This window comes from Tachysurus vachellii, chromosome 3 (assembly GCF_030014155.1).
Source record: "Tachysurus vachellii isolate PV-2020 chromosome 3, HZAU_Pvac_v1, whole genome shotgun sequence".
Classification (NCBI taxonomy): domain Eukaryota; kingdom Metazoa; phylum Chordata; class Actinopteri; order Siluriformes; family Bagridae; genus Tachysurus; species Tachysurus vachellii.
Genome location: NC_083462.1, coordinates 14,516,411 through 14,572,737, shown reverse-complemented (window position 1 = coordinate 14,572,737; position 56,327 = coordinate 14,516,411). Strand labels below are relative to the sequence as shown.

At 39.5% G+C, this 56,327-nt stretch overlaps 1 protein-coding gene across 1 annotated transcript; it reads left to right on the top strand.

Moving 5' to 3' along the window:
- Positions 1-18,009: 18,009 nt before the first annotated feature.
- chrna11 (cholinergic receptor, nicotinic, alpha 11) lies at positions 18,010-55,331 on the top strand. The gene is made up of 10 exons (XM_060865881.1): positions 18,010-18,085; positions 20,399-20,538; positions 21,183-21,227; positions 26,193-26,302; positions 27,300-27,379; positions 38,751-38,918; positions 41,778-41,972; positions 44,400-44,486; positions 50,332-50,441; positions 51,758-55,331. The coding sequence occupies exons 1-10, from the start codon at positions 18,034-18,036 to the stop codon at positions 52,496-52,498; spliced, it is 1,728 nt and encodes a 575-aa protein (XP_060721864.1). The 5' UTR covers positions 18,010-18,033; the 3' UTR covers positions 52,499-55,331.
- Positions 55,332-56,327: the final 996 nt, after the last annotated feature.

Sequence of the window (56,327 nt, the reverse complement as noted above, 5' to 3'; positions counted from 1 at the left end):
ACACGTGTGTAATTGTGCTACAGTTTAATTGCTATTCTGATGAGTGGACTGCAGAAAATCCTAGAAAAATAAAGTGTTCATCGTGTTTATTGTGAAAATGACAGCTACAACATTTGAAATGATTTGAATATTGAACACATTTTATCTTTAAAAACAAGACAAATCTAAAAAGACTGAAAGAATAAAGACATGATCCTAGAAATAAAGTGTCCTGACCCGCTGTTTACTGAACAGTGCAGGTGAATGTGCATTTGTGTTGTATTTATTGTGCGTTATTTTGTAAAGACGTGTGTGATCCTGCTGAAGTAAATGTGAAAGAAAAGCTTTAAAAAAAATCAAAAGCTTTTTTTTTTCTTTTTTCTTCTTTTAATTCTTTCTTCCTCTTTTTAAACCCTAAGCAGCTTTTCCTACCACATTCTCAGGTCACATTCTGCCATAGGCAAATTTTTCAGACGGTGAGAAGGTACAAAAAAAGTTTTCATTCTGTGTGGAAATCTCCCTGTTGGTTCTGTAGAAGTAAAGTGATGAGTGTTACTTACTCACAGCTTCATGGTCCTGGGCTTGATCCTGAGCTCAGGTCATTGTCTCTGTGGGTCTTTGTTTTATGTAGCACCAGGGTCCTGGTCCTGGAGAAACTGTTTCATTTCACTGTGTTCTGCATCGGCTATATATGGTTAAAATGACAATAAATGCTTCTTGACTTGACTTCCCCCATGTTCTTCAGTTTCCTCCCACTGTCCTAAAACATACTGGTAGGTGGATTGTGTGTGTGTGTGAGAATGTTTCTCATGTAATGTTTTTATGTTGTTATTTCACACTGATGATGGAAAAAGTTCTGATTTATCTTATTTAAATTTTAAATAAAAACATCATTAACATAAACATCATGAGGTGTGTAAAGTTTCCACAGTATGTCAATCCATATACAGTGTAAACTCTTTATAAATGTGATGTGCTTACTATGATAAGAAAGAACAACTTACTGTCTGTTTGATAAAACTTAATTTCAATCAATAAAGACAACATTATTCATTATTTGGGATGGAAATGTATGGTGGAGGCTAATGCATCACTTAGTTTTAATAGTCACCACACATAGAGTGCAACATCTGATAGCTCTTTTACTTAAGTAACACTTGGCCATTGGCCTTTTATGGCTAATGCTATTTGTTCCTTCAGCCTTGGCACAAATCTCTCTCTGACAAAACAGATTCAGGGCTTTAATTAATTGCAACCGGAAAATCTGAAGAAAACAAAAGTAAACATCACCAACACATGTTTCAGGGAAGAGTTCAATACATTCTGCTCTTACTGGAATTATTAGGTTTTACACAGACAAAGCAAAGCATTGCAAATATAAAATGTATATAAATGTATATAAATGTAAATGTATATAAACCTGGCAGAATGTAGGAGATTTTTCTATTTTTAAAAAATGAGTGATTATTAATAATACACTGCTTTAATGTAGTAATAATACTCATATTACGTATCATCACAGAAACATCTTCTCAGGGAGTTTTCCTCTGGTTTGGTCATTTGGGATAAATATCAGTTGCTTCTGAAACTTTATTCAGATAAATGTATTCAGTAATTTTTATTCTGACTTTAAAGCTGATTTGAGACAATATCCATTGTTAAAAGCACAAAACAAATTACATTTTAATTAAATTGAGCTGTACATGTATTATATTCATTCATAATACTAACTGATGATATTACTAAATGATACATTTGACCCCTTAAAGGTTCCCTTTATTCTTAATATTGTGTCGTGCAGCCTGTTGTGATAGTTGTGGTCTTAGAACCAGTATATTGTGTAGTTTCCTTGTAGGTCCTGCATGTGTGAATTCTCTCCAAAATGCCTCAGTGTTGTGGAGGTCCAGGGTTTAGGTTCTAGTCCAGAACCAGTTGTCCAACTAAATTTCACACAGTGCTCTAAAACGAATGATAAAGAAAACAAGGTCACTCGAAAAAAGAATTGAAGGACATCCTGAAAGCAGCGGGAACAAAAGATACACAGAGGACATTAAGGCCACGTTCACACTGAATTCGGATATTTTGCTCAGATCTGATTTTTTTGTTTGGCTGTTCACATTACCTTTTAAAATGTGGCCTATATCAGATACCAGTGTGGACTGTTTGCTGTTTCGAACTGACCCGCATGCGCAAACGAACAATAACAATGACGTCACATGCAGCACGCCGTCCATTTTGTAGGCATAGTCACGTTTGTGTGCATACTCGCTGGCGCATAATTGTGATGAACGTCGATGTAGATTGTCACATCAAAAAAAAGTCGCATCAAATCTGCCTTGGTTGTTCACACTGCGGCCACATTAGAAAAAATCAGATTTGGGTCTGATTCAGGACCACATATGGAAGTGGTCTGAATCTGATTTGGAAAAATCAGATCTGGGCTAGATTTGAGTGTTCACACTACTCCTGAAGAAGTCTGACCTGGTCACTTGACCCCCAAAAAATCAGATTTGGGCCACTTTTACCTGCAGTGTGAACTGTATCCGGGATCTTGTCCTTTCGGTCATGACCCAAAGATCATGACCATAGGTGAGGGTAGGAACGTAGATCGACTGGAAAATAGAGAGCCTCGCCTTACAGCTCAGCTCTTTCTTTACCACAACAGACCTGTAAATCGACCGCATCACTGCATAGGATACACCGATCTGCCTGTCGATCTCCCGCTCCATCCTTCTGAACAAGACCCCAGGATACTTAAACTCCTCCACTTGAGGCAGGAGCTCTCCACCAACTTGATGGGGACAAGCCACATTTTTCCGGCTGAGAACCATGGACTTGGAGGTGCTGATTCTCATCCCTGCCGCTTTACACTCAACTGCAAACCGTCCCAGTGCACGTTGAAGGTCCTGATTTGATGAAGCCAACAGGACAACATTGTCTGCAAAAAGCAGAGACGAAATCCTGTGGTACCCAAACCGGACTCCCTCCCGCCCCCGACTCCTGTAGAAATCCTGTCCATATAAATAATGAACAGGACCGGTGACAAAGGGAAACCCTGCCAGAGCCCAACATGCACCAGGAATAAGTCTGACTTACTGCCGGCAATGCGAACCAAACTCCTGCTCCGGCCATATAGGGACCGGACAGCCCTTAGCAGAGGGCCCCGGACCCCATACTCCCAGAGGTCGCCACGAGGGACACAGTCGAATGCCTTCTCCAGATCCACAAAGCACATGTGGACTGGTTGGGCAAACTCTCATGAACCCTTCAGCAACCTGGCAAGGGTATAGAGATGGTCCAGTGTTCCATGCATTGTTCCTCCTGAATACGAGGTTCGACTATTGGCTGGATTCTCCTCTCCAGTACACTGGCATAGACTTTTCCGGGGAGGCTGAGGAGTGTGATCCCCTGTAGTTGGAACACACCCTCCGGTCCCCCTTCTTAAACAGAGGAACCACCACCCCAGTCTGCCAGTCCAGAGGCACTGTCCCCAACAGCCGCCACGTGATGTTGCAGAGGCGTGTCAACCAAAACAGCCCCACAACATCCAGAGACTTGAGGTACTCAGGGCCAGAATTTCTTTGAGGCCAACCGATAGTCCTTCTCCATGGCCTCACCGAACTCCTCCCAGACCCGGGTTTTTGCCTCCACAACCACCCGGGCTGAAGCTCGCTTGGCACTCCGGAACCTATCAGCCACGTCCGGATTCCCCCGAGCCAACCAGGCTCAATGGGACTCCTTCTTCAGTTTGACGGCATCCCTTACTTCCAGGGTCCACCACTGGGTTTGTAGTGTATGCAGTGTAATGTAGTGTATGCAGTGTAATGTAGTGTATGCAGTGTAATGTAGTGTATGTAGTGTATATAGTGTAATGTAGTGTATATAGTGTAATGTAGTGTAATGTAGAGTATGTAGTATATGTAGTGTTTGTAGTGTAATGTAGTGTATGTTGTGTAATGTAGTGTAATGTAGTGTATATAGTGTAATTTAGTGTTTGTAGTGTAATGTATGTATGTTGTGTAATGTAGTGTAATGTAGTGTATGTAGTGTATGTAGCATATGTAGTGTATGTAGCATATATTGTGTATGTAGTGTAATGTAGTGTATGCAGTGTATGAAGTGTAATGTACTGTAATGTAGTGTATGTAGTGTAATGTAGTGTATGTAGCGTATGTAGTGTAATGTAGTATATGTAGTGTATGTAGCATATGTTGTGTATGTAGTGTAATGTAGCATATGTTGTGTATGTAGTGTAATGTAGTATATGTAGTGTAATGTAGTGTATGTAGCGTATGTAGCGTATGTAGTGTAATGTAGTGTAATGTAGCGTATGTAGTGTAATGTAGTGTATGCAGTGTATGTAGTGTAATGTAGTGTATGTAGTGTATGTAGTGTAATGTAGTGTATGTAGTGTATGTAGTGTAATGTAGTGTATGTAGTGTAATGTAGTGTAATGTAGTGTATGTAGTATAATGTAGTGTATGTAGTGTAATGTAGTGTATATAGTGTAATGTAGTGTATGGGGAAGTCATGGCCTAATGGTTAGAGAGTTTGACTCCTAACCCTAAGGTTGTGGGTTCGAGTCTCGGGCCGGCAATACCACGACTGAAGTGCCCTTGAGAAAGGCACTGAACCCCCCAACTGCTCCCCAGGCACCGCAGCATAAATGGCTGCCCACTGCTACACCAAGTGTGTGAACTTTGGATTGTTTAAATGCAGAGAACGAATTCTGAGTATGGGTAACCATACTTAGCTTTATGTCACGTCACTATGTGTAGTGCAGTGACGTGTAATGTAGTGTAATGTATTGTATGTAGTGTAAGAAAGACTCATTTTTATACACATTCTATGTTTTTTTTCTCAGCAGTGGTTTTAAAGTTATGGACTGGATATCCATTTTATAATTAAAAAAATACATGACTCATGCTAAAACTCCACTTGTTTTATTTCTCAGCTCGTATATATTATCAACCTGTTTGGCTGAGTTCCACATTTAAATACATTTCCTTGAATATTGAGGCTATTTTTCTAATTAGTGTTGTCCAGTGTTGTTTAGTCTTTATAATTTGCCTCTAGTCATGTGTTGCTGTGTTACAGAACACACAAACACACACACACACACACACACGCATGCACACATTCTTGTACCCACACATGCACAAACACAAACACAGACACACAGACATAGACACACACGCACGCACACACACACACACACACATACACACAGAGAAAATACATCTGCACCAGAAACCCTACTCTCCCTGTGGAGGTTTCAGAAAGGCACCCTGGAGTAATAGGGTAATCTGTTTTCTTCTCTCTCTCTCTCTCTCTCTCTCTCTCTCAAATGCTCTTTAGTCTCTGTCTCATTCCCTCACTCCTGTCTCAGCAGTTCAGGCAGGCAAATGAATAGAAGAGTTTAACTAAGCACATTGGCTCAGGGTGCATGCAGCTTCCAGCAATTTGTCAATTAAAAAGCCTTCAACATACAACCATCCCTCACTTTATCACACACACACACACACGCTATAAACCAATAAGCATTTACTTTTTTACAATCATTGGCACTAATTTCCAAACCGTGACATTTTAAAAAACTCTAAACACAGAACGCAAAACGGTCATCACTTCTAGCCCCACAAACTGTCCACTGTTCAAAACAGTTCATTATTACATATCTAAAGAATCTTGTATTTGCATAATCAATGGTTCAAATAACTCATTTGAAAATAGGGTCAGTACATGGTGGTAAATTGTGGATGGATCTGAAACTATGCTTGCACTATTTGAGCATAGTGGCAAATTACCTGAATTTAACCCACACAATGACTTCAGCTCTACAGACCTGATATTATACAATGTTGCTTGGAAGTTTTGAAACCTTTAGAAATTTCTTTATAAATATGATCCAAATCATCATCAGACAAGTCAAAGTAAAAACAGACAAAGTAAACCCAATCAAACAAATCAAATATTTAATACTTCTTCATTTAATTATTTTTCTCTGTGACTGGTAAAAGTATGTGAACTTTTGATTTCAGTATCTGTTGAGACCCTTGGATTGGAAACCAAAATAATTGATCATCATACTTCATGTTACAGTTTTCGTCAATTGCTTAAACACATTTGCCCACTCTGACATCACATTTTCAATACAGTTAACACACAGGATAAAACTGAAGCTCAATGGCCAAAATGACTCATTTTGTTAGCAAAATGCTCTAACACTCACAAAACATTAAAAACATGCAACATAAGCAAATATTTCCATCAAACACCACAACTTGTGGTCAAATTAATTTATTCTTTCAATCAATCATTACACAATGGACAACAAAATACAAAATGCAGCCATCAATATGAAATATGATACTTTACAAACTCTAATGGATACTGGAAAAAAAAAGCTACCAAAGGAAACTTATGGGTGGAAATACCCTACCTAAATTGATGATTATGCCACAGGTTCTCATCAACATCGCATTGAATGTTTTTCCTTGCAATGCACCGAGGGAATACCTCCTTGCATGGCGTGTCCATCCCTGGCAGTCCTCTGTAACCTATTGCCAGCCAACCAGCATTCATTGACTCCAGGAGGGGCATCTGCTCATATGGCCAGTGCCACCTTCCACCTCCAAGCAGAGAAGAACTCCTTGATTGGGTTCAGAAAAGGCGAGTATGCAGGGAGGAATTGCATCATAATACGAGGCTGTGCTGCAAACCATTCATTCACAAGGCGAGAGTGGTGGAAAGCCACATTGTCCCAAATTATGACATACAGAGTCATGCCAGGCCTCAACAGCCCTCTCTCTTCGGGTGGAATCAGTAATTCTTTCAATGCATTAAGAAATGTGATGAGGTGTTCTGTATTGTATGGGCCAATAGTTGGTATGTGGCAAAGGACTCCATCATTGGAGATGGCAGTACACATGGTGATATTGGCACCCCTCTGACCTGGCACTGTGACAGTGGCCCTCTGTCCAATGATGTTCCTCCCGTGTCGCCTCACTTTACAGAGGTTGAAGCCAGCTTCATCCACAAAAATGAATTTGTGATGTGCCCCTTCGGCTTCAAGCTACATTATTCTCTAAGAAAAAGAGCAAATTCATAAAGCAAATTATTCCAGTCACATGTAACTATGGTAAACAAGGTATTACAATAATAAATCTGTACCTGCACATACTTTAATCATGCCTTCTTTACGATGTCAGAGTTTCTTTGAAATGGAACTCTGTACAGCTGCTTCATTCTGACATGGTTTCGTTTAAAGACTCGATCTATACAGTGATGCCTCGAGATACGAGTTTAATTCGTTCTGTGACTTTGCTCGTATCTCAAATTGCTCGTATCTCAAAACAATTTTCCCCGTTTAAATGAATTGAAATCCCATTAATCCGTTCCAGCTCGCAAAATTCCACTCCAGTTGTTTTGTTATGTGTTTTGAATATGAAAAATGTACAATACCTGTATTTATAAATGACAAATATTGTATAAAAACATACAGCAATAAAAGAGAATGTTTGCCTCATTTTGTCTCATACGTACACTTTCGCTTTCGTTCACTTACTCGCTACTGTACACTCTTAATGTTACTTTATACTTAAATGGAACTTAACTAAACTTCACTAAAATTAACGAACTTAAATCAAGCATCGCGTTAGTTCTGGCAGGCCACGTCGTCAAGCGGGCATCAGCTGTTAATCAGCTGTCCACGACGCGCACCAATCCGGTTACGACATCCATATTACCCGACCATTTAAATTCCCATTCATAGACCCGCTCTATTTTAAATTTTGCTTAATTTTCTTCATCGCTTTTCTCTTTTTGTTTTTGCCTTTTTTGTCACTCTTTCCTCACTAACATCTGCCGGTCGGTTTAATAAAAACCTGTCCGTTCGGCATTTCAGATGCGGTGTAGTCACACAAGTTAAATTTTTTAACGGATCCAACGCTTAAAACGGATCCGAAAATTACGGATCCGCAGATGGTCGGCACCTCACGCAGCGCCTTTGCGACTCTCCATAGGAAATGAATGACTTCCTGTTTATCGGCCGTCGTTCATCGTGTGCAGTGGAAAGGCGGCTTTAACCGAGTGAGACGCGGGAAGCTGAGGCGGGGAAACAGAGCACACGTGGTTGTTGGGGATCTTTGTTTCGGCGGCGGCGGCTCGGATGCTCGGATCTCAAAAATTTGCTCGTATCTCAAGCCAAAAATATGGTCGAATCACAGCTCGTATCTCAAAAAATTCCTATGTCAGAGCACTCGTATCTCGAGGCATCACTGTACAGTAGTTGCCAAACTCACACTGTTTATATTTCTAAATGCTCCCTGATCTGCAATTACTGCTGCCTGGATTTCATGCAGTCTGATTGCATTGTTTGCCACTACCATATCTACAATGGCAGACTCCTGTTCAATACTAAATATCTTTCCTCTGCCACCAGTGTGCGGTAATGTGTGGATTCTATAAAGTAAAAGCAAAAAGCATGTCAAAATTGACATTACTGTGTGACAGTCATATAAATGGGATTGATAAAACATCTGCATTGCTGTAGACACAGTTTGTTCTGCTAACAGGGCAATACAGTAAAGCTTAAATACACAGTGGTATACATTACAGTAACACTGTGAATTACCTGTTCTCATTCCGAAAAAGCCTGACAATAGATGCCACAGCGCTCCCACTCAGAAGTGGCTGGACCCTTTGTCCAGTCTTTCTAAAGGACAAGCCATGATTGATGACATGGTCAATAATTGTTTCATTTGAAACTTGAGCTCGATTTTGTCCTCTTGCTGCTGCAGCTCCTCCACCACGCATACAAACTCCTCTTCCTCGGGCCCCTCTGCCATTTCCTCTTACTCTCCTTCCGTGCCTACGGCCTCTTTGATCCATGCTTGCAAATAGCAACACAGAGGTGGCATCTTTTATAGATGGATGAGGACTGATTGCTGATTGAAGAGTTGTGCAAATGAGTTTCACACAGGTGCATAGAGATTTATAATTAAGTAGTTTCTATCAGCTGTGAATAGATTTTTTTCTTTTGTTCAACACAGTGAATCCAATAGAGTTTGGGGTCGTTCAATGAGATCTGTGGTAACTGTTTTAACAAAGGGTGTGAAAAATGTGTGAAACAAATGAAAAAGTGTTAAAACATTTGCAAGAGTAGACTTCTGCTGTGCTAATAATGTGATGATGAAGATCAAGCAGATCCGTTTCATTTAGTGTGTCTTAGTAAATGAGAAAAACTGTAATGACAGCCATGTCTATGTATTTGGCCACAGTTTCTCATCCAAATCACAATAAATGTTTTCATTATCCAAACACCATTGCCTGATGCCACTGCATGCTTCACCCTGGAGAAGGGTGACTTGTTCGTAAGGGCACCTATCATTTATACCTTTTATCTCCATGTGGAGCCAACATGTAGCCTGACACTATCCGGATCTAACTCACTAGCTCATGAGATTAGAAGGAAACTGATATGATCCCAGATGAGGTCTGCATCCCAAAACACCATCTGCTGCCATAGCTGTGTACATGGTGATGCTTTGCCAGTTGTTCAGGTTCTTGGATGGCTCTTGTATGGCCAATGAAATTCTGACCCAAGAAAGATAAATTCATCAATTTTTCATCAGCACCCTCACACTCTAAAAAGATATTTTGTAAAGAAAAGTACTAATTCAATGATATAGAATTTTTCACAACTTGCATCTTGAACTGAACATTCAGGTGAACACACTCAGTCTTCACACTGAGTTTCTTTCAAAATGCACACCGTATAAATGTTTTAGAGTGTGCAATAGTCAGCAAAGTCATAGCATCCATCATGTTGAGCATGCTATCATTGTAAGGTTCTCATTTCCTGTCTGAACCAAACTGAAGACAGCTAGCTCTTGAAGACATTCTCCTTTTTGATTTGGTTGAATCATTTGCATGCCATGATTCTGACATGGTCCACAACTATTGCTCAGATTCCTTTGAACACTCTTTGCTGTTGCTGCCTCTGTGATAGTCTGTGGCCTCCACCACATCCACCCCGCCACCACACCTAAGACCACCGGCTCTCAGAAAAGGAGCTTGTTCCCTCCCGTTCTTTTGACCATCAAGTATTCCTTGTCTTCCATCTCCAACTGCTTGACCTCCAACTTATCATTGGATTGTTACTGGTGGAAATAATAATTGATTGTAATATACTCACATCCACAGCATAATATCAATCATCAGTAATCAGCTGATGATTGATTTATTGGAAAAGCACTTATAATGGCCTTCATAGTTACAGTCATGTCACATCTGAAAACATCATATGTAGTGATACTAAACAGCATTTGATAATGAACGATGATGAAATATTCCATCCATTGATAATGTAGTCTTATTAGTTCATGTTCCAAAGTAATTGTTGTCAAGGATCTCGTTATCCAGAAAATATCTCAATCTAAATGTGGCTTGTCTGTTTCTATAAAACAATGTGTTAAGAGTGACATGTGAACTGTATCTTAGGATTATGTGTATTGTATACAAGCAACTGGAAAAAATTGAAGGTTTAGAAAATGATTGGTTGAGAGTTTTGTCTAGAGGTTTCAAAAATGCCATTAATGTTCTGATATAAGTGACATTTTTGTTAGAAATACACTCAATAACAATCTGTATAAAATCTCTTTTATACATTTAAAATAATATTTAAAATATAAATAAACGTCCTTGAAAAAAAGCTTTTTCAGTCTCCAGAAACTCTTGAAATACAATCAAATCTTTAACCAAGGTACCGAAACTGTGCCTTAAATAAGTATTTACACCCCTTGAAATGTTTTGATCCGCATTTTTTAGTTTTGCAACTTAAATTTGGATTAAACATCATAAATGTACATAAAATAGGAAGTGGTAGGGAAATACATAAGAATGAAATCGCTGTGAAAGCCCTAAATCTATTCTAAATTAATTCTTTTTTATTATATTTAATAGCTTTTTCATGTTTTTCATTACAGGGTCCTTACATTGATCAGGGTTTAGGGCATACTGTAGTAGATGAAGCCAATATTTAAGCAACCAACGAATGTCTGCTTTTATGTTTAATGTAATTTTTAATCCAGGTTGTATTATAATAATGTGGTAAAGTTCAAGAGGTGGTGTATGAGGTTGCACAAATGTAAACTTCAACCATCTATGTGGGGAAAAACAAGATCAGTTTTGGTCAAAGCACAGGGTCAGTCCTGATACAGCCCTGGAGCAGAGAGGGTTAAGGGCCATACTCAAGGGTCCAACAGTGGATGCTAAGTGGCATGGGCTTGACCCCTTACCTTGTGATCAGTAACCCAGAGCGCTTACACATACCACTCTGTGCAGTCAGGGCCAAGCTTGCTCAGAAAAGAACACTGTTTTTTCTGTATCTGTCATGCGGCGTCCCTCACCGGGATACGGATACGGAAGGAGACAGACCCGTATGCGGGATAGCTTCAAATGAAAGGGGTTTAACACATAAGGAAGACAATACAACGGGTTTAACGTAACTAGACACTTAACATAGACTAATGAATCCGCCCTGCCATCGGCAACGCGGCTCACATATATACACACAAGTCAATCACACGATGGGGAACAGGTGTGGAGACAGGGAGGAGCAGACGAAGGCGGGGCAGACACGTGACAATAACAACAACAACCGCACGTGTCCAAAAGTCTGCGCTGATCCCTGACAGAACCCCCCCTTAAGGCGCGGCTCCCGAAGCACCAAAACCCTGGCAAGGTCCAGGAGGGGGTGCGAGGCACACGGCGAGGCCAGTGGGGGGAGCAAGGACCACGGCGAGGTAGGTGAGGGGAGCCAAGGCACATGGCGAGGCAGGTGGGGGGAGCAGGGCACAATGCGGCGCAGCCAGAGAGGGCCGAGCGACGTCCACAGGCGAGCTGAAGGGCCGAGGAGATGTCCGCATCAGCGCTGAAGGGCCGAGCGACGTCCACAGCCGAGCTGTAGGGCCGAGTGACGTCCACCGCCGAGCTGAAGGGCCGAGCAGCATCCTCCGACGCACCACGGCCAAACCCCCGCCTCGATGAACTGAGAAAAAGGGCGGGAGGGCGGGAAGATCCTCCGCCTCAGGCCTGCAGCAAAAAAAAAAAAAGTGAAGCGACGTCCTCCTCGGAGAAACCGGAAACATGCGGGGCGATGCCGCAGGGCACCAAAAAAAAGGGGGCCCAACTAGGATGGTGACATCCTCCACGAACGTGGTGAGGCGACGTCCTCCTCGGAGAAACTGGAAACGGAGCGGCGTCCCTCACCGGAGAAATGCGGAGCGATGTCACCGGAAAAAGGGCCGGAAGGACTGACGGAACAGTCCAGGGGGAGAAGGAAAAAAAGGCCGGTCTGTGCTGGAAGCTATCCTGCTGGGTCTGCTGGGTGTTTAGGCGGATTCATTCTGTCATGCCCCCGGATACGGAGACAGAACCGTACGCAGGATAGCTTCAAATGAAAGGGGTTTAACACATAAGGAAGACAATACAACGGGTTTAACGTAACTAGACACTTAACATAGACAGAATGAATCCGCCCAAACACCCGGCAGACACGTGACAATAACAACAACAACCGCACGTGTCCAAAAGTCCGCGCTGATCCCTGACAGTATCACACAAAATGCAGCTCCTGAAGCAAATCTCTCTGAAGAAAAAATCTCATTGAAACTATAACTGGAATTATGTGATGTGAATAGATGAGGTCCAGTAGTCTGTATGAAGCCTGATGGCATGAGGTACAAGGATGTTTTTGCAGAAACCTGGTAGGTCCTTCAGGAAGAGCTTTAACAAATGAACGACCATAAGCAAACATGCCAAATTAAAATGTGTACAATCAAAAACTGTTTTTCAATCCCTCTCATTTTAATGCTTTTGAAAATCTGTGGTCGTTCTCTATTTACCCCATGGGATGGGCTCTAAACAGCAACAGCAACTAGAGAGTCCCTTGGCGCCTTCCCATGAAAGATGCTGGATGCCTGTAGGATGCTTTGCAACCAGAAATACTGCTCATGGCACTGCAATATGCAGAAGCAGCAGGCATATCACATCTGGATTATTAAAATAGATTAAACAAGAAGTCATTATTTTTGGCACATATACATTACAGCACAGTTACACACACAAATTCTTCTTTCATATATCCCAGCTTTGGAAGTTGGGGTCAGCCATGGTGCAGCATGGTGCAGAGAAGAAAGGGTTCAGGGGCCCAACAGTAACAGCTTGGCAGTGCTGGGGCCTGAATCCCGACCTTTCAATCAACAACAACTAGGAGCTTAAACTACCAACTACCTGTTGTAGTGCTAATGTCCTCACATTTATCTACCATGTATGTAACAGTGAGCGGATTTCTCTCTCTCTCTCTCTCTCTCTCTCTCTCTCTCTTTCTTGTTCTCTCTCTGTGAAAGTGTGTACTCAAATAGTTCAATTACTTCCACTCGCTTTTTTTCTGTCCATTCATATCCCTCATACCAAATAACAAAAACCCTAACTCTTGTCTGTTGTTGTTGTTGCTGTTCTTTTACCTGATCCCTGTTATGTGTTCCTATAGCAGATCATCTGGTCTACATATTTGATTTGGACAGGTTTTACACTGGATGCCTTTCCTGACACAACCCTCTCATTCTATCCAGGCTTAGGACTGGAATTGAGCGATAACTCTTCAGTGGCTAGGTTAGCTCCCTGTCAGGAAACTGAACCGGATCCATGCGAAATCTAATCTGGTTTTGCTTTAGCTTTGAGTAAAATGATCTAAAAATTTCAAATTAATAAAAAAAGAAGCAATTTCTTTTAGAATCTACTAACAAATATACAGGGAGTGCAGAATTATTAGGCAAATGAGTATTTTGACCACATCATCCTCTTTATGCATGTTGTCTTACTCCAAGCTGTATAGGCTCGAAAGCCTACAACCAATTAAGCATATTAGGTGATGTGCATCTCTGTAATGAGAAGGGGTGTGGTCTAATGACATCTACACCCTATATCAGGTGTGCATAATTATTAGGCAACTTCCTTTCCTTTGGCAAAATGGGTCAAAAGAAGGACTTGACAGGCTCCGAAAAGTCAAAAATAGTGAGATATCTTGCAGAGGGATGCAGCACTCTTAAAATTGCCAAGCTTCTGAAGCGTGATCATCGAACAATCAAGCGTTTCATTCAAAATAGTCAACAGGGTCGCAAGAAGCGTGTGGAAAAACCAAGGCGCAAAATAACTGCCCATGAACTGAGAAAAGTCAAGCGTGCAGCTGCCAAGATGCCACTTGCCACCAGTTTTGCCATATTTCAGAGCTGCAACATCACTGGAGTGCCCAAAAGCACAAGGTGTGCAATACTCAGAGACATGGCCAAGGTAAGAAAGGCTGAAAAACGACCACCACTGAACAAGACACACAAGCTGAAACGTCAAGACTGGGCCAAGAAATATCTGAAGACTGATTTTTCTAAGGTTTTATGGACTGATGAAATGAGAGTGAGTCTTGATGGGCCAGATGGATGGGCTCGTGGCTGGATCGGTAAAGGGCAGAGAGCTCCAGTCCGACTGAGACGCCAGCAAGGTGGAGGTGGAGTACTGGTTTGGGCTGGTATCATCAAAGATGAGCTTGTGGGGCCTTTTCGGGTTGAGGATGGGGTCAAGCTCAACTCCCAGTCCTACTGCCAGTTTCTGGAAGACACCTTCTTCAAGCAGTGGTACAGGAAGAAGTCTGCATCCTTCAAGAAAAACATGATTTTCATGCAGGACAATGCTCCATCACACGCGTCCAAGTACTCCACAGCGTGGCTGGCAAGAAAGGGTCTAAAAGAAGAAAAACTAATGACATGGCCTCCTTGTTCACCTGATCTGAACCCCTTAGAGAACCTGTGGTCCATCATCAAATGTGAGATTTACAAGGAGGGAAAACAGTACACCTCTCTGAAGAGTGTCTGGGAGGCTGTGGTTGCTGCTGCACGCAATGTTGACGGTGAACAGATCAAAACACTGACAGAATCCATGGATGGCAGGCTTTTGAGTGTCCTTGCAAAGAAAGGTGGCTATATTGGTCACTGATTTGTTTTTGTTTTGTTTTTGAATGTCAGAAATGTATATTAGTGAATGTTGAGATGTAATATTGGTTTCACTGGTGAAAATAAATAATTGAAATGGGTATATATTTGTTTTTTGTTAAGTTGCCTAATAATTATGCACAGTAATAGTCACCTGCACACACAGATATCCTCCTAAAATAGCTAAAACTACAAACAAACTAAAAACTACTTCCAAAAATATTCAGCTTTGCTATTAATGAGTTTTTTGGGTTCATTGAGAACATGGTTGTTGTTCAATAATAAAATTAATCCTCAAAAATACAACTTCCCTAATAATTCTGCACTCCCTGTATGTAACCTTTTTATACTCAATGTATTTTGGTTCATTTTGATGACACTAACCATCTAGGAACATACAGTAAGTTGAAATTTGTTTGGTGGAGAAGCATGACAAGATCATGTTAACTTTGTTGTACTTTTTTGTTTAAAATGTTCATTCTTTAGTAACACTTTTATCCTGCTCAGGGTTTTGCTTCTCCTGAGTACCTTGGCTGTAAGGCAGAAACACACCCTGAATCAGACTCAGTCCATCACAGTGCACCCTGAAAACACATGCACACTCTTATTCACACACTGGATCACATAGGGGCAGTTTTTGGAACCTTAGGATTTACCCAGGGACATCGGAGCTGTGAAGCCTTGACATACCTGACACACTAATACAGATTAGAAATAATAAATTGTAGTGTTGGCTTTCCAATGTGGCCATGTGAAATAATGAGCATGATACAATTTTTAAATAGGTAAAACTACAGCTTGCCTTTACTAGCTACAGTAGTTTATGATTATCTCATGATATCAATCAAGAGGAATTACAAAAAAAACCCACACCGCTCTAGTAGAGACCAATTATCTAGAAATGTCAGATAGAGAATGTACAGGCCACAGTGAAAGTGCTGCTAATAAGCACCTTTACATGGAGCTTAATAACATTATGTTCTGCAAATAACACTTTTTTTAAATAATTTGTGTCATACAGTGCCACTATGTGTATCTACATATACTGTATATACTATGAGATGACTTTGTGACATGGTGCATGGAAGAAGCTATTATAAGATGGTAAACTGGACATGAAAGGATGCACATGATCACCAGCAATACTAATACAGAAAGATTGTGGCATTCAAATGATAGACGATTTGTATTAAGGGCCCAGTGCGTGAAGAGAAAATGTTCCTCACACCATTACACCATCTCCACTAGGCTGAACTTTTCACACATGGTAGTCTACTATGGATTCATGTGTCAACATCCAGTTCAAACTCGATGTTCCTCATGTCACAGCACAAATAAAAAATCAACAGACCAGGAAATTTTATTTCAGTCCTCAACTGTTCAGTTTTGGTGAACCTGAGGCTTCAGATTCCTCTTCCTGTCGGCTGATGGGGGACGGACGGGGACGACCAGCAGTCTGTTGCTGTCGCAGCCCATCCACCTCAATGTTTAATGTATTTTGCATTCTGAGATGCTCATCACAGTTAAAATGTCTAAAGCAAAAAGTCTTTGTTTGAGTTACTGTAGCCTTCTTTTGAGGTCTAGTCAAATTTCCTCTGACTTCTCTTGAAAGAGGTTTTTGAAGTACAGCCCCTCTGACTCCACCCACTATGCAGTAGTCAAAATCTCTGAGTCACATTTTATTTTGATTTTGAACATTAACTGAAAGTCGTTACTTGAAATTGCATGATTTTATGAATTCCTCGGCATGACTGGCTGACTGGATAATGCAGAGCTCACACCCAGGTACACAGAGGTTCTGTGACTGGAGAAGCTGATTTAAGCAGATTTAAGCCTAATTATGATTGGAATGTTGGTAGCGATGATGTCCTTGGTGGTCTGGGGAACCGACCCAGCCACTGAAGGGTTAACTCAAACCCGGATAAAATGGGAGCGTTTGCATGAGGAAAGGCATCCGGTGTAAAACCTGAGCCAAATCACATATATCAGATGATCTGCTGTGGTGAACCAGAACAAAGTGTTGTAGTATTGCCACCTGTTTTAACTGTATAACAGTGTTATTTTGGAGAGGTGTGAATTGTTGCCCAACCAGGAGCACACACTCTTCTCTTTTCCATTGCCCTGCTCACCAGAAGCTAAACAAATAATCACAATTCTCTACATACAGAAACCCAACAGTAATCACAACATACTTGTGCTGATAAATCGATTTAATGTTTATACTGATTGGAAAAACAAAATTCATTCATTCTTGTGTCCATGGACTCTGAATTCACCACATAATCTAGAAATAACAGTAAAGGTTAAATAAAAACATGAGTTTTTAGGATTTTCTAAAACATTTTACTTATAACTTTAAGTTATAACCCTGAAGAAGCTTATTTAAGGGTATCGGATTAAAACCCTTCAGATAAATGATATCATCTAGTTCATAATGTGTGTCATCTTAAACTACTAGAAATGCCATTATTTTCATCAGATCTTTCTATGTATTGAGCAATAATTGAAATTTACATTTTTTATATTTTCATACACCTTGTGCGGATCAGACATGCTTATTCTAACTGAACAGTGGCATAAGTAGCTCTCTCAAAGAGCCTTTTCGTTCTGTTAACCCAAAACACCAGAGAGAGGAGGAGGGAGAGGGGAGAGAGCTGACTCGTCCGATTAAAATCAATCAGATGTTTCCCCCATCCTCTCACTCACTGTGATTTGGTGTCAGCTCAGAGAAGCCAGCGTAGGCGCTCTTTCTGCCTCTCTCTCCATTGCTCATTCATTCCGCTCAGCGCTTGAATCACAGCATCTCCTGCTTTACTCTCAGCTTTATACCTCACTCAGGATTTCTCAGCTTCCTCGCCTTCTCCTTTTGGACCTGTTTTTCTTTACTCTCTCTCTCTCTCTCTCTCTCTCTCTCTCTCTCTCTCTCTCTCTCTCTCTCTCTCTCTCTCTCTCTCTCTCTCTCTCTCTCTCTCTCTCTCACTCTGCATCTCTGCGTTTTACACTTGGAATGTGGCACTCTTTGGTTTTGACTTTGTTTGGAATTTCCACTTTGGTCCAGGGTAGGTATGTGTGTGTGTGACAGTGTGTGTGTTTCTTCATACAATAGTGTACAAATGTTACAGGTATAAAGCTCATCAAGAATTGCAAAGAGAATATAATCTGTGCTATAACTGTACTGAGCTTTGCATCCATGTTTGTCCTCTTCCAGTGGTATGTTACTAATATACCTGTAGAATATGTTATTGCACAGCTTTCTGTGGCGAAGGAGTGATTTTTACTCATAAAGGAAAAAGAGGAAGAGAATGAGCAATAGAGGGAAAAGACAAACATGCTTTAGCAGTGAAGCGCTGGAAGCTGCAATCATAAATTTCACCCCCTCCATCTCTCTCCCTCTCTCTTTCTCTCTCTGTCCCTGTTCCTTGTTTTCCATCTACATCCATCCACAGTACTGCTGGAGTGATGCAGAGAGAGAAAATATGTAGTTAAGTACAGATTTGAGCTTTGATCTGACAGCCTTGTTATGTTATTATGGATATGTTGCTGCAGTGGAGTTAGAGAGAGAGAGAGAGAGAGAGAGAGAGAGAGAAAGAGAAAGTGTGTGTGTGTGTGTGTGTGGTGTGTGTGGTGTGTGTGTGTGTGTGTGTATGTGTGTGTGAATTGCAGAAACACATTACAGCAAAAGAAATATAATCTGAATCTTAGGCTTGCTTCATTTGCTCAGTTGCTTCATATGCTATTTATATAAACCTTTAAAAATCAAAGCTGCACAGATTTACATTTAAGGTTTAAAGTTTAACAGGTAATGAAGGATTTATGAATTTATTTGTGTCCTTATCCTTTTGGACATATGCTCTTAAAACTGAAAATTAAGCAGTGGGATATTACAAATGTCTATAAATATAATATAAATACAGCTCTGTGTCTCATTAGTTACATTTAAGTACTGAATATAATTCATGTATTTAATTAAGTCTTCTGGTTGGTTTTGCATGATCTTGAACTTTTTTTAATTGAATTTAAACTTTGAATTGAATTTAAATTCAAACTGATGCTATTTTTGTTGCCTTTAAAGCAAAGATTAGGAAATGTCTAAAAATAAAGTATAATACAAAACCAAAATTTCATTTATCTCCTCATCAGAATAATTTTTTCTTATGCAACATTTAATGAAACCCTAATTTTGCATTATATAAACTCTAATTAAACTCTAATTAAACTCAGCTTTCGGCCTCAGTTCATAAATACCTCACTTGCTTATCTTAGACAGACTTAATTAAGGTCCTAATCAAATCTGATTAACGCCATTACAAGCTAATGAGTCGAGATGGTCGAGGACGACAGTTACAGCATTATTCTGAACATGATTAATGTCTTACTCATACTCATGTCTTACTGAGACACTGCTTGAGGCTTCAGAGCACCAAAATTCTGATCCTGTTAGCATTTAAATCAATAATATATGAAATTTTGACACATTATATCATCCCGTCTTTCTCTATGAGGTTTGAAGTTAACATGCTTTCTATAATGGATTATGAGTCAAGATTCAAAGAGATGTAAAAGGAGCAGATAAAGATTCTGTCTTGTTTCTTTTCTTGCACTCTTTTATCTAGATCCTGCCTTTTCACACATCTCTTGATTTACATTCATAGCAAGGTTTTATATCTGAAAATAATGTTCAATATTGTGAAACCTCTGGTGCATTCAGGGCAGGTTATGGCATGTCACATAACAGACAAAGCAAATGTGTTTCCAAATTGAAGGTGTTGACAGATTGACTGGCGTTGCACATGTAGACTGTGACTTAACATAGAATTTGGCTTGGAACATTAACCTCATTTAAACAGCAGATGAATCATCATGCATCATCCTTCTCATGCATCATCAAATGTGTGTCTAATATTTTTTGCTTATAGATGTTTAAGACACCATGCTGTAATTATGTTTATGATGCCATGGTATAATGGGTTGTGGTGGCTTTATTCTTGCACGTTTGCCTCGCATCTCCAGGGTTGGAGGTGTGGAGTTTGCATGTTCTCAGGGGATCTTTGGGTGCTCCAGTTTCCTTGCCCAAACATACGCTGTACACTGATTGGCATCACTAAATTTTCCATAGTTTAAATGGGAGTGTGCGTGTGTACAGTATGTGTGAGTGTGAGTGAGATAAGCTTCTGCCATGTATTTGGTTGGCACCCCGTCCAGTGTGTCCCCGTCCTTGTGCCCCAAGTCCCCTGAGACAGACACCAGACTCCCTGTGACCCTGTGTAGGACAAATATTTCAGAAAAAGGATGGATGGATGTGAGGTAATGAGTGAGGATTAACAATTTATTCAGTCAACACAAGATATTCTCACTTCCTTTCTTTTTTGCAGTTTCTGTTCAGGGCCCTTACCAGAGGACTCTGTTAAAAAACTTGCTAAAAGACTACAATCCCATGGAGCGGCCAGTAGCCAATGATTCCCAGCCTCTCACAGTTGTCCTTACTCTCAGCTTGGTGCAGATCATGGATGTGGTAAGATCTTGGAATCTTGGACTTGAACTTGTCTGATTTATTTCCAATCTTGTAGACCCACTGGTTTGAACAGTTTCAATATTTGCCTGCTTCAAATATGAACTTATTAAATGGTTCTGACCTTCAGGATGGAGAGTGGAGAAACCCTGAGCTAGATGACAGACTTAACAATCTTTTAAAATTTATATGCAGAACACACTAAATATTATAGTAATGATACTATATATACTATATCTGTATTTTATACCATATAAAATACAGATATTTTATATGGCCTTTATGTAAGTAGCAAATTTAATTAAACTGATTCCTTCAGGCTGAAAAAACAGATGACGGAAAAATTTCCCCTGGTTTTGTGAAAGAAATGACTTTTTTTCTCTTTCCTTCCTTTGTTCCTTTATGTTCCACTGCTTGGAATTGACCTTGAGGGCTCACAGTGTTTTGTACTTGGTCTGCACAAAAGTGCAATTTGGCCAAAGGACAGATTTGTAGATCATCCTGCACTATTCACTTTACCATGTCCTTGATTAATGCTCTCTGGTTACAGCCACTGATTTATGTCTGTTTGCTTGACTTTCAGAATGTTGTGCAGGTGTCTCTTAAATATGAAAAAGTGACTCTTCTTTTCTCTAATTCTTTTTCAGGATGAAAAAAATCAGGTTCTCACCACCAATATTTGGCTTAACATGGTAAGCCTGAGGCCTAACATTTATTCCTCATTCAGTAGAATGTCATACTGTGCAGGTCCTGTCAGTCTTATCTAGTGCTAATCTACATACAGTTGTTATAATGCCTAAGGTTTTAAAAACAAACATATGAAGCAGCTTCACTGAAGTGCTTCATTAGAATAGTCACCTGAAGTATTAAGTATGACTAGGTGCATATTATAATTGTCATAATGAATACTCACATATACACAGAGATTAAACTGGGATGGTGGGGAAGCTGTACTTCTTTAACAGGCAGACATGTGAGAAAAGTACTTTTAAAAGTACATAATTTTATAAATTTCATAAAAAATCTATTCTAAGACATGTTTCTTTTGTAACAATTTGATTTAATGAATTATGCTTAGCTTCACTTACTGTTTGTGAGTTTAGTCATTTAAAATATCTTCTGATTCTTTTCTTGTAAAGAAACCAGACAGTGTGTTAAATCTGGGTTACAAATGATGCTTTACTATGAAATTACATTTTCATCAATTTATAGTATGATATAAAACATAACCGAGCTCCACTCCGCTGCCGTGCCTGCCAGTTTAAACCGGACAAACATCTAAAGTAGTTCAACAACCTGCAGGGTGTAAAGCTTGGCTACAGAGCTGGGTTATAAAAACCCTGCTGGCTTCAACAGGTCTCCAGCATGGTCTTGGAAATTCACAAAGAAAATGTTAGGATGAATTTCAGGGGTTAAATTCAAATGTAAAATTGTTTTGGTTTCACACACAACCATACACAATATGACATACTGTCTGTGACATAAAATAGAATTTACATTAATCTGAATTTTCTAGAATAGAAGTTGAAAAGGAAATAAATTATCATATAAATGACAGATAGATCGGTAGAAATGTAGAAGCAACAGTATGGACTATATTCGGAATAAAGTGCAGATATGTGCATTTCTAGACTGCAGGTCAGGGAGCTCAGTGCAAATGGTGCGCTCAGATGACCTCACTACCCTCTGGAGAGCCATAAATCCTGCTTAGGGTTCTTCCCAATCCAGTCTGTGATGCTTCCCATTGTGCTGCTCAATAGTGTAGGTGTAATAGTTCCTTCACCCCTTATAGGGCAGTCCCTTTATCATCTAAGGTGATACAGACCATACACACAAGGATGTTAATGTGACAGGACCATGATAAATCCTTCGTGAGATGAACACACTGGTCCTGGAAAATTTTGATTTTTGATAACCTTTTTTAAAACCTCTGATTTTTAAAAGGTGGCTGTAGCTCCTCTCTTGTTTTGTGCTGATGTCCACCATCAACTCCTTTCTCCGGTTGATGGACAGGAGGAGATTGTTCTCTTGAAACAAAGCCTTCTTGATATTATTAGAGATCTAGACCACCAGAGAAGTGTGGTCAGCAAACTTGACAAGGGTGTAAGTTGAAATGAAAGCTCTTTCAGGATGGTTGAGACCCAGTGACACAACGAGAGTCCCAGGTTCTCCAACCTGGTGGTAAATTTGGAGGGAATAATAGTGTTAGCTGCTGAGCTGTAGGTGATTGATGGCATCATCACTGGACTGATTCTGGCATGAGTTTTAATGGCTCTAGGGTTACTCTTAACTCTCACTTAAGGTCTTTGAGCTTAAAGGATGCTCCCCTGAGCACAATGTGTGCAAGCCCTCTGCCTGTTCTTGATGCTGGCTCATTTTGCTTGGGGCTGCTGCTTCGGGTCATGTCCTTTTCCCCTGTGGATTGGTGAATGGATTGTAGGGCCTTATTGTTAGTTTTTCTTTTGCTTTGTATAATATCCAAGAGCAAAGCTGTCAAATGGTGGAATTCTTATATGATCCTTATATTATTATAAGTTGTGTGAGATAAATTGTAATTATCATGCATCAGTTCTCATTTACTTGCTTGTTTCATGTACAGTACTGTGTGTACAGTCATAGGTTAAATATATGGCCATGGTACCATGATGAATTACTGCAAGGGCTGTTCTTTCCAAAAAAATAGTAGGGTTTGCATTCTGCTCATATTTTTAGCTAAGTAATAATAGCATCTTTTAACCACAAATTAAAAAATCTATACTATTCTATATACATAACCTTTTATTTTACTTTATGTTGTAGTTCACCAGGGTAGATTCATTACAGAACTACTGGAGACTGCATATCAGTGTGATCACAAAGGTTCATAATCTTTTAGATGAGAATCATTTAAACAATGAATCACTCCTGTACTGATATTATTCAGTATTGACTGATTCTCTTAGTAGAGGCCAAGGCTTGCTCAAAGCTCCATTATTGAAGGCTGAGGATGAGTATCACTCACAATCCCCAACCTAAAAGTCCCTTCTACTGAGGATTAATGCAGCTTGAGGTTGCCACACATTTGATGATGCAGCATATAGTCTATAGAATGAGGTGAAGCTGGACACTGCTTCACAAATGTCCATCAGTTACACTGCTCTGAGTGCCATCCTGGAGGAAGCCATAGAGGGTACTGAATGGTATTTAATGAGAAGAGGCTTATTTCAGCTTGCAATCAATTATGCCTATGAAATCAATTCCTTTAATCAATGGGCTAACCTGCCTTTAGACCGCAAGGCACTTTTATTGTGCACCCCAAAGCACACAATCAATTTGTCAGTCACCTTCTAGCTGGCTGTCTTGGGTACAGGGTCTCATCTGCAAGATAGATTGATAGGTTTAAAGCATTAATGCTGGGAAGCCAGGGCAGCCACCGTGTGCTGACTGATGATGCATGCAGTTTGCTCTTTCATATGTCCATAATGATGGACAGCAAAAAAAAACTTAAGTCAAAGTAACTTTATTTGCATTCTTTATATTGCTTCATAAGTCCAGGCCCCAGTGTGAAATCATTGCTTTCCCTGGGTGTCTGAGATATTCCACACCTTTAAGATGTGCCCTTAATAGTTTATCTTCTTCCAGCAACAAACCATCAATCTGTCTATAGTATGTACACCTTTAGAGTTCAAACATAGACACTTAGCTGACTCTGCAAATGCTCTGTAACATTGTTCACACTTCAAGATAATCCCAGCTACACACAGCAAACACACTCATAATGTTTCTGACTCTTAGAGAATGTGACAGAACACTGGTTTACTCCCAGGGATCAGACTCTTGTCTTTGTTTGGCCAGAACAATTCTGGGTACACAGTCTGTCAAATGCATTTTACTGTTATCCTTAACAGTGACAGTGCCATACAGATTTGACCAGTTGTGCGTGAATGCATTCTGGCTCAGAAACTCTAAGCCTGTCCTGTTTGCAAACCACATTAAAGATCAGCTTCTATCTTGCTGTAGGCTTTCAAAATTAGCTGAACCAATATCCAGACAGCATCTTCTATCTGATTGCAGCAGCCCCGCAGGGCTGTTAGAGACAGAAGGCATACATCTGCCCATTGCCCAGAGTTCGCTTGCCCATCTCATTTAGTTGCATTTTATTATGTGTGACCCCTTTAGGTGTTCCTGTTAATCTTGCAGCACAAACTCACAGAGCGTTCATTTCAAGGCTGTTGGAATCTTGATATCAAGCCTTGTGCCTTTAATATTTCTTTAGATTTAATTTTTTTCCTTTTGGCTGTATTCAGATTCATCAACTCACAACAGAATGATATATTGTGGTTATTTCAAACTGTCAGCAGCACTGGTCTTAATATGGCGTCGCACTTTAGCTAGTGTATAGAGCATGAAAAATGGGTCCAAGGTCAGAATTTCACATACCTGAGGTTTAGTTGCGTATAAGCACAATATCAGTATTTAATCCTTACTACATGCACACAATTAAATTCTAAATTCATTTTCAGCCACAAAGCTTCCATGAGTGAAATAAGGTGCTCAGTCATTCTCATCTTTTACTACTGACTGCTCTTATATGGGAATATAGAAATTCACAACCACTGGAATGTGGAATCTTCCCCATGTTTAGTGAAAGGCCAGTTCACTATTTGCATCGAATACTATGTGCACAGAATATGGAATGGCAGCCAATTTAAGAAGAAATTTTATTCTCTTAGATGTAGAATGTAGTGGAGTATGTTTTTCAATAGAAAGAACATGGTCAGACACTATGAATCAAGTACACTTCCACAATCTTCTTTTTTTTTTGTCACGTATATTACAACACAGTGAAACACTTTTTCAACATATTTCAGCTTGTTTAGAAGTAGAGGGCAGAGCACAGGGTCAGCCATTGCTTAACTATCTGGCAGGCATGTCCCTTGAACTTCTGCTGAGTAACTCAGAGCCTTAACCATTGAACCATCTCTGTCCTATGGCCAACTGACTTGGGTCTGTCACTTCTGTGGGTCAGTACACGGTGCTTCATGGTGGTCTATGGTGAAAATGTAAACCATCAGCAGCTACTGCAATCTGATTTGCTGTTGAAGATCCCATGTGGCACATGGCATAACTCCTTTCAATTACCATTATGGCCTCTGAAATTCATAATTTTCCACAGGTGAAGTTAATGGTCCCTTTAGTCATGGCAGCCCTGTAGTTTCCACTTCTGTCATTGCAGCCATTACAGATACAGATTGCCTTCACACTTGAATGCATAAAAAACTTAAACTTTGTGAGATAGCTCAGCTAACACTCCTCGCCAGGCATTACTGTAGGTGCACTTTTTAGCCTTACCACTTCAGCATTGATGATAGCTTGCAGCATGTTATTCAATGTTATACTGTGATCTTCAGAATGTTGGCTATTAGCACTCTCCTTCAAAGTGGGTCTTACTCAGCTAGTGAAAGTACACAAGGGTCTGTCGCTACATTTTAGGCAGCATTGTCATCACTACCAGTGTTTGCATTTGGCCCAGATCCTCTTTCCTCCCATACAACACTGCTCACTTACATGCAGCATGAATTTTCAACAAAAAATTATGCTGTTGATTTTGTTTTGATGCAGCAATTAAATCAATGGATGTGACATAAATCAAATTCATAGCCTGTATGTTTTTGCAGCATTGGTATGATTATTATCTACAGTGGAACCAATCAGAATATCCAGGAGTGAAAAATCTTCGATTCACTACTGACCAAGTTTGGACCCCAGACATCTTGCTTTACAACAGGTAACATCTAATGACAATGAACATGTTTTGTTTTAGTCACATGACACATCTATCACAATAACTGAAAAAAAGCGGACAGAATTATAAAAAAGTGGACTGCTACAGTATTTCAGAGTGCAAATGGAAAGTCACAGGCCAATGATATCGTGTAGTATAGACGGATCTGCTAAAAGTTCTCAAGATTGTACAAATTCATTTAATTGATTTTGCACTCAGACTTTTATTTGCTGTCATCTTTACACATCTAATTTAGAAATTTGCAGCTTGCCCAAACAGGGTTGAGGAACAGATGAGACTGAGAATCAGAGTGCAGCCTTGAACCGTTTCAAGTGCCTTTATTCCTACCTTCAAGCTAACTAGACTACAGTATGGTACATTATCATGCTGGAATCATTCCTAGTTTCTGTTAATTTAACCATCAATATAGAGCAGACAGGCAACAGGTAATAGAGACTCCCTAAACAGAATATTTCCAGGATAGCATTTTTCTTACTCATGATCATGGCTGATTTATCCTCATAAATTGGCTTTCCATTATATATTTTTCCAGTAGTAACTAAAGTTCATGAAAGTTCTACTGAACCAGATCATTTAGATCATTCTACTGAACCAGATCATTTAGACATTTGGTTCACTTTGTCTTTACTAATTTGCATCTGTTATTGCATTTCCTATTTCCATAGTTCCATAGAAAATGATTCATTGTGTGCTGTTTACTTACATTGTATGATATGACAGAAAGTTCAGCCTGCAGAGGGAAAAATGACTCTCGATGTGGTGAACAAATAGATGAACACAGCTGTTAGCATTTACAAGCTTATATACAGTTTCTTTCTGGCAGTTCTGTAGCATTGCCAAAAATGTAATGCTTTCCCTCTTAACATAGCGAATTAATCTCAAACTTTATTGGTTAGAGAGCAGCGGAACACTGAGCTGTGTTAATGTAAATATAATTTTTACTGCGAATTTATATTTTATGTTCTCTGATTCCCCACAGTGCTGACGATGACTTTGACTCAACCTTTAAGACCAACGTGCTGGTGAATTCTAGTGGTTACTGTACCTATCTGCCTCCAGGTTAGTTTTATTATTATTATTATTATTATTATTATTATTATTATTATTATTATTATTATTATTATTATTATGTTTTTGGTGTCGCAATAAATTTTTTTTGTGGTGGGGTGGGGGGTGGGGTGGACACTGAGAAATAATGTGGATAGATAGATCTGTGGCAGACGTCTGTCTTTACTGAATGAGATAAAAAAAATAAAGTCAACTTGTTATATTCTATAAACATTATCATACAAACAGGCAGAGACATGGATGTCTAGTATAACACACACTCACACACACACACACACACACACACACTATATATATCTAATATTTCTAATAATTATGATATTATGATAAATAAGATAGACAGGTTTTCTCATTTCAAGCTTAAAATGTCTTATTTTTTTGTCAGATAATTTTCAATCACGTATTTCCGAAAACCAGAAAAATTCTTTGTACACAAGAAAATCTTTAAGCTTGTTTTGAAGCTCAGATCCATGCTTTATTCCCACCGTTCCACATTAGTAGTCAGAAGGATTTGCATCTTATCATGTTAAATTTATAATCTCATCTTAGAAATGGAGAGACCAAAGTCTTCTAATCTTCATTTTATTGCAGTGAAAAAAAAAAAAAAACTTTTTTATAATGTTCTATTTGATTTAATGTAATCGTATAATAATAGGAACACTAAATCATTAAGACTATATTCCAAATTGTTTCATTACAAAGATGTTACTTATAGTTCAGGGTAGCTGAGAAAATAGTTATGAATGAACTAAAGGTGAGCTGATGAATTTCATGTGGTCATGTGGTTAAATGGTCTGTCTTCAGTCAGAGCAGTTTGGGCAAGAATTAAAGAATGAAATAAAAGACAGATATGAGATTAATATATTAACTGCGACACATTTCTGCACACCACACTAACATTTGGTCCTGGTAACGGCCCTAGACCTAGGGGAATCCATTTAGAGTTGGTTTTGCAGCAGTGTTTCCAGCTCGTGAGCTTTTGTCAATGATTAGCCTCTGATTTTAGGTAGCCAGTTCCCAAGGTAACAGCAATGATGAGATACCCATGAGATGCACTAAAGATTTTTGGCTTAGGGCAAGAGCTAGGGTTAAATCCTTGGGAAATGATTTGGATGAAATGTATTTTCTAGCTATTAGAGAATGCCTAATTGCATCTTGTTGAAGGATGAGAGGAAGTAGAGGAACCTGAATGCACAGACACATGATGGTACCATAAATGCCATGAGCTGCAACCGACAAATTGGTATAGATGCTGTTTAAAGTTTCTTTCTTGCTATTGGTGTATTTGGTCTCTCTATGAAATTGGGCTTTATAACAACATTTGCTGGTTATTTCCTTCACAAGCATTCACAAATGCTATATCACTAATAAGTCTGGCTTGGATAAAGTCTATGTTTATGTTCAAATTTATTTTGTTGGCAGAAAGGTCTATGCAAAGCATAAAATTCCAGAAGCTGAAGCCTCTCCATCGCTGTTCTATATGTGCCAGATGTTCATATGTCAGGAGGCAAGGAATGCGGCTGCAAAATATTCAGCTAAAATTAACGTCCAATTTCCTGAGAGTTATAAACATCTCATCATGCAAACTGCGCCTGGAACTGCTCCATAAATACTCGCAGTGTGAAGTGCAAACTGTGGTTTAAAAGCCCGTGTAGAGGAAAACGATGAGCTGTCAGTAAGCTTGGTGTTGAAGAGGAATCACAAGTACAGTATTAAATTAAGTGATATTCTTTTTAAATAGCGTGAAGAGCATTCATTTGGCCAATTTGCCATTTGATCACTGTTTGGCTTTAATGAAAAGACTACTTTGTGCTTTTTTTATTTTTGTGTTAAAATTATTTTTAATCTGTGAGAAAATTGATGTCTGTGTTCCAAATGTCTTAAGACCATGGTTGCCAAATCTATATGAAAAAAGTAGCCAACAGTTCCTATTAAACTCAAAGCATGATTTATTTGGGGAGTTGGCCAGAATAACCTTAAACCAGGTAATTAATAAACATTTAGGACATCAAATAATAATAAAGTCTTATTTTCCAAATCACCACCCAGTTCTGCTCTGAATAAAATAAAATAAAGTACTTCAACTGTTATGAAAGTAAAGCAACCATGTAATGTCACATAAATAAGAAAAATATTCAGGAAATGTTTTTTAATCATTTATTTTCAAACAAATATTTAAAAAAATGAACATTGGAGTAAAAGTGAAACTAAATTTACATTTTTACAATTTACATATGAATGAAATAAAAAGTGCTTTGAAGACTTTATCAATAAATACAACACCAGTGGTTCACTAGGTCACAGACTTAAGATATCATCAGCCTAAAAACTCCACAGGGAGGAATTATAGCATAATCTCCTTTTATTAAAATACATAAAACAAACAATAAAAATAAGTGTTAGTTTAAGCGTTTCAGGGAGAAGTAGGTCTTCACCCGTGTTTTGAAGTTAGTGACTCAGCTGTTCTAGATGAAGTTCATTCCACCACCTCGGGACCAGAAAACAGAAGAGTCTTCTTGTATATCTACCTCTTACCCGGCGAGATGGTGGGACCAGTCGAGCAGTGCTGATAGATCTGAGGGAGCGAGGTGCAGTGTGAGGAGTGATAAGAGCTTTGAGGTAAGAGGGAGCTGGTCTGTTTTTGGCTTTGAAGGCAAAATGGCAGTCTCTGAGGAATGTACCACTTGAAGCCGGACTGTTTGGGATCTTGGAGGTTGTTTTGCGATCGATCGATCGATAGATAGATAGATAGATAGATAGATAGATAGATAGATAGATAGATAGATAGATGCTCCGATCAGCATTTTTGGGGCCGATCACCGATTACCGATCACCAAGATCATGATCTGCCGATTGCCGATCACTGCCGATCACAGAATGGCAGGGGAATGGGAATCTTTTATCTATAATCTAGCAGCGTTTGCACCATTTTTAGAAATGAAATTAACTCTAAATTAACTGTATTGAGAGAAAAAACTGTAGAAATAGGCTACAGTCAAGATCTTGAAAAACCACCAAGTGTTTATTTTAGAAAATGAGAACTTAAGGCTACTGTAGGCCATCTTTCCCAAATAAGGCAGAGTAACTTAAAATTATTCCAAACAAAGAGGGGTCAGGCAGACCAACGCACATCAGATCAGCTTAATAGGATGTAGCCTCTTAATACACTGATTACATTTTATAATTGGCAGCAAAATGTAAAACTTGTTACACCAAAACTGGCTACTGCCACAAAGGACAAAACTATGGCAAGTGTTTTTTTCCTGTTATTATTATGAACGTCTGATGTAGTTGAGGAACCAACTACATCAGATCCAAAAAATAAAATAATGAAAGCTACTGTAAGCCAATGCCATCCTTTCTAAATAACAAGGCAGAGAAACAAGGAGGCCAAGCAGATAGTTACCAACCAGATGAACTTGGGATGGTATGAGGTTACATAGGCCCAGGCTACTTGTAAAATGTAAATAAAATGTAAATAAAATTTTTAATATATTAAAATTAAACAATTGGCCACAAAATGTTTCAAACCAAAACATGCTGGGCCTCGGCCTACTAACACGGAGTACAAAATCCTTCAGGTCTCAATCATAAAAGGCATCACTCACACTCACATCACTACTAGTTTAAATGCATCACTCACAGTCGGCTGGTTGAAGGATGGGGATGTTGTTGGCTTCGGCTGGTTTAGTTTCTCATACTCGGCATAAAAATTAAAATGCCGTTGCTTGCTTCCACCTCGAGGGATTTCATCACGACATACATTGCAAACGGCTAACTTTACGTCTTTATCGGACACCTTGAAAAACTTCCAGACGGGAGAACTCATGTTGCCACTGGTAAGCTCAGCTCTGCTGTTGTTTACCTGTGCGCCGCGCATGCACGTGTGAAAAAGTCGCGCGAGTAATTTCCGTCATGTGATCTGCTTTTTTGATCGCGCTTTTGGGGTTCGCCGATCAAGCTATTTTTAGCCAATATCGGCCGATCATGATCGGTGGCTGATCAATCGGAGCATCACTAATAGATAGATAGATAGATAGATAGATAGATAGATAGATAGATAGATAGTTGATTAGAAACAATACGTTCAAGAATTTTAGAAAGAAAAGAGAAAAGTGATACCTGTTCCTGATGTCTGATTGATCTAGAGCAGGTTTCTTCAGAATGGGAATAACCCTTGCTCTCTTAAAGGTAGTTGGTGCATGACCAGATGCTTCGTCTGATGTAGAAAGGACATTATTTACTGTCCAGTGTTACCCGAATGAGGATGGGTTCCCTTCTGAGTCTGGTTCCTCTCAGGGAGTTTTTCCTTGCCATCATCACCTTCAGCTTGTCATTAGGGATGAATTTTATAGATATATAGTAACTTAATTTTAAACTTTAAAAATGTTGTTTATTCTGTTTCTATACTTCTGTAAAGCTGCTTTGAGACAATGTGAATTGATAAAAGTGCTAGACAAATAAGTTGAATTGAACTGAATTGAATTCATCATCAGATCCATTGGAAAGGAAATCCATTGGAAAGTGTAAGGGATTGGATCAAGTGTGTAGGTGGTAGGATCTTGTAGAATCTCTTCTGTTGCAATGGATGTGAGATGTGAAAATGAAAGAGTAGGGGAATCCTGGCTGTGTAATGTAATATTAATGGCAGAAGTGAAGGTCTGGCAGATTTTCTCAATGTAAAACGAGGTGAAGTCCTCAACAATCAGAGAGAATGAAGCAGGTGGAACCAGGGGGTTTAGAAGTAAAGAGAAGCTGGAGTGGAGCTTCTCTCCAGTTGCTGCACAACATATCTGACAGCCAAGGAGCAGGACAAGAAGTCTACCTGGGTTTAGTGGAGTCCAAGGGAAGGTAGGAAAAGGAGTGAGGGTCACTAAGAAATAAAAAAGCGCATGAAGCTACAGAGGAAGGGAAGATAGAGAGGGTTTCGACGGGAAAGATAGAGATAATGGAAGATGGTTTTAGGTAGGATAGGAAGAGTGATGGTGATGAAGGTGATGAACATACAGTAGATATGAAGTGGGATAGCACTCATGTCTTGCTGTGGTAGGATCCAGGACATTTCCTTTCTTGTGTGTGAGAGGGCAGCTGTTGAATTTCAAGGAGAAGGAATTCAGAAGAGACTTTTAGAGGGGTGCTGTCAGAAGGGAAAGCACTGAGAAGTGTGTCCATTTCATCGCCTAGGAAACCAGGAGGATGGTAGATGATGAGGAAAAGAGGTAACTGAAACAACATGAAGTTCAACAGAATAGATAATTAGATGAAACAAGGGGAGAGGTGTGAAACATCATCTCCATGACGACATTAGTCCTGTACCACCACTTCTGCCTGTTTCTCGTGGTTAGTGAGAGAAAGACATCAAAAAGCTAATTTTCTTATATTTCAATAACTGAATAAAATGTCACATGTTAAGGCTTAATTACAAAAGAAATTAAACTAAACGAGGAAACAAGGAATAAAATAACAACCTGCTTATAGACTGTGATGGCAGAACCTGGACCTACAGACAATGAACAAGGCAAAGTGTAAAACAAAGGCAGATTTCTTTTTAAGGTTTTTCAGGATAGCATGTTGTACTGGAACAATTTCAGATGATTGAGGTAGAGACACAGCTTTATATAGCAAACTATAGGAAGGGTTCGTCCTGTTAATCGAAACGTTCTAAATATTACATAACATGATATAAATAGACAATAGAAAAGGTCTTCCAAAAATACAGAAATCAAATGGCAAATTAAGACATTTTCTAACAAATAAACCCAGCAAAATCACAACAAAAAGCAGCTAAATAAAAGTATGATATATAGGAATAGAATGCTTCTGATGCCTTATCCTCATTTAGTAAACAAAGCCAGAGCTCTGAATAGCTGCTTTTTATATCAGCATAATCACCAGCAACCCATTTGGAACACATTGCTGCATCTCTACCAGCACAGCTTTTATTCTTTCTTCTGCTTTCTCTGCACTGCCTTTCTGCTTTCTCTCCACCTTTATCTAGCCTACATGCATCCACAAACACGGGGAATTGATAATCGAAACAGAACAGACTGAGCAAGGTCTCTGAGCGTCTCCTGTCTGACACTGATCACTCAGCAACCATAGCATGAGAATGCTTTTCTGTGTCGGTGGAAAACAGATAGTAAAATATTTTAACCATGTTAAGGATTTATATATATATAGCAACATACATATATATAGGGGTCCTCTGCTGTAACCCCGGCCAGTCGTGTCCCAGTAGGAGGGGGACCGGGAGATCTGGGATAAGTCCGATGAGGAGCGGCCACTCTCCTGCTTTGCTACGGATCTTGACCTGTGCGGTAGGAACCGAACAGGCATCGCCATGGACGCACGAGACCGCGTGAGTCCCCACCGATTTTATGGGGGCGGGGAGTACGGTGGGGCGGGCCAGCGTGACCGTACTCCCCGAATCCAGGAGCGCCGACACCGGGCGGCCATTTACCTCCACAGTAAGGCGGGCCCCCTTTGGAATGGTGGGGGTGTGTAGGCCACAACTCGCGAGCCATTGTTTGGGGGCCTGAGTTGGGGCTCTGAGGTCCGGTTTGGTGGGCATGGGCTCATCAACCGGTCCCAGGGTGGGGCGGCTATCCAGAGGTCTCCTCTCCCAGATCCGTTCGGACACTGGCTGTTGTCGGGGCTGGGGGTGGTGGGCGCTGGCCTGGAAGTCTCTTCGAGCATCCCGACCCATTTCTAGGGTGGCCTTGGCATGTTCCAGGGTGTTCAGAAGGTCCTTTGTGTCCTCTGGGCCCTTCAGCCCAACAGCCTTCCGTTCTTCGGCCGGCAGCGCTCATAGGAACTGGTCCATGGCCACTCTTTCTGTGACCTCTTTGGTCGTTAGTCGATCACTCTGCAACCAGCGTCGGGTGATACGCAGCAGTTCATCCATCTGGGGACGAGGATTGCTAGTTGGATCATACCGCCACCTATGGAAATCTCCGGCTGCTGTGACATGGGATCGACCACAGTGGACGAGAATTTCCTCTTTCACCGTTTCATAGTCTCGAGCGTTTTCTGGATCCAACGCGTAATACGCCAATTGGGCATCTCCACTGAGCAACGGGGCTAGGGCATCGGCCCAGTCCCGCTTGGGCCAACCCTCCCGGTCTGCGGTGCGCTCGAAGGTATCCAGGAACGCCTCCACATCGTCTCCGGAGCCGAGTTTTGTGAGCCTGCGCAGAGCGTCGTGGCCGGGATCAGGGAGGGGAATTGATGCGGCGGGGGCCCCCCGCCGAAGTTCCAGTAGCTCCTCTGTGGCCTTCTTGACACTCTTGGCCAGCTCCTGGGTGACTTCGTGCTGATGGAGACTGGCCTGCATGAGATGTTGCAGCACCTGCCCAACAGAGGGCTCCGGTGCTGCTTCCGTGTCCGCTGCCCGCATTCTCCACCAGTGTAGGGCTCTTCGAGAGATGGGACACGGAAAAAGGGGCACAGAGACGGTGTGAGAGTTAACAAAAGGGAGGTATTTATTTCCTCACTCACTTAAAGCAAAAACAGAAATTAGGAAGGCAGCAAAAGTGAGTCCTTCCTGTAGGGGGCGGTTGGGCAGAGGACCAGGCTCCAAAACCCGGTAGCAAGAGGAAGACGGCAGGAGAATAATACAGCAGCCCTCCCCAGGAGATTAGCAAGGCTCAGCCAGCAATGTGGAGTCCCCGGTCAGCTGGATGTCTCTGAAGAACAAGAGGAGAAAGATAACAAACACAGAAGAGCGGTATCATATATATATATCATATATATATATATAGATATATATATATATATATATCATATATATATATATATATATATATATATATATATATATATATATATATATATATATATATATATATATATCTTATGTATATGTCTTATGTAGCTTTATGTCTTTTTGAAGCACCAAAGTCCTAGAGGAACATTTATGTCATTTTGTTCAATGGTTTTCAAACAATCTTCTTAGTCTGTGCCAAAGTGAGAACTAATTCACCTCCATGCTGAGTCTATAACTGGGGCCATTAGTGCATCTCTTTGTTCTGGCTCTGTTCTGCCTTCCGTCACTCAAATTTTAAAAATTCAGGCATTAAACCTAATTGCAGAGATATTTGTTACCCTTCTTTTCCAAACAGGCTACTCAAGCATTCAGTGGCTGTTCACTTCTAATAACACTTGCACTTCAGAAAGTGATTTGAGTTTCAGTCTGGGTTCAGAACAAACCATACTAAGGTCATGAACTGCTTGATTGCAGATGATGAAGGGTTTTCTAAACACGCTTGTTCTGTTGGACATGACAGCTTGAGACAGGTTGACCTTAACCCTACTGTCTTCCTCTAGTTAGGAGTCTCTACTACACACAGCATTTCATTTTTGATAGGTTTTGATATAGACTTGTTTAGGGTTATCACAGTGGATCATTTGGTTCACATTTGATTTGGCACAGGTTTTACCCCGGATGCCTTCCTGATGCAACCCACCCATTTCATTCAGGCATTGGACAGGCACTGAGCCTTTTAGTGGATGGGTTTTGCTCCCTGCCTGGGAATCGAACTTGGGCCATGGCATTGAGAGCACCAGGGGGCACAGAGCTGTAATATAAATGTTTAAATTTATGTAAAAACATAGAAATGTGAATGTTTATGTAGGTAATTACATTTATCGTTGCTAGATGCAGTAACGTTTTATTACAGACTGTTACAGTATATTTGCAGTTATTGGAATTATCTCATTAGAGGGCAGGAAAAACTAGATGAAAGATTCAGCTTCAGGTTTATGCTCAGAACATCTGAATGCATAGATGTCATGCTATCAGTACTCTCTGCCATGATGGGCACAATACTCATGTGTAGAGAATGTGCAGGAGACAGCGAGAGTGTAGTAAGGCTCATCCTTTTAGGAGAGGAGGCTACATCAATGTAGAAATAGCTGCTCACTTGTCCCATTCCAGGCTGACAAGACAGCAAAGAGGCTTTCCTCTTTCATCCGGCAAAGTTTTGCAGCTGTGTCTGCCGTTCTGCTCGATCCCTGCTGTGACCATGAAGCATCAGTGGAAGGAATATGAATAGTCAGCAATATTCACTTTGCCTGTGAGCATCATGCATTGCATTATTTAGCAGTTAGGGCAAGACTCGGTAAATAGGGGAGAGCTGGCATCACTGAAACCTGGTAAAATTTGTCCAACACATTAGACACTGCTCACAAGCAACTATAAAGGTTGGATTAATGCACTCATGATGTGGGTTTTCTTTGCATATAAGTAACAAATTAAACTTAAATGTAAATGAAAATTTAACTTAAATGTACATAAACTGAAATCTATGCAGTTCTAGACACTTGCCTCTACGCTAGCTGTTAGCAGTGTTCACAGCATTTTAATACAAATTTAAGACATTAATGGAATTTGAAAATGTGAGAATGACATCTATTAAAATTCTGTTGCAATTGTCTATCAGCTTGCTTCAGAGATTCTCAGACTGTTGAGTAGTGAAACAGTACTGATGTGGAAAAGACCCTTCAGAATGAATTGCAATTCAAATATATTCGAAAAAGATTACGCATTTTTTTGATCATTGTATTATAATTAAACTATAGTCAGCATATAGTAACCATAGTAACCATATATGTAGTAACCATAGTGATCTCGGTTAATTTGTATCTCCTTATGGTTTCATGGAAAATATGCATTATGTACAGTACCTCATTTTAATTATGTAATTCAAACCAAAAAAAGTGATAGATCCCCTAATTTGTTTGAAGATTCTCAGACCCTAATCAATCTGGACATTGACAGCTGGCCAGCATCCAACTCCCCCCGTGGCCAGAGAGAATAAACATCTCTCCATCCTTGAATGTATAAAACTGTGATATTATGCACATCCACAGCACTGATGCTCTAAGTATTTATTATAAGAACACAGTCCACCATGCTGGGAAAAGGATTATGTCACTAAAATTATCCTCAGCTAACACGGATCCAGTTATAATAATATCAAAAGTATTAGAGCAGTACACTTAGCAACTGACGGGCGAAGTGAATATCTTATTACAGTGGTACCTGTCAAGGATTGGGATATATTAGACAGCAAGTGAACATTCAGATCTCAGAGCAAAAAATGCCAGTTGTTCAGGAATTATTTAAGGATCATGACAGAGTTCAAGCAGAATTGTGACTGTGTGGATTTGTGTTCATTCAGCTGCAAGAGCATTAGTGAGATCAGACACTGATGATGTAAGAGTGAGGAGGTCTGGGGTTCAGTCTATGTTCCAGTTCATCACAAAGGTGTTCAGTAGTGTTGAGTCAGAGTCAGGGCTCAGTGCAGGACACTCGAGTTCTTCACTCCAACCTTCACACACCATGTCTTCATGGAGCTCTGTGCTTTGTGTACAGGGACGTTGTCATGATGGACCAGGGTTTGTGTCTCTGAGTTCCAGTGAAGGAAAATACAGCACACAGAGGCGTTCTGTAGAATTGTGCACTTCAGTTTGGTTAAGAACAACATATGGGTTTGATGGTCAGGGGTGCACATACTTTTTGTCATATAGTATAATTTCTTTTGTATAAGATAAAATGAAATAGTATTTCTGTATAATTCTATAGGCAGAATTGTATTATAAAAGTAGGCTTCCAAATATAATAACCCTGACATGAAAACATGCATAAATATAAACAGTGACAAAAGAGGCCTGAAATGCTGATTGTATGGAGGATGGAGGAAAAGGGGAAAGGAAAGGAATGTTATTGAGCTTCTTTTCTGTTTAGTGACAAGTACAATAAATACTGCCGAAGGTATTGGTGCAGCAGCTTTTTTCCCCTCTCTATTAATAGAATCCTGTCATTTAGGCACAAACACATGAACACAGACACTGTTCGTCAGTTGGTATGAGTTTCAGGTGATACAATTGTTAACATCATCATCCATGCTGGGGTTTGTACAGAGGTTTTATTCATTCGTTAGTGTGGTGAATGATCTGTGGTCTAACAAAATCTATAAAGATTTGAAAATGTGTGTATAATGTGTATAGAAATGTTTTGAAATGTGTGAATTTCAGTTAACGGAACAAAGTTCTTTGTGCAAATGTGAAGGAAACTTAAAAGAACTTGGAGAAAAAATAAATGAACAAAAGATGAAGTTGTTTAAGAAACTAACTTAGTAATTACACAATAACTGAATAATTACAAGAAGACCTAAAGCTATAACACCTTGCTTGCTTCCTTTGACGTTCACCTCCGATCCGTAAAAATTCCAGGTATGTTTAATACATACGGCTTCAATCCTGTTTTTATATCATAATATTATTCACACACTTATAGTATAAATGATTACAGTATAGATGATAAAGTATATTGTTGTCTGTTCACCTAAACAAACTTTAGGTATCTTCATGAGCACCTGTAATGTGGATGTCCGCTGGTTTCCTTTCGACATCCAAAAGTGTGAAATGAAATTTGGCTCCTGGACATTTGACGGCTGGCTGCTGGACCTCCAGATGACCGACGCAGATATTTCTGGTTATATGCCTAATGGAGAATGGGACCTAGTGGGTGAGTGGAAATGAAATAGGGTCATTATAGCTACATATAATAAATTCCACCTAGAATTAGACACTGAGTGATATTCTGGCAGTAAAATCATTAAACAGATTGGATATCTCAACATAAAATCCAAGTTTACTCAGTTACTTGAAAGGAAAGTGATTGTCATGATTTATTTGAGATGTCTTTACTTTATTAAGCTATTGAAGCTGAACAATGAATGATGGACTTTCTGTTTTACATGGTGATGTAGTATATTTATATCAGTCTGTAGCATCCTAGACTCCATTTGCAAATAACACAGTCAGCAATATACTGCAATCAAGCCTCGCTTCCAGGATGCATAGTCGGCACACACGATCAGTCCTGCTTGATGAGGTTTTACAGCACAGTTTATCTTTGTATGACTAATGAGTGATGGAATTTAACAATAATATGGATGCCTAGAATTGCTAAAATAGTGTCATGGGTCTGTGAATGCCTGCTTCAATTGGGTGAATGTCCTTTGTTGTTACTAATCTTCTAGTTACATCTATAACCATTGAAGATTTTGAGGAAATCTTTTTTCCATAAGCTGGTAAAGTCAATAACGTATAAGCTCATATATGCATGGGTTTACTTCTGTCTATATATATATATATATATATATATATATATATATATATATATATATATATATATATATATATATATATATATATATATATATATATATGCATTGAGGTTTATTTGAAAAAGAGATACAGATGATGCATGTTTGTGGTGTAGCTGGAAGTGTAGCTGGAAACAGCCCCAGAGCCTCAGTTCAATGGCCACAAGATCAAAGTAACTTTGAGGAGAACATTAGGGTTTAGACACAGTGTGTGTACAAAGTACATGTCAACAACATAAGTGGTCTGTCTGCTTAAAACTTCAAGCAATAAAACCTTACACTGAACCCTAAGATCAAATGAAAGCCAACGAAGAGAAGCTAAAACCAGGTTAATGTGATTCCTTTCTTTGCACCTAAAAGAAACTGAGCTGCAGTATGAAAAACATGAATAACCCAGGCAAGAAATCATTTCTATTAAAAACTGCTTTGTTAAGGTGAACCCAAGTTAACTATATTGTGTTATTTGATATATTTGAACTAGTTGAATTTGTAGAAATTGGATAAAATTGTTGTTCTGTTGAAGTAAAATACTTCCTTGCCATCCAATTTTGAACACTTAAGGTGACACCAGTTTGCAGGGGAACATACAGCTGTAAAAAAAAAAAATAGTATGGGTCACAAGATGGAATAAAGAAAGTGGTGGATAAAGAAAAGTGTTTAACAGCACTGCTAGAAAATGTCTGAGATAATAAAATGAACTAAGTGAGAACAGTGGCCTTAATACCAACACAGTGCTCCAGGGGCTTCATGAGAAGAATAAGCAGCACTTAAATCTTATCATCTTTAAAATGACCTAAAACCAGAGTGGAAGACTATGCATTTTGTCCGAATTATGAGGTTTTGTAATCAGGAAGTTATTCAGTGCTCTGAAATCTAGCTTATGCTTTTTGTTGTGCCACTGCTTATGTTAAACATGTAGGAACTGGACCAGTGATGATTCGCCAAACATTTGTTAATTAACATGTCAAGGAACAGCCAGGATAGAATAACACCAAGAGTAGTAGTAGTTCATATGGTTCTATGTTTTGAAGACTACAGTTAGACAGAGTTGAAGCAACAGAATGTAACATATGCCATATGCCATGTGGGCAGTAAATATATTTTCACTAACCAAAATATTTGTAAGAATATGCAAATATATTCAGTTTCAGAATATTTAACATTAATTTATGTAACTTTCAGCTGAATAATATATCACTTGAGAAATGTTTCAGAAGTGAACGATTTCTGTTACATCATTGTGGTACTAAACTAGAAGAAATGATTGGACATGTTCATGACATTTAACATACACACAAAAACAAAGCAAAACACGGAATCTCAATTAGTATTATTTATGGATGATGTAAAAAAAAAGTATAGCTTTTTATAAGGTAGTCTGTTGTGGTTAACAGTTGCATGTAAAATGTCTTCGTATCGTTTCAAATAGACTTTTCAAGGTATTTCAATGCAGTAAACACAAATAAATCAGGACTGATGTCTGATTAAAGCAAACCCATTGAGATCTTATCTGAGGCTCCAAAATAAAGCTTGACTTTGTTAAATCAATCTGACTCATCCCCATTACATTCATCCAATCTATCTCTGATCTGACAGCTGCTAATTACATTATGTTTAACAGAATTAAAGTTAAATTGAAAGTTAAATTGAGTTAACAATTTAACTGAGGAGACCATTATTTCAATTTAACAGAGTTCCGAACATATCCCCTCTATATATATATACAAGCCTCGTCTGTACTCCTCTGTTAATTATTGTACTTTTTTTTTCTATTACAAAACACAATTTTTTTTTCTGTACATGCACACACACACACACACACACACACACACACACACACACACACACATATGGGTAAATCAGAGTAGCCAGTCATCTCCATGTGTAATGAGAATTTACCCTTTAACCTTTGTTGAAGTTATGAGAGTAATTCAGTTCAGTGACTGGTGAGGTTGAGAGGTTTGAGAAGATCTATATAATTAAAGACTTTACATGGAGAAGCAGTATTGCAGATCTCTTGAAAGTCAGCCTGCTGCACTGGAAGCAAACAGAGCAATCAGACAAATCTATCGATCTAGAATTCAGTAGAACCTCACAATTTTCTGTCATTGTCTTGTTTTTTATTCTAAGCTTTCATTTGTTAGAACTTAAATGGCCTTGATATTTCAGACATATTTTTTTGCTTCAGTCCTCTGTCTGCCTCTCAATATACCCAGGTGTGCCTGGCACAAGGAATGAGGTTTTCTATGACTGCTGTAAGGAGCCGTACCCAGATGTGACATTCGTGATAACCATCCGCAGACGAACACTCTACTATGCCCTGAACCTCCTCATTCCTTGCGTACTGCTTTCCTCCATGACCCTCCTGATCTTTGTGCTGCCTGCTGACTCTGGAGAGAAGATCTCACTGGGTAATGAGACAGAGTAAGAGAGATGGGAGTATTTGAGTTTTTATAACCTTTTTTTTTGCACAGGCTATTCTGTGCTATATTACGATCATTTAGAGTTCCACTTTGTAGCAAATACCACCGAAGCCATTACAAAAGGACGATACATTATAATTTTGGCCCATCTTCAACATCTTGATTTACATTTTAAAATTTGGTTTGATTTATACCTCGTTAAAAGAATTATGTATAATGGAACCACAGACATAGCATTCTACAGTCAATTATATTTGCTGTATGCTGAAAACATTTAGGTTTGAAATCAAAAGACGAATAGAAAAAGAAAGTTATTTATTTCTTCAGATACCTGTAGGTTAAATGACACCATCGATTTTTAGGCAAGCAAACATATTGCAACGTGATTGACAGGCGTTATCCAGGTACCATGTCCTGTAAGATTGACTGGTTAAACAATAAATAGCTTCCAGTTTCAACTGTGCTGGGCCTCAATAAACTCGCCCTGCATCTTGAGGAGGGTGAGTATTTTCTGCCACTGCTCTGATATGGGGAGGTTCTGCAATAGAGGAGAAACTAGGCACAGATATTAAGTAGTACCCTTCCAACCCCAGAAAGGCATGTACCTGCTTCTTTGTTGTAGGACGGGGGTACTCACTGACTGCCAGCACTTTCTTCTCTTGTAGCATCAACATCCTTTGTATAGGTACTTGGCATTGGGAATAGGTGGCCCAACTAAGTGTAGGATTGCACCATGATGTTGTCAAGGTAGGCAGCTGCGAAGCAATTATATGGGCGCAGAATGACATGCATGAGGCTTTGGAATGTTTTGCAGCCCTAAGTGGAGACACCAGTGCTGCCAGTAGCCACAGGTGGTGTTAAAGGTTGTCTTTGGCATAGTCTTGGTCTGAGGGCTACTTGCCAACCTTCCTTGGTTACATTGAGTGTGGAGATAAACTGAGTTCTCTCCAGTTACTCCACTAGCTTGTCCACTTGGGGTAAAGGAAAGCTGTTGAAGGTCATTACTATATTAATGAATAGACCCATCAGGCTTCAAATATAATGACAAAGGCCATGAACTACACTAGGTCCAGATAGACTGTTCTATGATATATATCTTAAACCAAACATGCAGATACTGATCACATGCTAGTTAATGTTCACATCTGACAGAATGAGAAAAATGTTTGATTTCTTTGCTCTTTAACTTGAATATGTGGGTATTTTGACAAAATGTCTTTGCTCTCAGGATTTTTATACATGACAGTCTATAGACTTTACAGAGAGCAGTGATAAAACAAGAAATATAGATTGCTTTGTTGTTTAGAAAGGTCAGCATAATTGTCATATTGGTTTGCACAAGAACAAGACTCCGAGGCTATCATGGGCACAGACTCACCCAAGTTGGATAGTTTCACACCCCACAATTTCATGGGTTGTGATGTCTGAGATGCTTTTCTGCTCACCATGGTTGTAAAGACTGTACACTGGAATTATTATAGAATCCCAATAGGTCAGCAGTCTCCACTTTATCTGATACCAACAACCATGCCACAATTAAAGTAACAGAGATCAGACCTTTTCTAAATTATGATTTTTGATGTCCACATTAACTGAAGCTTCTTACCTGTATCTGCATAACCTTGTACGCTGTGCTGCTGCCATGTGATAAGTTCAAAGTTCATTTATTAATAGCAGTTTGTTAAAGGCTCATCCATCATATGTATTGATTGCAGTGCACACTAGTGGCTATGACAGATGTTTTTTAATACCTGGTATATGGTATGCCAGAAGAGCACTTTTAAAATTTGAACTTAAGGAAATATTACAAAAACAAATAAAAGAAGATTTAAGGAGATTCAGTGAGAACTGGAGATCGATACAAGGAGGGTTAGTGATGAGAGCAAGATAGAGTGGGATAGATGAGTAACAGAAAGAGGATGAGGAGGACATGAACAGGAATATATAAGGATTAGGGAAGACAAATGGCCTGCTGTAATTTCTTTTCATTTGTATGGAATGATATGTGAACCATATATACTGTACACAAACAGCTGGGGAGTTTTGCATCATCTAAATTTAGTTTTAATCCTCTGGTGTCTTAGTAATGTATCTTAGTAGCGTCTCTTAATAAAGGTATATTTAGAGTGAATTTAAAATGTTTATATATCAACTTTATACTAATTTTTAAAAGAAAATAATTCTTCTTCATTTATGTGGGTTTTTAGCCAAACGGTATTGCTATTGACCCACAGGACATAAGGATTAATATGGCACCTCATTAGTTGCTTATAACAGGAAGTTTATAACAGGAAATACCCCATACCCTAGTAGGAGTTCATTTTTCTCTACATTACCTTATAACTAATAAACTTTGCTGAATACAAATGATTCATTGACATGATGTATCATTATTTCATATCTGTTATTCCACAGGTATTACAGTGCTGCTATCACTAACAGTCTTTATGTTACTGGTGGCAGAAATTATGCCTGCCACTTCTGACTCCATTCCACTCATAGGTAAGTATGTGTTCATGAAAGTACAAGAATCTCTGTTGGTGTTGCTTTGATGATAAAACCATTTGTTTATAGTTTACATGTAAATTTAGGAATACATTTTAAATAGGAATCAATTGTTCTCACTAGGAAAGGACAAATAAAGCATATAGATTGTAGACTCCTTATAGTTTATTGCCCCCTGAAATGTGCTAATCTAAGTCATAATCTGCAGTGATATATAAAATGGACATAAAAGACTAAAATTACGTATAACAACATGCCATATTACAATGATTTCCACCCTCAGTGTGAAATAACAACAAAAAATTTAGAAAAATCAAAAACACTTTTAGTGAAAAAGACTTACAATAATGTGGTTGCATAATTGTGCACACACATAAAGTCGTACATTGTTGTGTTCCTTCTGGTTTTATTATACCACTCAGTGTTTTGATTGAGTTTATCCATCTTGACATACCAATATTTTCCCACTATTTCTTGCAAAAACATCCAACTAAATCCATCACATTATAAGGGCATGTCCATGTCCACAGACTTCTTCAGGACATCCCAAAGAGTTTTAGTTAGCTTAAGTTGTGGACTCTGGTCTAAGTCATTCAAAACTTCTTCTTATTTAATCCTTTGTTGATTTGTATGTATGCTTTGAGTCCCTGTCGTGCGGAAAGGTGAAATTCCTTTTCATCTTCAGCTTAGTAGCAGACATCTGAAGCGATTCCATTAATACTGACGTATTTCTAGCTACTTCTGATTCCTTACATTTATCCCTAAAGTAAATTCAATTCAATTAAAATTTATTTGCATCATGCTTTTCAGAATCAGAATCAGCATCAGCTTTATTCGTAATTTTTGTGCACACACACACAAGGAATTTGTTGTGGAGGCACACCAATTATCCTCTCAGCTGCTTTAACAGTGCGTTGCAGCCTACAGATGTCTGATTTGTTATTATGTCTGCCTACTTCTGTCTGAGTGGTTGAACCGAACCAGACGTAGTGGATATTTACAGGACCGACTCAATCACAGCTGTGTGGAACTGCATTATCAAATCCTGTGGTAGATCAAACTTACTTAAATGATGCAGGAAGTATAACCTTTGCTGGGCTTTTTTAACTTTGAAGTCTATGTGGCTTTCCCACTTCAGTTCCTGTGAGATGGTAGTGCCCAGAAACCTGAAGGACTCTACAGATATCACAGTGCTATTTTGAATGGTGAAGGCAGGGAGAGATAAAGGGTTTTTCCTGAAATCCAATATCATCTCCACAGGTTTTTACCATATTAATTTCAAGGTTGTTTTGACTACACTAGACAGCCATTGGTTCAACCTCTATCCTGTAAGCAGATTTTTCAGTGTCCTGGATGAGGCCGATGGCTGTTGTGTCATCTGCAAATCTCAAAAGCTTGACAAAAGGATATTTAGAAATGCAGTTATTGTTATATAGAGAATTGAAGAAAGAACACAGACCTGTGACGCACCAGTTCTTATGGCCTGGGTGTGTGATGTATAATTCACCAGCCTCACTCACTGTTGTCTGCCTATCAGGTAATTTGTTATCCACTGGATCAGCCCTATGAGGTGTGGTCAATTGCCAGCATGGTTCTTACCCAGAATTGACTAGCAATGACGTATGTAAAATTTCCATGGATACAGGAAACCAAGAGAATCTTTTTGGTTGCTTGAGTCAGGATCACTAGACAGGCTAAGGTCAAAACACAGTGATGCTAAAGATAGGGAGCTGGAAAAAGGGCACAAGTGCAGGCATCCACAGAGTGGTTTGCAGACACTTGGACACTGCTAGCAGAAGGTCCAGACCTCTACATCCATTGCAGAACAGAGGAATTTGTATCTTAGCTTGTCCACCATTGTGTCCAAACCTCCAGTTGGCTGAACAGATAGTGAGAGTGGGACAATTATGTCCTTTCATTTGAAACACATAGCCCCACCAATGCTGCACCCAAAACTCCCCTCCCAGGTGATCTGGTAAAACTGAAGAGGAGACTGGGTTATTGAGTGTGTATGTGTAAGGCCAGGGGCCTCACAACCCTATAGACTTATGCTATCCAGAGCTCATTACCAACATTCTGCAAAACCTTAATGTGGATGTGACTCTCACAGGAAATGTAGTTAAGAAAAAGCTCTTCTACTTTGGTGCATAGGGAAGAAGGTAGGGCAGAATAAGTCTGTATAGGCTCTAGCTTTGTTTTGATGAGATTAATGCTCTGCATCCATGACAGGACAGGGAAATCTGTTTGTTAGCTTCTCCATTGTGTTGCATGCCTCCAGGTGGATGACCAGAGTGTGAGAGTGAACCGAGTGCTTCAGTTGCTGAGTCTTTGATAAGGAGACCATTTTTCAGTGTTGGCCCCAAATTTTGTATGTTGGCCCCCAGATAGGTGGCTGGAAGATTTCATTGAATCCTTTTATTTGAAACACATGGCTCTAACAATGCTTCAAGCTTTTCAAACTGAAAAGAATACTAGGTTAATTATTGTGTAGTAGTGAGTGAATGTGCGAAAATGAGAGAGACTCTGGCATCCCCTTCACCCTAGACCATGCAGACCCCTTGGTGGATGCTGGAGCCTCACAACCCTTGGGGCCTTATGCTCTTCAGGTTTCATTAACATTCTGAGAACCTCAGTAATGGTATGATTTTCAGGCTGGAAAAACTGTCTGTGGCAACTCAAAGCAACAGCAAGCAAAATACATTCTCAGGAGACAGAAATAGGCAAAAAACTGTTCTATTTTATTGCTTGTGCAAAAAGGTAGGATAGGCTTCTAAACAAAGAAAGTTGCCACAAGTCATAAAGGGGGGCTGAAGAGGTCCAGGCCAGTAGAAGCACAGTAAGATCAACATGGAAAAAAGAGCCAGAGAATATATGTTCTTTCTTTCAATCTCTGCTTTAAGTCTTCTCGGTAAAAAGAGGCACAAAACTGAACAGAGACAGATTGTGTCCAAAGCGCTGCAAAGAAATAAAACCGTTTTCACCACCCTTGACCACTTTAAGAATGTCAATTGATTGTTTCTGCTGCACCCTTTTAAATTACCCCAGCTTCTGCTGGATGGTGAGGAGTGGTCACAAGTCATGTGTGATTCTGGTGCTCCACCTTGCAGCCATGTGCCTTTTTGCTCTTCACAACGCTAAGTGGTTACTCTGCAGTCACATGCACTGAACATTTATTCATTCATTCATTCATTCATTCATTCATTCATTTTCTACCGCATATCCGAACTACCTCGGGTCACGGGGAGCCTGTGCCTATCTCAGGCGTCATCGGGCATCAAGGCAGGATACACCCTGGATGGAGTTGCACTGAACATACATTTTGGAATTGGTCTTGTCAGACCATAACACATTTTGCGACATGGTTTGAGTGATTGAGTTGAGTTTGGATGTTTTTTGTGAGAAAAACTTTATATACAAGCTATACCACATAGTCCAGGCAAGAACGAGGGATTGCTATTACATAAAAAGCACAATCATCAACTTATCAGACATTCCTTCAGCTCTATTAAAGTTGCCACAAGTAACAAAGGCGGCTGAAGAGGTCCAGATTAGTAGAAACAGAGGAATGGAACAGGAATGGAACACTTTTCAACACCCGCGACCCTGTAAGGACGCCAATTGCTTGTGTCTGCTGCACTCTTTTAAATAACCCCAGATTCTGCTTTAAGGGGGCACGGTGGCTTAGTGGTTAGCATGTTCACCTCACACCTCCAGGGTTGGGGGTTTGATACCTGCCTCCGCCTTGTGTGTGTGGAGTTTGCATGTTCTCCCCGTGCCTTGGGGGTTTCCTCCGGGTACTCCGGTTTCCTCCCCCGGTCCAAAGACATGCATGGTAGGTTGATTGGCATCTCTGGAAAATTGTCCGTAGTGTGTGATTGCGTGAGTGAATGAGAGTGTCTGTGTGCCCGGCGATGGGTTGGCACTTTGTCCAGGGTGTATCCTGCCTTGATGCCCGATGACGCCTGAGATGGCACAGGCTCCCCGTGACCCGAGGTAGTTCGGATAAGCGGTAGAAAATGAGTGAGTGAGAGAGATTCTGCTTTAGGGTGAAGAATTGCAACTGTGTTCATTGGCTACCAATGGTGTGTGATTCTGACACAACTTAATGTACCATTTTGTTGTCCACAACATAGGGGTCCTGAAGTGGTGCTGGCTTGTCACTATGTAGGTAGCAGTAATCTAAGAGGTTGGATGGCTGCATGTGGGCAATGTCTTTGCCTGTGCAGGCTGTGAACTGGGTATCAAATCAAACTCTATGCCATCTTGCTGGTTGATTGCGCCTAGTCTGGCTGGCTTTTTTCTGAGAAGTTAGAAACAAACTTTCTCAGGAACTTTGCCAACTCCTGAAAGGTACTCAGTAACTAAGCTAAGTGCAGCTCAGTGCAATACCTGCAGCTGCATTTGTGTAATGCAGTGGGGCTGGAGAATCCAGTTCAGTAGGAATGAGCTCAGATTGGAGGTCTATAGGCAGGGTGGCTATGCCTGATGAACTAGAACTGGTGGCTAGACCTGGGCAGCTCTCATGACATTCTCCTCTGATTATCTCCAAAGTATCCAGGGATATCTCTAGGGACATGCATACCATTATTTATGATTTTATGATTTTATGATGGCTTCAGGTAACAGAGCTCTCAGTTAAATTAGTAGCTTTCAACAACCTCAGTGATGGTGTGATTTTCAGACTGAACCCCTTTCTTGCCCATGTTCTTAATAACAAACTACCTAAAACACCAGCAATAAAAACAGAGAGAAACGATTTAAAATGTCAACACCTATGTGAAAAATAAGAAAAATAACACATGTGGGATATAATACGGAAGACAGGCTTCTTGGTAAAGAAAACCTGTGACGAGGCAGTGACTCTGCAGCATGCCTATACAATAGAGAATGCCTATACAGACTTATTCAAAGGTAAACAAAAACTGCTTGTGTCTGCTGTAATTTTTTACACTTCCCCATCTTCTACTGGAGGGTGAAGAGTTACCACTTCACTCATTGGCTGCCAGTAATGTGTGATTCTGATGCTCCACCTTGCAGCCATGTCATTTTTTGCTCTCCACAACACTAGGGGTGTTCTTATCAGCACCCAAGCAGCATTTATGTGGGGAATGTCTTAGCTGTGTATGGGCAGCAAATCAAGCAGTCACGTGCACAGAGTAAACTTTTAGGAATTATGCTGTCATTACTTTTGGAATTTGAGTTATTTAGTTGAGCTTGGTAGGTTTTTGTGAGAAACAGCTATTTCTGGCAGCTCTAGTTTACATCCCAGGCATGAATAATATGAGAAACTGTTGTCACATGCAGAGAGTAATCAGTAACTTCAGATATTTCTGCAGCTCCATTAATAAGTCTCCATAAGTCTATTGGCAGCCTGCCTGGCAGTTTCCTTTTTGTTGTGTCCTTTTATAAATTTTGGATGGACGTCCTGTTCTTGTTGCTGTCACTGTGGTTTGCCCAATTTGCCCATTATAGCCTTTATGATGGTCCATGGTAAATCTAGGATTTTGGAAATTCTTTTTAAGTGCTACAAAAAATCCTACAGAAACAAGTGATCATTGTTTGGGGATAATCAGAATGATGAATCTTATGACAGGTGTATGATAATTACTTGAGAATAAGATTTAAGGTCTGAACATTCATTCTGAACTCAGCCACCTCCCCATTTATAAAAGACTGCACAATTCAGCAACCAGTTTATTGTAATTGTATTGTGTTTAATGATCATTTGAGTTCCTCTCTATTGCATTTTTAATGACTTATTTAAGGTGTTTTTTGTTTTGGTAAGAATTATATTAAGAAGAATATGCCAAATATTAATGCTCTTATTCTGTCTCTCTCTTAGGGCAATACTTTGCTAGTATAATGATCATCGTTGGTATGTCAGTCATAGCAACTGTGATTGTTCTGCAATATCATCATCACGATCCAAATGGGGGAAACATGCCCAAATGGGTAACTCTACATACACATACTTGGAGTGCTGGTCTTTTAATTTATTATGATACAAAAGTTCAGCAACCTAATCAATGTCAAAATTACTTTAAGTTCATTTTTCACTGACTGTGTTTTGGAGCAGTTGCATTAACAGTAAACTGTATTATACCAGCCGTGAAATTTTCCACATGCATACCTAAAGTAGGTAAATTGCTGTACTAGGTGTTCATGCACAGCTCACACATGTACATTTTGGGCTTCCATCGGTCCCTTTTATTTCTATTTGGGTCACAAACTTTAAAGGAGGACCATTTATTTTACCTACCATTTATAAATAAAGGTAAATGTTGACAAATTTTGAGATAGCACACATTACATAATGCATTAACACATCATAAAATTTTTACTTACAGCACACTTCCATTCCAACAAGGGTACATATTTAAATTATATAGGCTTTTTCACTATTTACAATGACAGATGACACTGTGGCAATAAAGGGTGAATAATAAAGTATTCCTATCTTGTAAGAAGGATTTCACTGATTGCATGAAACTTTTTAAATTACACAGAGATGCATCACAGTGTGTGAGATAGAGCTTCAGAGCAATTTATTGCCTACTAAACATATAACTGTGTGAGTTTACAAATTACTTTTTGCTCTGAAATGATACTAATCTATGTGATACTCATAAGGACCTGGACTATCCTTTAGCTCTCCTGATAGCAATTAAGCATTTAGATCTGAGGGAAAATGCCAGTACATCTCCCTTTGTTTAAGTAATATAAAATAATCTCATTATAAAAAAAAGTAAAAGCATGAAGTAGAAAAGCACAACATATTATAGTCACACAGTGAATAAGTAGGTCTGTGAAAAGTGGAAAAGGCAGAGCAATTATCACTAACATTTGGGCAAAAAAAAGCTTCTAAGGTCTTTCAAACAATGATGTCAGATAAATTCAAACAATATGATTTTTCCCTTTATTTAAAAGTATTTGTTTTGACATGGGAATAAGATCTAAAGTCATATCTAGAATCTTATGAAGTTTAGAGATTTTGAAGTAGAAGAAGAAGAAGATATTTTACTTTTACCTACTTTAGTACTGTTCATTTATGTTCGTGCTCATATGAATCATGTTGCTAAAATGCTTTCTAATGTAATTTACATCAGTTTAAGTCATTATGTACTGACAAGAAAAAGTACTATTTAAAATATAGTTCTGCTTGAGGTTTTAAAAGAAATGTTATCTTAAAACTTTTATTTTAGCTTTTAATTATTTGTAATGCCATCATCACTGGGGTCCATGATGTTTATCTCATCATCTTTTTCCAGGTCCAGCTGGTTCTGCTCCAGTGGGTGGCCTGGTTTTTGCGTATGAAGCGCCCCGGTGAATGTGAAGACCCTGAGCGTCCTCCATGTGCTCCCCATCTTCGCCGCTGCTCTTCAGGCTCCCATACTGGCAGCCTTCCCAACACGGTTGACCAACACCACCATATGCCTACCACACTGCACCCACTCCACCCCCAGAGCCTTTTGCAAGCAGCAGGCCATGCCAACCACCTGCCCCCACAGTGTAACAGTGCTAATAACAATGGTAGCCTGCTCTACACTGGCTTCCCAAGCTTGGATGAAGCCTCACCACCTCCACTGTTGGCTGACTCCGCCCCAAGGAATAGCATATCAGGTGGTGTAATTCGACCAGGGTCTTCCAGCCCGCCACCTCACTTGCCCTCACATTACAGCAGTCCACCTCCACCACCAACGCCAAACCTAGATGCTCCTGGTTGTCCCAGTACAGTCTCGGGTGGTGCTGGTGGTTGTTCATGCTCAGCGGCCAGTGGCAGTGGAGGAGACCCACAGCTTCAGGCTATCCTGGATGAGGTTCGTTATATTGCTGAGCGTTTCAGAGCCCAGGACGAAAACGACAGTGTAGCAGAGCAGTGGAAGTTTGCAGGGGCAGTTATCGACCGGCTCTGCCTTGTGGCCTTCAGTGTCTTTAACATCATCTGCACCATCTCCATCCTCATGTCAGCACCCAACTTTGTCGAAGCTGTTTCCAAGGATTTCATTTGAAGAGACAAAAATTAATGCACAATGTATAGATACAGGAAAGTCTGTCTGTAACCAGGAAATATCTCAGAATGTTCATGAAAACCTTTAAGTTGTGGGAAACATAAAGTGTATTAAACATAGGACTATATAACTTTAAATCCTAGACAGTCATATGGACAGAAACTGGACTCTTTGTGGCAATAGTACCCAGCCTAACATTAACCTCAAAGAGAGGGGCAGAAAAAGGGAAGCAAAATCTCAATCAAAAGGATGTATCATGGTCTTGTCATGATAGTGTCATGATAGTACAAGATCACTATGAATTCTCAAAATATATTTTGAGAATGTGCATGTTTAGGTGTGTTGCATTGAATGAAAAAAATAGAGCTGGTAAGAGTGAGCAACAAACGCGAGGGTGGAGGAGAGGCTCAGGATGTCTGTGGAGATGTGCAGGTGGTATTGACTAAAAACAGAAATGTTTAAACAGAGAAGAAAAGAAAATGAGGTTAAGCGAGATGCTTTTTTTTTAAAACCTTCAGCAGTAAAATACAGTAGAGCAATGAGTAATAGATGAATACAGATGTTAGGAGAGAATGGTAGGCAGAATGCTTGCTACCAAGATGGATGGAGATAGTAAACTGTCACTGAGGGAAGAACAGGAGGATGTGAGATCAATTACAAAGAAAGAGCTAGCATCAAAGAAGGAGGAATGAGAAAAAGGAGAAAGCGGATTGGTTATTAATTGTTATTGTTTATTGGCACTATGGATGATGTGAGGTGAACAGTGTAGGAAATGAGAACAGTGTGATGGGAGAGAGAGAGAGAGAGAGAGAGAGAGAGAGAGAGAGAGAGAGAGTTTCTGGCAAAGCTGGAAATCGCATTGTAGGAGAGACGTAAAATAGAACTTCTTACATCTTGAAACACAGCACACAGATGCTACTTCATTCAGAGGAAATATAATAACAGACTAGATTTATATAATACAAAGAGAAGAGATTGATATCACTGAGACAAAGAGATGGAAGTCTGGAACGACGTCCTTGTGACACACCGAGAAATGGCACACAGGCACTAGCAACACTTTTACAATCTTCCACATATTTCATTCTCCAATCTCACAGATATATTATTTTAATGGAGTTCCAAAGACAAAAGAAGAAAATCTTGCAAAAGGTCCACCCCTGGAAATTAATAGGAATTATAACACATGAAATTAATTCAGTTGACTTTCCTAAGAATAAAGCTACAGCCGCTAACACAACACAATATTCTCTTATTTTCATTAGGATCATTTCATGCAATTTTAATTTTTAAAGAATGTTAGACCATAATGTTTATTCAGTAACTACAGAGCAACAGTAATGCTGGAACAAGAATCTGACATGCCCTGTAGCTGTTGCATTGCTGAAAGCAGTGTGTATTAATCAGGAGGAATTTACTCATATTCTTAATACAGCAACCATGAGAAGGAATCAAAGGTGTTTGTTGTTATATTTTACACATTTTTCTAATAAATCAGTGGCATACAAGAAAAAATACAAATGTCATGGCTAACAAACTCCTTTGATGCTTATAAAGTGTGAGAAAATGGTCATAAAGTCAAGAACTACAAGAATATTTCATTTAGAGAATGTTGAATGTTATAGCAGGATCTGATTGTGATAGTGGAATGAATAGTTCTCTTTAGAGATCTTTTCTGCACGAATTTCCTTTTATTTCCTTTAGAGAAACACTCAACTGCTCCTTATGCTTTTCTTTTTTTCTGAAATATTAAGACTCTCAAAATCCCATAACTTTCACTTTTTAACATTTGATTGACTTTCATTTCCAAGTATTTGCATGAAGAAGACAATGAGCAGTTTGTACAACGTTCTTAAAACTGCTCCTGTTTCTACTTAGCTCTGATGAGTCCAGGCCATTAAGAGTCATTCAGCCATCATGTATCATTGAAACCCCTGATGTTTCAGCCATGTTTTATTTGTCATTAAACTAAAATCCAACCGGAAACAGCGAGCAAAGTGTTCACTCTCACAAAACTTGTAAGCGGTTAGGAAATAAAGCTAGGAAGGCAGCACAGTTTCCTATAATACAGTGAGCACAAACTCATATGGTCTTGTTTTCTGAGTTGTCTGAGAAGACCGGCTGTAGATGGTCAATAAGTATTAAAAGGCCATGTTGGTTTCTGTTGTAAGGACTGAAGTGGACTGTACAGTATGTGTCTTATTATGTGTCTATATTAGAAAATCTACAAGCTTTTGAGATTCAGAACACATACAGGAGCAGGCTGTGGAAGCAATAGGCTGGAGACTTATTGACCACCTGGATTGCGTGTGTTTTATTTTGAAAGACCTGTGACACTCAGTGGCCTCAATGGACATTAATGATAACAATGATAAAAATTTAGCTGGTCTACAAACTTCCAGAAAACTATAACAAGACTGAAAACAGCAGTAGATCCTGCACCCACAAACCAGACGCTTTACAGAATTACCATTTCTGTTAGCTAGGGAGCCAAATCTTTTGGCATAGAGAAGTAGCAGAACTACATCATAAATAACAGCACAAACAAAACTGTGCAGTTGGAATTACTTACATAAGCAAACAAAATCAGTTATGATAAAAAAAAATTGAGCATGGCAGAGAGGGCCAAGAAGTAGACTCTATTAATTGCTTAGCCATGCAGGTCAATCAAACAACTGATTCAGCAGAAGTGCAACAGCAGTCATCATTTGGGTAAGAGTAAATATTTCCCAACAGCACTGACTCAGATGGTGTCCAGACTCGAGAGAATGAGATGTCCAGAAAAGTCCGGGACCATGTTTGTACTTGTGAACATACTGTTTAGTATTGTAGATTGTGTGAATGTTTATATATTTAATTGATTAATTCTCTCTCTCTCTCTCTCTCTCTCTCTCTCTCTCTCTCTCTCTCTCTCTCTCTCTCTCTCTCTCTCTCTTACACACACACACACACACACACGTAAGTTACACTGGTAAAAACATCCTTCTTTTACAGTAGCTGTGTTCTGCTCATAATGACTGCTCACTTGTGTGTCACAGTCAGATGTTTCATTCTCCAGAATCTCAGGCTTAAAATGAAACAGCCTTTACTTGATCTTTAAATCTCTTTTTTTAACTCCTAAGCATTAGCCACAGAGTAGCTCTCTGTATAGCACTTCACAGGGCAGATGGTGTGTTAAGGCATCTTAATAGCATATGCCCCATATGCCAGCTGGATGATCATGATTTCAATACTTCTGCAGTCTCTGCAATTATCTCAGTAGGTGATTATACCAAGGTACTCCCAAAATGCACTGAAGTTCTGGCACTGAAAAAAGGTGGCTGATGCTTCTTTGAGACAGTGTTCGATTTCATAGTCAGTGCTGCAGTTCTCAGATACTGGAATGATGGAAAATCTCTGAGTATGTGATGATTGATACTGAACAGGGTTTGATGCAGGCAGGGTAGTTAGGGTTTTTAGTTCCTCCAGACTTGAGAAGCACATTCCACAGGAGCTCTCATTTGACAGTGTCAAAGGCCTTGAAGAGGTTATCAAAGGCTATAAATGGATTTTGATATTCTCACCACATACAGTACACAGCACAGACACACTCCATTTCCTGATTATTAAATAAAGTATTCTTTTCTAATACACTGTGTATTGCAGTCTATTATTTAATGACTGGTTTGGCATTATTATATTGGAAAACAAGGGAAAGATTAAATGAGAGTAGGATGGAATAGAGGGTGAGGCAGAGAGGAAAGACGAGATGGGAAATGCTGATGTGTGGTCTTAGCTGGATGGGGTTTTAATTGATGGCTCGTTCAGGAAGGAGAGAGAGAAAGAAGGG

Bases quoted from the DNA above. Each gene is read 5' to 3' on its own strand.
- chrna11 (XM_060865881.1), top strand. From the start codon at position 18,034: ATGTGGCACTCTTTGGTTTTGACTTTGTTTGGAATTTCCACTTTGGTC. The intron at 41,973-44,399 runs GTAATGAGACAG...GTTATTCCACAG, and splicing joins TGGAGAGAAGATCTCACTGG to GTATTACAGTGCTGCTATCA. The intron at 44,487-50,331 runs GTAAGTATGTGT...TCTCTCTCTTAG, and splicing joins TGACTCCATTCCACTCATAG to GGCAATACTTTGCTAGTATA.